Here is a 72,089-nt window from a genome sequence, read left to right as displayed (position 1 = left end):
CAAAACCCTTTATAAGTCACATCATACCCCTCAACAATAACACTTTGGGATCGAAAAGATAAAGAAAAAATTGATACAAGCTGCCCAGCAATACTTAAAGAGTACAGCAAGCATATGGGTGGAGTCAACTTATTGGGTGGACTTATCAGACGATACCATATTCGAATGAAGACAAAAAAGTGGACAGCTCGCTTATTCTATCATTTACTAGATGTGGCTATAGTAAATTCTTATATATTGTACAAGAGGATGCATCAAAATCCTAATGAAAAGCAGTATACCCTACCTGAGTTCAGAACATAAGTTGCAGAAGTATTATGTTGGATGCGTTCAACTCCGTCTACGAAACGTGGTCGCCCCCTTTAGCTTCCCCTCAACCAAAGGCGAAAAAGGCGTACATGCCACCAATATACATTCGCTGTGACAATCAGGACATTGGTGCAAGTTTTTAGATAGATCCGGAAAGAAAATGTGCAAGTATCCAGGTTGTAAATCAGAAACCCAAGCATTTTGTGTAAAATGTGAAATAAATTTATGTTTCTACAACAAAACAATGTTTTATAGAAGTCCACACTAACCAAAAAAAACAATTTTGAAATAAATCTCTAAAAAATGTTTAACATTCGAAATATATTGCTGTTTTCGTTTTTATAACTATCCAGGCATTGTTGCAGATTGGGTTGATGTACTACCTATAGTTCTACTGGGATTAAGGACAAGGTAAAGGAAAACCTGGGAGTTTCGGTGGCTGAAATGCTGTATGGACAGCTGATTCAACTCCCTGGGGATTTTTTCGCAAGTCCGCGTGAGACAACGGTGGATGAGCCGATGTTTTTACAAAAGCTCAGACAACATTTCGAGCAACTTCGACCGACGCAAACATCACAACATGGAAAGGCACCTGTGTTTGTTCCCAAGGATCTCCGTTTTTGCAGCTATGTGTTTTTCCGGGATGATACCATACATCGGCCTCTTAAAGCTACATATGACGGACCCTATTTAGTGATCAACAGATTCCCAAAGACATACACCATTTTAATTGGCACCAAGCAGGTCACGGTCTCAATAGATAGGCTAAAACCCGCGTATTTACCAAAGGAAGATTCGATAGCAACGTATAGTAAATCGGCATAGTTTCAACAATTACGGCCGCTCATTTTAGGAGGGGAGTGATGTAGGGTTAAATATCCTACTACATGGTTTGGGCGTTTGGTATGGCAACGCTGCGCAAGAATTTTCCAGAAATATAAAATACAACTCTGTTTTAGTATTCGCTTGGAGTTAGAACGCGATTCAATTTATTCTTTTAATGTAAGTTAACAGAGCAGCTAGAATCGTATATTTGTATCCGCATGTAAACATAGGTACAAACATTATCATTATCAATATAAGCAAATGTGCTTGACAACAACAGCAAGTTAGTGCTTTCAAACTTTACTTGTCGCTGTCCGAGTGAAATATCGGGACTTTACTTCCAGGAATGCAAAGCAACAATACCATAAAAGCAAAGAAAGAAAATTATAACAACAATGTGGCTTAGCACTTATTTGTTGCTGGCTGCGTAGAATATTTGAACTTCGCACAGGAATGCACGCTTACGGTAACCAAGCCAAGTCCTTTTTAATCACCTTAGAGCTAGAGGCAATTAGTTTTAAGAATCAGTTTGTAAAGTTAACCGGAGGAAGGCGAGTCGTATCGCTATCAAATAAATATATTGTAAAACACAATTGTCGCAATCATTAACTGGCACCCAACTTCAAGGCTTAAAAGGACAAAGGACCCAATAATCCCAAAGGACCTGGTTGAAGTGAATCAACATATAACAGGACTAAGGATTCCAAAATTTCCAAGGAGCTGATTGAACTAAATCTACATTTACAAAAAATCTGTAAGTGATTTTTCAAAACATTTCCAAGTGGTTTAAAACAAAAATATTTGAAATTAAGATTAAATTAAGTGCATTTCTGTATATATCCAACAATAAAAAGCTTCTAAGTGAATATCTCTGATTAAGATAAAATCTATAAAAGGATAAATTAGAAAGTAAATTCTTAACTATAAAATAAATTTCTAAATTACTTCATAAAACGTGTAATAAAACCCATAATGATCTACGCATTCTGTTATTTTTAATGAAGTAAGTTTTTCAAACATTTCTAGCAATTAATATTAAACTAAAGTTGATTGTGAAGATTCGCCTTTGTGGTATGTAGTAGCAACAAATATATTCAAAATATATTTGATTGAATATATGTAAGAATCTGCCGAGTTATTAGTATTTGCATAAATTATATTTTATGCGTGTTTAGAACGCTAGTATATTCATATATAATTAATCTTTTCACGAGGATTTCTCGAAAGCCCTTCTCATATTGAATAAGTCAGATTTCGTGCTGCAAGAATACCTTTCTCCTCACAAAATGTATTTAAATAAAGAACAAGTAATGGAAATCATTAGTGAAAGCAATGAGCGTACTAGACTTGAGTTGGTTGAACAGTTAGATAATTTAGCTCAAGCAATTAGTCGTCTCCAACCCCCCACTGGTGAGCCATATCATCCAGTCTCAATAAATCCTTCGGTTACCGATAATAATGCAAGTTTAGACTTGATAAAATCTCTACCCGAATTCAAGGTGGATTCGACCTCTTACCCAGCGTGGCGAAGTGCAGCAGTTTTCAGAATGAATTATTATACAGAGGGATCAGAGAAATACTATGTAGCTATGGGTATATTAAGAAACAAAATTGTTAATTCCGCCAACTCTGTCCTTGCCTCATTCAATACAGGTTTAAATTTTAAAGTCATTATGGCCAGATTGGACCAGGAATATTCAGATAAGAGGCCTTTGTATGTCTTGGAAAACGAGCTTAGCATTCTCAGACATGGTAATTCATCTATTGCTGACTTTTGCAGCAAGGTGAAAAAACAACTATCACTTATAATAAATAAACATATTATGACCCATACTGGTAGGAATGACATCATTGAAGCTTTGAATGAACGAGCAAGGGAAAATGCTCTACGTATTTTTATATCAGGACTTCATCGCCCAATGTGCGATATTCTCTTCTCTGCTAGACCCAAAGACCTCCCTAATGCCCTTGCCATTGCTCAAGAGCTACAAAGCAATCATAGGCGAATGTAGTTTGCGGAAGCTTTTGCTGTAGGTAACGCATTCCGACCAATTAGGGCAACATTCACAATGCCTCAGCGCCAAGCGGTAGATCGTAATAACCAATTAATCTTGCGTTTCAATCAAAGTACGGTAAAAAGGCCAACCCCCATGGAAGTCGTTAATGGTACAAGTTTTTATAAGCAGAGGACTAATCCATACATAATAACTCATCGCAACATCAAACATCCAAATATACTGGTAAGCCATAGCATTTGAATTCTGATTTACCAGTAGCGTTGAAGCGTTCTCATGACCAATTACTTTCGGACCGTTCACCATTTCTAAAAATTAAAAAAAACTAATTTTATGCCGGAAGAAGAAAGTGCTTTTTTGAACGATGAAAAGTATCAAGACTGCACCCATAGCTCTTTTTACGAAATTGATTATTTAAATGAACATTATAATAATTATATTTCTCATGATAATGAACACTATAATTTTGATAAAGATATCGATGAGTAGATAAATCATTTAAACTGATATCACTCCTGCCGTTTATTATTAAAAAAGGCAAAAACGGACAGGAGCTTCGAATTTTGATAGACACCGGCACGTCCAAAAATTACATTAAGTAACTCCCTTTTATTCAAGGTATTCAGTTTTTGGATAATCCATTTAAATTGACTTCAATAAACGGTGAAAATATTATAAACCGAATTTGTTTAATTCACATTTTAGATAATACCTCGACGTTTTTCTTGCTTTCGAATCTAAGAACATTCGATGGTATCATAGGATATGATTTCCTGAAAAATATTAATGCAAAAATTGATACCGGTGAGGGGTATTTATTTTACCGCAATGGTAAAGTTAAATTACAATATTTATCTTGTAATCAGGTTAATTCAATTGCAATAGATATTATAGATATAGATATTCCTCCATTAGTTCAAAAAAAATTTCGGCAAATTATAAAAAAGAAAAATAATACTTTCGCTGACCCTAATAGGGCGTTGCCATATAACACTAGTGTGAAAGGCAGAATTCGAACAAATACAAATGATGCGATCTATAGTAAAAGCTACCCGTACCCCATTTCTGTGGCTCCATTCATCAATAATGAAATAAAAACTTTACTCAGAGATGGTTTTATTAGGGAATCGTGTTCGCCATACAATTCTCCTGTCCACGTTGTTAGTAAGAAAGGCTTTGATGCAGATGGTAAGCCTAAATTAAGGATGGTGATCGACTTCAGGAAATCGAATGAGAAAACAATTCCTGATCGATAGCCCATACCGGATACATCCGTAATCTTGGCTAACCTAGGTAGCTCCAAATTGTTTTACAACATTAGACCTTAAGTCAGGGTTCCATCAGATTTTATTGTGTGAGGATGATAGGCAAAAAACAGCATTCAATATAAATAATGGCAAATATGAATTTTGCAGATGGCCATTTGGCCTAAAAAACGCACCCAGTATCTTTCAAAGGGCCATTGACGATGTTTACGCCAGGAAATAGGAAAATACTGCCATGTTTATGTCGATGACATAATTATATATTCTCCAGATGAAGAGTCACATTTAAACCACATTGACTGTATCCTGCAGAAACTTGAAAAAGCGGGAATGAGAGTATCAGCCGAGAAATCGAGGTTTTTTAAAAGCGAAGTGGAGTTTTTGGGGTTCCTTGTATCCGAGGAAGGTATAAAAACTTGCCCAGATAAGATTCACGACATCATAAACTACGAACCTCTAAGAACCCTTCGAGCACTTCGCTCATTTCTTGCGTTATCAGGGTATTACCGCCGTTTTGTGAAGGATTACGCTGCCATTATAAAACCGTTGACACGGTATATTCGAGGTGAAAATGGACAAGTTGGTGCTAGGAATTCCAAAAACATAAAAATAGATTTTGACTCAAACGCCCTATGCGCATTTGAAAGAATAACAAGTAAGGAAAGCTAAGTTCGGGTGTAACCGAACATTACATACCCAGTTGAGAGCTATGGAGACAAAATAAGGGAAAATCACCATGTAGGAAAATGAACCTAGGGTAACCCTGGAATGTGTTGTTTGTACGATATGTGTATCAAATGAAAGGTGTTAATGAATATTTTAAAAGTGCGTGGGCCTTAGTTCTATAGGTGGACGCCTTTTCGAGATATCGCCATAAAAGTGTACCAGGGGTGACTCTAGAATTTGTTTGTACGATATGGCTATCAAATGAAAGGTGTTAATGAGTATTTTAAAAGGGAGTGGTCCTTAGTTCTATAGGCGGACGGCTTTTCGAGATATCGCCATAAAGGTGGACCAGGGGTGAGTCTAGAATTTGTTTGTACGATATGGCTATCAAATGAAAGGTGTTAATGAGTATTTTAAAAGGGAGTGGGCCTTAGTTCTATAGGTGGACGCCTTTTCGAGATATCGCCATAAAGGTGGACCAGGGGTCACACTAGAATTTGTTTGTACGATATGGGTATCAAATGAAAGGTGTTAATGAGTATTTTAAAAGGGAGTGGGCCTTAGTTCTATAGGTGGACGCTTTTTCGAGATATCGCCATAAAGGTGGACCAGGGGTGACTCTAGAATTTGTTTGTACGATATGGCTATCAAATGAAAGGTGTTAATGAGTATTTTAAAAGTGAGTGGGCCTTAGTTCTATAGGTGGACGCCTTTTCGAGATATCGCCATAAAGGTGGACCAGGGGTCACACTAGAATTTGTTTGTACGATATGGGTATCAAATGAAAGGTGTTAATGAGTATTTTAAAAGGGAGTGGGCCTTAGTTCTATAGGTGGACGCTTTTTCGAGATATCGCCATAAAGGTGGACCAGGGGTGACTCTAGAATTTGTTTGCACAACATGGGTATCAAATGAAAGGTGTTAATGAGTATTTTAAAAGGGAGTGGGCCTTAGCTCTATAGGTGGACGCCTTTTCGGGATATCGTTATAAAGGTGGACCAGGGGTGACTCTAGAATGCGTTTGTACAATATGGATGTCAAACGAAAGGTGTTAATGAGTATTTTAAAAGGGAGTGGGCCTTAGTTTTATAGGTGGACGCCTTTTCGAGATATCGCCATAAAGGTGGACCAGGGATGACTCTAGAATGCCTTTGTACAATATGGGTGTCAAACGAAAGGTGTTAATGAGTATTTTAAGAGGGAGTGGGCCTTAGTTTTATAGGTGGACGCCTTTTCGGAATATCGTTATAAAGGTGGACCAGGGGTGACTCTAGCATGCGTTTGTACAATATCGGTGTCAAACGAAAGGTGTTAATGAGTATTTTAAAAGGGAGTGGGCCTTAGCTCTATAGGTGGACGCCTTTTCGGGATATCGTTATAAAGGTGGACCAGGGGTGACTCTAGAATGCGTTTGTACAATATGGGTGTCAAACGAAAGGTGTTAATGAGTGTTTTAAAAGGGAGTGGGCCTTAGTTCTATGGATGGACGCCTTTTCGAGATATCGCCATAAAGGTGGACCAGGGGTGACTCTAGAATGCGTTTATACAATATGGGTATCAAACGAAAGGTGTTAATGAGTATTTTAAAAGGGAGAGGGCCTTAGTTCTATGGGTGGACGCCTTTTCGAAATATCGATATAAAGGTGGACCAGGGGTGACTCTAGAATTTGTTTGTACGATATGGGTATCAAATGAAAGGTGTTAATGAGTATTTTAAAAGGGAGTGGGCCTTAGTTCTATAGGTAGACGCCTTTTCGAGATATCGCCATAGAGGTGGACCAGGGATGACTCTAAAATGCGTTTATACAATATGGGTATCAAACGAAAGGTGTTAATGAGTATTTTAAAAGGGAGTATGCCTGGGTTCAACTCCCGGGCAAAGCAACATCAAAATTTTAGAAACAAGATTTTTCAATTAGAAGAAAATTTTTCTAAGCGGGGTCGCCCCTCGGCAGTGTTTGGCAAGCACTCCGGGTGTATTTCTGCCATGAAAAGCTCTCAGTGAAAACTCATCTGCTTTGCAGATGCCGTTCGGAGTCGGCATAAAACATGTAGGTCCCGTCCGGCCAATTTGTAGGGAAAAATCAAGAGGAGCACGACGCAAATTGGAAGAGAAGCTCGGCCTTAGATCTCTCCGGAGGTTATCGCGCCTTACATTTATTTTTTTTTTTTAAAAGGGAGTGGGCCTTAGTTCTGTGGGTGGACGCCTTTTCGAAATATCGATATAAAGGTGGACCAGGGGTGACTCTAGAATTTGTTTGTACGATATGGGTATCAAATGAAAGGTGTTAATGAGTATTTTAAAAGGGAGTGGGCCTTAGTTTTATAGGTGTACGCCTTTTCGAGATATCGCCATAAAGGTGGACCAGGGATGACTCTAGAATGTGTCTATACAATATGGGTATCAAAGGAAAGGTGTTAATGAGTATTTTAAAAGGGAGTGGGCCCTAGTTCTATAGGTGGACGCCTTTTCGAGATATCGCCATAGAGGTGGACCAGGGTGACTCTAAAATGCGTTTATACAATATGGGTATCAAACGAAAGGTGTAAATGAGTATTTTAAAAGGGAGTGGGCCTTAGTTCTATGGGTGGACGCCTTTTCGAAATATCGATATAAAGGTGGACCAGGGGTGACTCTAGAATTTGTTTGTACGATATGGGTATCAAATGAAAGGTGTTAATGAGTATTTTAAAAGGGAGTGGGCCTTAGTTCTATAGGTGGACGCCTTTTCGGGATATCGTTATAAAGGTGGACCAGGGTTGACTCTAGAATGCGTTTGTACATTATGAGTATCAAACGAAAGGTGATAATGAGTATTTTAAAAGGGAGTGGGCCTTAGTTCTATAGGTGGACGCCTTTTCGATATATCGCCATAAAGGTGGACCAGGGGTGACTCTATAATGTGTTTGTACAATATGGGTGTCAAATTAAAGGTATTAATAACGATTTTAAAAGGGAGTGGTTGTAGTTGTATATGTGACAGCGTTTTCGAGATTTCGACCAAAATGTGGACCAGGGTGACCCAGAACATCATCTGTCGGGTACCGCTAATTTATTTATATATGTAATACCACGAACAGTATTCCTGCCATGATTCCAAGGACTTTCGATTTCGCCCTGCAGAACTTTTTCATTTTCTTCTACTTAATATGGTAGGTGTCACACCCATTTTACAAAGTTTTTTCTAAAGTTATATTTTGCGTCAATAAACCAATGAAATTACCATGTTTCATCCCTTTTTTCGTATTTGGTATAGAATTATGGCATTTTTTCATTTTTCGTAATTTTCGAAATCGAAAAAGTGGGCGTGGTCATTGTCGGATTTCGGCCATTTTTTATACCAATACATAGTGTGTTCAGATAATTATGTGAACTGAGTTTAGTAAAGATATATCGATTTTTGCTCAAGTTATCGTGTTAACGGCCGAGCGGAAGGACAGACGATTTACTGTGTATAAAAACTGGGCGTGGCTTCAACCGATTTCGCCCTTTTTCACAGAAAACAGTTATCGTCCTAGACTCTAAGCGCCTACCAAATTTCACAAGGATTGGTAAATATTTGTTCGACTTATGGCATTAAATGTATCCTAGACAAATCAAATGAAAAAGGGCGGAACCACGCCCATTTTGAAATTTTCTTTTGTTTTTGTATTTGGTTGCATCATATCATTACTGGAGTTGAATGTTGACATAATTTACTTATATACTGTAAAGATATTAAATTTTTTGTAAAAATTTCACTTTAAACAAATTTTTTTTTTAAAGTGGGCGTGGTCGTTCTCCGATTTTCCTAATTTTTATAAAGCATACATATAGTAATACAAGTAACATTCCTGCCAAATTTCATCATGATATCTTCAACGACTGCCAAATTACAGCTTGCAAAACTTCTAAATTACCTTCTTTTAAAAGTGGGCGGTGCCACGCCCATTAAATTAAAGGCACGTTCTGAAAAAAAAAACATGAGATTCTCGAAGCTTTAAATGTATGCTGATTTATATTACATATGTATCACAAAAAGTAAATTCAGACAACGAATTCCGTCTTGGGGTATTGACTATTCCAGCAAATGAAAACAGCCTTTCGACGTGCGCTGATGACGTAAGCGGGGTATTGAACGCTAGACACGCTTCCTTCAGTGCACCATATTTATTCCAAATTTCAGGACCTGGTGTCGGGTCATTCAAATACGCATATAGCTGATTGTTAACCACTTCTTTGAAATCGTTTGACTCGTTTGGTGAAATTGGTGTTCTGGGAATTAACGCCTGCTCATCATGTTCTGGAACCAAAATATTATTTAGTTTGAAAAATCATATAATATAGATGAAATTACCTTCATCATTGAAATCATGAAAAGAGCTTTCATAGTCCAACTGAGGCAGTTTATTACTCAAAGAAAGTAACGCAGGAATAATACAACCATATTTCACATTGGCTTCACCTTGGAGGCCACCGTGGTGTGATGGCAGCGTGCTCCGCCTACCACACCGTAGGCGCTGGATTCCCACTCCGGGCAAAGCAACATCAAAATTGTAGAAATAAGGTTTTTCAATTAGAAGAACATTTTTGTAAGCGGGGTCTCCCCTCGGCAGTGTTTGGCAAGCGCTCCGGTTGTATTTCTGCCATGAAAAGCTCTCAGTGAAAACTCATCTGCCTTGCAGATGCCGTTCGGAGTCGGCATTAAGCGTGTAGCTCCCGTCGGGCCAATTTGTAGGGAAAATCAAGAGGAGCATGACGCAAATTGGAAGAGAAGCTCGGCCTTAGATCTCTTCGGAGGTTATCGCGCCTTACATTTATTTATTTTTTTTTTTTCACCTTGGATAAAGTCCAAAGTTTGGGAAATAGGCTTCATTAGCAGCTTGTACGACTCCAAATATTGAAAATCACCTGATGTAAAAGGAGACAGATGCAGCTCATCGGAAAGCTCGTTCAATTTCTCCTTGTACTGTAGTAACTTCAGGATTGCATCATATAGTGAGTTCCACCTAGTTTCTACTGGTACAACAGAGCTGAACCTAAAATGTTCTGAATGATTTTGGAGGATTTTGGCCATTTGCACTTTTTCCAAAGGTGATAGAACTTTTTGATCATCTGTGAGAAACGAATTTTAGTTGCATTTCAAAAAAAAAGTATGTGTAGATATTACCATTGAGTGCTGAATTTCCATTGTTGGTTGGGTTCTCAAAATCATGGCATAGTCAGTGCTGGCTAATAAATTTAACGTGTGACTGGCACACCTTTCGTGTTTCGGCAAATATTTGGTATTTTCGAGAATCGGCATTTCGTCTTCACTATTTTCCTCTTCCTCATCACTATAAATGTTCTATTCTGAATATTTAACAAAAAAACGATAGTATATACAAAAATAAATAAACTTTTTTTTTTAAATATTTCAAAATAGTTGATCTAATCAAACCTAATCAAAACTAATCGAGAAATCTAATAGAATTATTTTTGATTAGTTTTGATTAGTTTTGATTAGAAATACTAATCGTCACTAATCGCGATTAGATTTTGGATTAGTTCTTATCTAATCAATAAGTAATCGATTAGTATAGCCAACTAATCCTAATTAATCAATTACTCTGTAAAATAAAAGTTTCTAATCCGATTACTAATCATTGGGATTACTAATCATTATTCCCCAGCTATGCTATATATGTGCTAAATAAAAATTAAAAAAATCGGATGAAGAACACGCCCACTTTAAAAAAAAAATTTTTTAAAGTAAAATTTTAACAAAAAATTGAATATCTTTACTGTATATAAGTAAATTATGCCACATTCAACTCCAGTAATGATATGGTGAAACAAAATACAAAAATAAAAGAAAATTTTAAAATGGGCGTGGCTCCGGCCTATTTCGTTTAGTTTGTCTAGAATACTTTTAATGCCATAAGTCGAACAAAAATTTACCAATCCTTCTGAAATTTGGTAGGGGCATAGATTCTATGACGGTAACTATTTTCTGTGAAAATGGGCGAAATCGGTTGAAGCCACGCCCAGTTTTTATACACAGTCGACCGTCTGTCCTTCCCCTCGGCCGTTAACACGATAACTTGAGCAAAAACCGATATATCTTTACTAAACTTAATCCACGTACTTATCTGAACTCACTTTATCTTGATACAAAAAATGGACGAAATCCGACTATAACCGCGCCCACTTTTTCGAAATCGAAAATTACGAAAAATGAAAAAAATGCCATAATTCTATACCAAATACGAAAAAAGTGATGAAACATGGTAATTTGATTGGTTTATTGACGCAAAAAATAACTTTAAAAAAAATTTTGTAAAATGGGTGTGACACCTACCATATTAAGTTGAAGAAAATGAAAAAGTTCTGTAAGGCGAAATCAAAAGCCCTTGGAATCTTCGCAAGAATACTGTTCGTGGTATTACATATATAAATAAATTAGCGGTACCCGACAGATGATGTTCTGGGTCACCCTGGTCCACATTTTGGTCGATATCTCGAAAACGCCTTCACATATACAACTAAGGGCCACTCCCTTTTAAAAACCTCATTAATACATTTAATTTGATACCCGTATCGTACAAACACATTCTAGAGTCACCCCTGGTCCACCTTTATGGCGATATCTGGAAAAAGCGTCCACATATAGAACTAAGGCCCACTCCCTTTTAAAATTCTCATTAACACCATTCATTTCATGCCCTTATAGTACAAACGCATTCTAGAGTCACCCTGATCCACCTTTATAACGATATCTCGAAAAGGCGTCCACCTATAGATCTAAGGCCCACTCCCTTTTAAAATACTCATTAACACCTTTCGTTTGATACCCATATTCTAGAGTCACCCCTGGTCAACCTTTATGGCGATACTCGAAAAGGCGTACACCCATAGAACTAAGCCCCACTCCCTTTTAAAATACTCATTAACACCTTTCGTTTGATACCCATATTGTACAAACGCATTCTAGAGGTACCCCTGGTCCACCTTTATGGCGATATCTCAAAAAGGCGTCCACCTATAGAACTAATGCCCACGCCCTTTTAAAAAAACTCATTAAAACCTTTCATTTGATACCGATATCGTACAAACCAATTCTAGAGTCACCCCTGGTCCACCTTTATGGCGATATCCCGAAAAGGTGTCCACCTATAGAACTAAGGCACACTCCCTTTTTAAATACTCATTAACACGTTTCATTTGATACCCATATCGTACAAACAAATCCTAGAGTCACCCCTGGTCCACCTTTATGGCGATATCTCGAAAAGGCGTCCACCTATAGAACTAAGGCACACTCCCTTTTTAAATACTCATTAACACCTTTCATTTGATACCCATATTGTACAAACGCATTCTAGAGTCACCCGTGGTCCACCTTTATGGCGATAGCTCGAAAAGGCGTCCACCTATAGAACTTAGGCCCACTCCCTTTTTAAATACTCATTAACACCTTTCGTTTGATACCCATATTTTAGAGTCACCCCTGATCAACCTTTATGGCGATATCTCGTAAACGCATCCACCTATAGAACTAAGGCACACTCCCTTTTTAAATACTCATTAACACCTTTCATTTGATACCCATATCGTACAAACAAATTCTAGAGTCACCCCTGGTCTACCTTTATGGCGATAGCTCGAAAAGGCGTCCACCTATAGAACTAAGGCACACTCCCTTTTTAAATACTCATTAACACCTTTCATTTGATACCTATATCGTACAAACAAATTCTAGAGTCACCCCTGGTCCACCTTTATGGCGATATCTCGAAAAGGCGTCCACCTATAGAACTAAGGCACACTCCCTTTTTAAATACTCATTAACACCTTTCATTTTATACCCATATTGTACAAACGCATTCTAGAGTCACCCCTGGCCCACCTTTATGGCGATAGCTCGAAAAGACGTCCACCTATAGAACTTAGGCCCACTCCCTTTTTGAATACTCATTAACACCTTTCATTTGATACCCATATCGTACAAACGAATTCTAGAGTCACCCCTGGTCCACCCTTATGGCGATATCTCAAAAATGCGTCCACCTATAGAACTAATGCCCACGCCCTTTTAAAAAACTCATTAACACCTTTCGTTTGATACCCATATTCTAGAGTCACCCCTGGTCAACCTTTATGGCGATACTCGAAAAGGCGTACACCCATAGAACTAAGCCCCACTCCCTTTTAAAATACTCATTAACACCTTTCGTTTGATACCCATATTGTACAAACGCATTCTAGAGGTACCCTTGGTCCACCTTTATGGCGATATCTCAAAAAGGCGTCCACCTATAGAACTAATGCCCACGCCCTTTTAAAAAAACTCATTAAAACCTTTCATTTGATACCGATATCGTACAAACCAATTCTAGAGTCACCCCTGGTCCACCTTTATGGCGATATCCCGAAAAGGTGTCCACCTATAGAACAAAGGCACACTCCCTTTTTAAATACTCATTAACACGTTTCATTTGATACCCATATCGTACAAAAAAATCCTAGAGTCACCCCTGGTCCACCTTTATGGCGATATCTCGAAAAGGCGTCCACCTATAGAACTAAGGCACACTCCCTTTTTAAATACTCATTAACACCTTTCATTTGATACCCATATCGTACAAACAAATTCTAGAGTCACCCCTGGTCTACCTTTATGGCGATAGCTCGAAAAGGCGTCCACCTATAGAACTAAGGCACACTCCCTTTTTAAATACTCATTAACACCTTTCATTTGATACCCATATCGTACAAACAAATTCTAGAGTCACCCCTGGTCCACCTTTATGGCGATATCTCGAAAAGGCGTCCACCTATAGAACTAAGGCACACTCCCTTTTTAAATACTCATTAACACCTTTCATTTTATACCCATATTGTACAAACGCATTCTAGAGTCACCCCTGGCCCACCTTTATGGCGATAGCTCGAAAAGGCGTCCACCTATAGAACTAAGGCACACTCCCTTTTTAAATACTCATTAACACCTTTCATTTTATACCCATATTGTACAAACAAATTCTAGTCACCCCTGGTCCACCTTTATGGCGATATCTCGAAAAGGCGTCCACCTATAGAACTAAGGCACACTCCCTTTTTAAATACTCATTAACACCTTTCATTTTATACCCATATTGTACAAACGCATTCTAGAGTCACCCGTGGTCCACCTTTATGGCGATAGCTCGAAAAGGCGTCCACCTATAGAACTTAGGCCCACTCCCTTTTTAAATACTCATTAACACCTTTCGTTTGATACCCATATTTTAGAGTCACCCCTGATCAACCTTTATGGCGATATCTCGTAAACGCATCCACCTATAGAACTAAGGCACACTCCCTTTTTAAATACTCATTAACACCTTTCATTTGATACCCATATCGTACAAACAAATTCTAGAGTCACCCCTGGTCTACTTTTATGGCGATAGCTCGAAAAGGCGTCCACCTATAGAACTAAGGCACACTCCCTTTTTAAATACTCATTAACACCTTTCATTTGATACCCATATCGTACAAACAAATTCTAGAGTCACCCCTGGTCCACCTTTATGGCGATATCTCGAAAAGGCGTCCACCTATAGAACTAAGGCACACTCCCTTTTTAAATACTCATTAACACCTTTCATTTTATACCCATATTGTACAAACGCATTCTAGAGTCACCCCTGGCCCACCTTTATGGCGATAGCTCGAAAAGGCGTCCACCTATAGAACTAAGGCACACTCCCTTTTTAAATACTCATTAACACCTTTCATTTTATACCCATATTGTACAAACAAATTCTAGTCACCCCTGGTCCACCTTTATGGCGATATCTCGAAAAGGCGTCCACCTATAGAACTAAGGCACACTCCCTTTTTAAATACTCATTAACACCTTTCATCTTATACCCATATTGTACAAACGCATTCTAGAGTCACCCCTGGCCCACCTTTATGGCGATAGTTCGAAAAGACGTCCACCTATAGAACTTAGGCCCACTCCCTTTTTAAATACTCATTATCACCTTTCATTTGATACCCATATCGTACAAACCAATTCTAGAGTCACCCCTGGTCCACCTTTATGGCGATATCCCGAAAAGACGTCCACCTATAGAACTAAGGCCTACGCCCTTTTCAAATACTAATTAACACCTTTCATTTGATACCCATATCGTACAAACAAATTCTAGAGTCACCCCTGGTCCACCTTTATAGCGATATCTCGAAAAGGCGTCCACCTATAGAACTAGCGCCCACTCCCTTTTAAAATACTCATTAGCACCTTTCGGTTGATACCCATATTATACAAACGCATTCTAGACTCACCCCTGGTCCACTTTTATGGCGATATCTCGAAAAGGCGTCCGCATATATGGCGATAGCTCGAAAAGGCGTCCACCTATAGAACTAAGGCACACTCCCTTTTTAAATACTCATTAGCACCTTTCATTTGACACCCATATCGTACAAACAAATTCTAGAGTCAGCCCTGCTCCACCTTTATGGCGATATCCCTAAACGGCGTCCATCTATAGAACTATGGCCCACTCCCTCTTTAAATACTCTTTAATACCTTCCATTTGATACACATGTCATACAAACACATTCCAGGGTTACCCTAGGTTCATTTTCCTACATGGTGATTTTCCCTTATTTTGTCTCCATAGCTCTCAACTGAGTATGTAATGCTCGGTTACACCCGAACTTAACCTTCCTTACATGTTTGTTTTTGTTTTTTTTTTTTTGGATGCGCAATATGCAAAGCGAACAATTTTCTATGCTAACCAAATAAATTATACGTACATTGTAACGTACACCTTTTAGAGGTGATTCCGCCCCTTTGCGCAATCAAGGTGGAATGTCCCCCAGCTAGCTCAGGGCGAGAGGTTGGGGCCCTTAACCCTTGTCCACCTTGATGCGGGGCGGATGTCACAATCATCGTCATCTGACTTCCGTGCATACCCCTCGCAGAAAGCCCACCCTACCTTGGACCGCTCGAGTATTTCGGTTTCAGCCGGTCCCCTTTTCCTCTGCTCCACATGACCCTATTCACTTACCCTTGCGTCATCCTGCCCCACCCCTACCAATTGGTTTTAGCCGACCATTTCAATTTCTTTTCCAATTTCACTCTAACATATTATTTATTTCAAATATCTTAATTCTATACAAAGAAATAGATAAAAAAAAACCTATTTTATGGCTATTGAGCCAAATACCACTGCTCATGAAAAATAATGATTTAGATCAGGACAAAAAAAAAACTTGTATCATGCTAGGATCAATATATGTATATATATGTGAATATCCACATGTGTCACATAAAACTATTCACAGGTTCAACAAAAACCACGAAAAGAAAAAAACGCACGGAATAAAAATTTAAACCGTTTTCAAAAAAAAATAGATTGCCGAACGGTATATGTATGTACGCATATATATATATATATATAGATTAACATAAGTACTTCCAAAACTTAAAACGACACATAGGTATGTATTTTCAGAAAAAGTTCGTTTTGCGACACTGTACCAAAAATGTTTGCATTCGATTACATACAACAAAGCTAAAAAAAAAGTATATACAAACAAAAACTATTTACGGAAATTTTGACAAAATGTCGGATCGCAAAATGAATGCACCGTTAAAAAAAGTAAATTCTTGTTCTTAAGCTTTGGACTCTGGATGAAAATTTCACAGGATATGATAATTTACACAATTATATAAACATATGAATTGGATACATATTTATATACGGAAACATTTTTTTTTTTTTATATAAATCAAAAACGCATGCATCAATGTATTAAATAAATTTTATACTTCTTACGGGCCTATCAGTCGCAAAAAGTAAACCAAACGACTTCACACTCAACTTGAGTAAAATTTTTCAGCTACCTAAAACACCCTAATGCCTACCTAAAAGAGCTCTTTTAATACGGCTGAGGGGATTTGTTGGAAGCGAAATGTCTGTATCTGCCTCCGCGCAGTAAAACAAAAAAACTTCTTTTGTATGAATTTACCCGTCTGGTGTATTTTTCCTTATGTCCGACCTTCAGACGACCGTTTACACAATTCGATACTTTTCTAAGTCTAATTTTAACAAGTATTTATTAAAATATAATTGCCTAATAAACAAATCGTGGATATGGTTACGCAACCTTAATTAAAAAAAATTGTTTAATAAAAACATGATCGCCTACTGGACGGCTTTTGGTTCATGCCCTTCCGGTTTGCATGTTTATGATGCTCTGCAATAAAATTTATACCACGGTCGCAGTCTCTGCTGCTGAAGTCCACTTTGGTGATGAAATTGGTGGTGTAGTAAAAAAAAAATAGTCTCCCTGGCGCTGACGACGCTTTTGTTTGTTTGGCAATGGTATGTTCCCCGTTTAAACTCGCTCCGATCTAAAAAAAATGCCAAGCGCTCAAAACTCCAGCATGACATCTGCATTGACAGGAAAGCCCACCGTGCCGGGGTAGCTGGATGCCTCCGCCAAACTCTATTCTCTATTATGGTTACCTCTTTCGCTTTCAATACCATTATTACCACATACTAACCAGCAGTTCGGCCGCACAAAACTTTTTATTTTTTTAATTTCAAATGCGCACTACTTTCTAGTCCGTTTTGGACCACGCGTACAGGGAAACTTATTGCCACGAATATCACCAAGAAAAAAATCTTTTTATTTTAAAATTTAAATCACCCGCGCACTGCCAACTTAGTTGTCTATTTCAATATATTTAATCTTCTTGCCCTACAGTTACCCCTTTTTATATCGGCAGAATCGATCACCGATACCGTTTTCCTTTGCCGTTTTCCTATTATCATTCTTTCTTATACATATATTCAATCGCCACCATCACAGCCTATATCTCTCCCTTTCCTTATTCTCATTGCACCCTTACCTACCATCTGGCAACCTTTAAGCAGAGCTTTTCGGAGTTTTCGTTGGTGACTTTCCGGACGTTTCCTAGCAATTGACATTTCTCGTATTTGTTTACAATTTTACAAGTTTTTTATTTGTGCGTGCCGACAAAAATAATAAAATTTAATTTGATCTGGTGGACATATTTCTTCCAGTTATGCTTGCTGACAGATCCCTCTTTATCCCGGTAGTTTTACGGTTCTCGTTTCTGTGGACCTGTACAACAAGCCAATAGCAGCATTCATCTTCCTGCGCCAACACTGTGATACACAAACGTAAACGTGTGAGTTCTACCAATGAAATTTGTGATTTATCTTTTTGAAATATCAATTTATCTACCTAATAAAGACATCTTCATGCAAAGCATCCGCGCGAACGTTTTATTGGTAGAAGTCTTGAAGTGGTTAAGTTGCTGGATACGCCCAATCTCACGCTGATATTAGACCGTATTCTATTGTTTCAAAAAAAAGTGTTCCGGAATATTTGCTCTGGGATATATCAGTTTCTTCGATTTGTTGTGCCTGCTCTTTACTCAGATTTATTTTGCCTTTACTTTGGTTTCACCAGACCAATGTATACAGCTTCCTCTTTTTCAGGTGCGGTCATCAAGAGTTTTGACGTTTCCACCCTCCATCATCTGCGATATTCGAGCGGCACAAGGTAGGTTCCAGTCCCAACGCGGGGAACACCCACACCCTGACAACGTCTCCTGCCTCGAGAGCTTAGCCGGGCATATGTTACGGGAAGTAACGAAAATTGTAATATGTATGTATATGAACTCTTACTTTTTGGTTTCTTTATAGATGAACTCCAGAACGGGCACCTTTTAGAAACATCCTACGCCACCGACTTGTCACTCATCGACGGAGTGGTATTCCGCAAGTTATGAAGTATATGTGTATGAAGTTTATTATAATTTGTTCTTTTTTTCAGGTCAGCGACGCGGCATTCTAGTTTTAAGTTATTTAGTATAAAATTATGTAGTTTTAGGTTATTTACCACTTAGTTATTTAGGGTACGGCTAACTAGCATTAGGTTAATTATTATTAAGTTATTTAACCTTACGTCCTTCAGTATTGGGTTCTTTAGCATTAGGCCCTCTAACATTAGGTCCCTTACTTCTCAGTTCTTTAGGTTTCGGTTATTGTTTAAGATCCTTCGCGTGCCAGGCACCCAAACTCTTCCCCGCCAATGACTCTAATAGGTACATGTTGTTCCCTAATGCCCTTGTAATAGGACACTTTGTGAACTTGCGACAAAATTTCGAATTTACATTCTGTTTAAAGTCGCTTAGCACAAAGTTACGTTTATAAATTTCTTGACCGGGTGTGAATTGTATTTCACGGATTTTTTATTATAACGAACCGCGTTTGCCTCGTATACTTCGTGCAAATTCTCTTTTATCCTTTCGCGCATTAATCTTAATTTATCGCTATGGTCAAGAAAGAAGACTTCATTATCGCTCATGCTATCCAATTTCCGTGCCAATGCATAGTCTGCCACGTTCGTGAACATATTGAAACCGAACAGCGCGAAGTATGGCGACACCCCTGTTGCGGAATGTACTGCACTACGAAGTGAACATTCTATCTCGGTTAGATATAGGTCCCAATCCCGATGGTCGTTCCCTAGATAAGATCTGATAGCGGCTAACACCGATTGATTTGCCCTTTCCGCGGCATTCGATTGCGGTGAATAAAAAGCTGTTTTTAAGTGTCTAACCCCGTACATTTCCAATAGTTCCGTGAACTGTTTAGATACAAATTGTTTACCGTTATCGAAATGTACTATTTCCGGTACGCCGAACTTATGAAAAATTTCTTCGGTTAAGAACTTAACCACATTACTCGCGGTAGCTTCGCGCATTGCCTTCAAAAAATGAACTTTGAGAAATGATCAATAATGATAAAAATAAAACAGTTGCCGCGTTTCGACCTCGGATATTTGCCTAAAAAGTCAATGTATAATTTCTGAAATGGGCGGATTGTTACCACCTCTTTTCCGATCCCTGGCTTTAAAATTGCATTACAAGGCTTGGTTTCCTTACAGGTCTGGCATTCTCGCACAAAGTTGCGAACCTGTACCACCATGTTAGGCCAATAGCATAACCTCCTAAGTCTATGTAGAGTTTTCGCCATACCCCCGTGCGCAGCTATCTCTGGACAATGTGCGTTTTCGATGAGAGTTGACGTCAGAGCTTCAGGGACCCACAACTTCCACTCATTTTCCTCTAATTCTACATTTTTAGGCAAACACTTTTTAAAAACCATGCCGTCCTCTACCTTAAGATCAGGCAACCTTTCTCTATTGTTTTCAATCGTGTTAATTAATTCTTTATACTCCTTCGATTCGAACTCAACTGTGTCCAGATTTGCTATTGGGGATTCGGTAATCTCTGCTATACAGCGCGAGAGCGTATCCGCCACTATATTGTCTGCACCTTTACGGTGTTCTATTTCGAAATTAAAAGCTTGTAATTGTAATGACCACCTCGCAAGTCTCCCATTTAGATCTTTCAAAGACATTAGCCATTTAAGGCTAGCGTGGTCGGTTACTATTGTAAAGGACATTAAGTCGATATATGGTCGAAATCTCTTGACGGCCATCACGGCAGCAAGGCATTCCTTTTCGGTAGTACTATACTTTCTTTGACATTCGTTGAATTTCTGTGAGAAGTATGCGATTGGCTTTTCTGCCCCATCACTTTCCTTTTGGTAGAGTACTGCACCCAGACCATAATCCGACGCATCGCATTGTACATAAAATCTTTTTGAAAAATCAGGGTGTTTAAGAACCGGAGCGCTCGTAAGTGCTCTTTTTAGGCTATTGAATGCTTCCACTGCTTCTTCAGACATTTCGAACTTTCTCCCCTTCTTCAACGAATCTGTCAAAGGTGCTGCCATTGTGGCGAAATCTTTTATAAATCTCCTATACCATCCTGCAGTTCCGAGGAAACTGCGCACCTCTTTTACCGTTTTTGGAACAGGGATTTTCTGTATTGCTTTGATCTTCTCAGGATCTGTCTTTAACATCCCGCCTCCTACAATATAACCTAAGTCGTTCTTCATAGGATATCGTATTTTCCTTCCCTGTCTTTGAGGGCTTTACGGTTTTTATGTTTTTATTGAAAATGCAAATATCAGTTGTAATTGCTGATTCTATATACGGTTCTGTATTTGTTGAAACGTCTACTTTGACGAGGTTCGGGTGGAGCGCGATTCCCCCGTCACGATCGCGTTCCTCAAAGCGTTTCCCGCTGGGTTACACATTGGGCATTTAGGAGTAATAACATCCTGTTTGCCACATTTGTAACAGAAAATGCGCCGTTGAAGCGACATGCATTCGGTGAAGAAGTGGCCGTCAGCGCCACAATTCCAGCACGAAACGTTTCTACGGACGCCCGCCTGCTTATTTGAAGACTGATGGCGTATTTCCTCCACGGTGACTTGACCCTCATCACCGGGAGTAAAACGCTCATCATCTTCAGATTGGTAAACTTCATTCACATATTGTGTGCGTGGCGTAAAAGTACTCAACGGCGTGCGGTCACGGCGCGGAAAGCATCGCTCGACCTCCTTACATTCCATTCGTAATTGGTCTAAGGAATATGCCGAAATAGGGTAGACCATTTTAGCTAACGATTCGCGCAAGTTCCCTTTTACTAATCGTACTATCTCGTATTCGGGTATCGGATTTTTGAGTCGCGAACGTAAAATACCAACTGCGTGAAAATACTTGTCGATATTTTCTCCCGGCCTTTGCTTCCTCTCCGTCAATTCCCTAAGGATCTCAAAATCTGTACGTTGTGATGAATATTGGCGTAGCAGCGCGAGCTGTAAAACTCGGCCAATCGACTCGGCCGTGCGACTTTATATAAAGCCAGTACCACTCGCGTGCTTCGTCGCTCAGCAATCGATGGAAATCGCGTATTATTTCATTCCATGTACACCCATATTGAGTCTTTAGGTATTCTAGTCGGAATATAAAGTCCTCGACTGGCATGGTATCGCGATGCCCTTTAAAATCTAGTCCCCATTTTTCTACCTTAATGTCTGGCCTGGACACTTCCCTATCCCTTATTCCTGACACTTCTTGACGCCCTACGGAGGTAGTTTCTGATTCCCTTTCTTCGACTATACGAGGTTGACGAGCTGGTGGTGGGTTGTTGCGCGTGTAGACTGCTGCACTGACCATGTGGTGATTGTTGTTCCCACCCATGTCATGATTATTAGTATTAGCGTGTGCAGCCAAATTAAGGGATCGCCTGGAATCACGGGATTCGATACTTGAGTTGTGTCTTCGTCGCTTATTATTTCGGTTACGAACCCTATCGTTGCCCCCTGACTGCTCTAACGCTGCTTCCGTATTTTGGACCTGCCCTAGTTAACTCCGGTAGACTATCGCGAATTTCGGTTATAATCGCTTGCTACGCCTCAACCATTAATTCTTTTAAAATTGGTGCTATCTCATCCCTAAGCCCACGAGGGTTGCTTACAGAAGCGTGATTCGGCTCGATAGTATTGGTAGTAGTAGGTGGTGGAAAATTCAAGTTCGATGGTGGGGCTTGTAATGGTTGCGATTGCTCCTTCGGCGCTTTCGGAATAGTACCGGTGCTCTTGTTTGGCTCTGCTGAAACGTTATTAGCATTCGCTTTCCTAGTCTCTCCGCCTGCGGCTACGGCTGTGCTACCGCCTCCGAATCGATCAGAAAGATCTATAAAGGTAGTGTCATGGGAGTTCGCCATACTGGACGATTTTAGTTTATTTATTTGTTTAGTCTTATATCGGGTGTTGTAAGGTTCGAAGCGACCCATACGATTCGTGTTTTACCCCTCTCACAGAGTCTGTTGTTCCGCAAAAAAGAAGGCAATTCGATTATAAATCTGATCGAAAAATTTAAAAAAAAATTTTTATATAAAAAAAAAATTATAACATAAATTCGCTCGTATTAAAGAATCAATTTCCAATATTTAATCTCAAATTACTCAAAGACAATTATTTATAATTTAACCTCAATATCAAAATCTTTGACTTCCAATCGTTTTCGAAAAAAAAGATATTAATAATTTCAAATTTCACATATATAGGTTTGGGGGGGGGGGGGGGGGGGGGGGGTTTAGATGACGTTCAGGCCTATCAAAAAACATTTTTTTGATGCTAGGAGTCATTGGAGCAAACTCTTGCGTTCCTACGAGGGTGTACGCACTTCAGTATTTCAAAAAAAAATCAATATGTGGATCTGTTCTAAAATTTGCATACATTATGCAACACTAGCTTTATGCAGCTGACCGCTTGAGGTCATAATGTATAATTTCCATAATTACGGAGCAACATATTAACAAAAAAACTTAATAAGGACTTCCCTTTTATCTGAAGCTACAAAAAAAAAAAGATTGATTGTATTGTAATGAAAGAAAAATAATTTTTAGTAAATTATAAAAGATGCAAATAGTCGGCCACCCTAATGCGGCTATGCCATCTATGGGCTATTGCTAGGGTCTGCCATCTGCTTCCAACTCCTGTCTCGGTGCATTTAAATTTTCGGATCAAACACCATGAATAAGTCACCGAGACAGGGTGTTGGTCGCATACGGCTAGACCCGTTTAACTCGATGATTGTATACGCCAAAATGTATATATATGATTTAAAGACTGAAATATATTTGTAATTTAAAATGAGTATTGGCAAATTTTGAGTCGATTGATGTTAATATCGATAATGAATTGTACTCATTGGTGGGCGCCAATTCCAATCAGTAACGCTGTTGTTAGGTCCAAACAATCACATTTTCGATCTACATATATATGTATGTGGTATTAAAAAGAATTTCATTTGTTTGGGCGCTATATTACATATAGCAACCCGTTTGTATGTTTTTGTTTGGGCGCCATAATATTATTGTAACGTACACCTTTTAGAGGTGATTCCACCCCTTTGCGCAATCAAGGTGGAATGTCCCCCAGCTAGCTCAGGGCGAGAGGTCGGGGCCCTTAACCCTTGTCCACCTTGATGCGGGGCGGATGTCACAATCATCGTCATCTGACTTCCGTGCATACCCCTCGCAGAAAGCCCACCCTACCTTGGACCGCTCGAGTATTTCGGTTTCAGCCGGTCCCCTTTTCCTCTGCTCCACATGACCCTATTCACTTACCCTTGCGTCATCCTGCCCCACCCCTACCGATTGGTTTTAGCCGACCATTTCAATTTCTTTTCCAATTTCACTCTAAGATATTATTTATTTGAAATATCTTAATTCTATACAAAGAAATAGATAAAAAAAAACCTATTTTATGGCTATTGAGCCAAATACCACTGCTCATGAAAAATAATGATTTAGATCAGGACAAAAAAAAAACTTGTATCATGCTAGGATCAATATATGTATATGTATATATGTGAATATCCACATGTGCCACATAAAACTATTCACAGGTTCAACAAAAACCACGAAAAGAAAAAAACGCACGGAATAAAAATTTAAACCTTTTTCAAAAAAAAAATAGATTGCCGAACGGTATATGTATGTACGCATATATATATATATATATAGATTAACATAAGTACTTCCAAAACTTAAAACGACACATAGGTATGTATTTTCAGAAAAAGTTCGTTTTGCGACACTGTACCAAAAATGTTTGCATTCGATTACATACAACAAAGCTAAAAAAAAAGTATATACAAACAAAAACTATTTACGGAAATTTTGACAAAATGTCGGATCGCAAAATGAATGCACCGTTAAAAAAAGTAAATTCTTGTTCTTAAGCTTTGGACTCTGGATGAAAATTTCACAGGATATGATAATTTACACAATTATATAAACATATGAATTGGATACATATTTATATACGGAAACATTTTTTTTTTTTTTTATAAATCAAAAACGCATGCATCAATGTATTAAATAAATTTTATACTTCTTACGGGCCTATCAGTCGCAAAAAGTAAACCAAACGACTTCACACTCAACTTGAGTAAAATTTTTCAGCTACCTAAAACACCCTAATGCCTACCTAAAAGAGCTCTTTTAATACGGCTGAGGGGATTTGTTGGAAGCGAAATGTCTGTATCTGCCTCCGCGCAGTAAAAAAAAAAACTTCTTTTGCATGAATTTACCCGTCTGGTGTATTTTTCCTTATGTCCGACCTTCAGACGACCGTTTATACAATTCGATACTTTTCTAAGTCTAATTTTAACAAGTATTTATTAAAATATAATTGCCTAATAAACAAATCGTGGATATGGTTACGCAACCTTAATTAAAAAAAATTGTTTAATAAAAACATGATCGCCTACTGGACGGCTTTTGGTTCATCCCCTTCCGGTTTGCATGTTTAGGATGCTCTGCAATAAAATTTATACCACGGTCGCAGTCTCTGCTGCTGAAGTCCACTTTGGTGATGAAATTGGTGGTGTTGTAAAAAACAAATAGTCTCCCTGGCGCTGACGACGCTTTTGTTTGTTTGGCAATGGTATGTTCCCCGTTTAAACTCGCTCCGATCTAAAAAAAATGCCAAGCGCTCAAAACTCCAGCATGACATCTGCATTGACAGGAAAGCCCACCGTGCCGGGGTAGCTGGATGCCTCCGCTTCTTGACTCCGCCAAACTCTATTCTCTATTATGGTTACCTCCTTTCGCTTTCAATACCATTATTACCACAAACTAACCAGCAGTTCGGCCGCACAAAACTTTTTATTTTTTAATTTCAAATGCGCACTACTTTCTAGTCCGTTTTGGACCACGCGTACAGGGAAACTTATTGCCACGAATATCACCAAGAAAAAAATCTTTTTATTTTAAAATTTAAATCACCCGCGCACTGCCAACTTAGTTGTCTATTTCAATATATTTAATCTTCTTGCCCTACAGTTACCCCTTTTTATATCGGCAGAATCGATCACCGATACCGTTTTCCTTTGCCGTTTTCCTATTATCATTCTTTCTTATACATATATTCAATCGCCACCATCACAGCCTATATCTCTCCCTTTCCTTATTCTCATTGCACCCTTACCTACCATCTGGCAACCTTTAAGCAGAGCTTTTCAGAGTTTTCGTTGGTGACTTTCCGGACGTTTCCTAGCAATTGACATTTCTCGTATTTGTTTACAATTTTACAAGTTTTTTATTTGTGCGTGCCGACAAAAATATACCAGCATTCATCTTCCTGCGCCAACACTGTGATACACAAACGTAAACGTGTGAGTTCTACCAATGAAATTTGTGATTTATCTTTTTGAAATATCAATTTATCTACCTAATAAAGACATCTTCACGCAAAGCATCCGCGCGAACGTTTTATTGGTAGAAGTCTTGAAGTGGTTAAGTTGCTGGATACGCCCAATCTCACGCTGATATTAGACCGTATTCTATTGTTTCAAAAAAAAGTGTTCCGGAATATTTGCTCTGGGATATATCAGTTTCTTCGATTTGTTGTGCCTGCTCTTTACTCAGATTTATTTTGCCTTTACTTTGGTTTCACCAGACCAATGTATACAGCTTCCTCTTTTTCAGGTGCGGTCATCAAGAGTTTTGACGTTTCCACCCTCCATCATCTGCGATATTCGAGCGGCACAAGGTAGGTTCCAGTCCCAACGCGGGGAACACAGACACCCCGACAACATTCATGCATATTTTTAACATTCGCTGCGCAAACATGCGATAGCCACACACGATGTTGCTACGCCAGTTGGATTTCGATTCGATTCTTAATCGATTTAATCGATCTTTTCTTTAGAAATGTAGAATCGAATTTTTTTAAATCGTTCGATTCTTTAGGCATCGAAGTTTTTATTACTATCTACTTTACGGATGCTTGAGGAAAAACATATTCTGTAATTTTTTTGGCTTTATAAATTTAGCTTTATTGTGCTGGTGGCTTCGAGAGAAAGGAGAAAGATGGAGAAATTTCTTCGCACTTCTGGTAAGCAATATATTGAACATGTGTTTATATATTTTATGGTATGATATTGTGTTCAGGAGGAAATTAATACCACTGTTTTAGATTCTAGTGAGCCAATTGAAAGTGACTGAAGGGGAATTCAATCTTATAAGTAATCCAAAGATTCGCAGATCTGTTGTCTGGAAGTATTTTAGTCAAGTGTAGGGCGATTCTGCGAAATGCAAATCGTACGGAAAAAAATGCGAAACAGGTGGAAATATAACCAACTTGTTAAATAACTTGAAGCGGTCACATCCAATGCTGATGGAAATGTCTTCATCAACAGCTCTTATAGAATCCTTTTTTGAACCTAATAACAACAACAAAGTCTCAGTCTGTAGATGAGCGAAAAAAATAACTGGATTGTGCTTTGATTAGAATGATTGCCACAGATATGCAACCCTTAAGGATTGTCGAATATAACGGATTCAGATCTTTTACACAATGCTTGGATCCTCGGTAGGTTTTGCCTTAAAGAGTAACGTTAAGAAAAGACTTTTAACAAATATATAAAATCAATACTTTTTATGATATAGACAGCAGCAAACACGAAAACAGAAGTGGCATTTTTATGAATTTTCGTCAATTAAATTCCTTATTCCTTTTTATTTTCAATAAGCTAAGAAAATACTTCCATAAAGTTTTTAACTGAAACTACGCAAACAATGACACAAATCGACGTATGTTTTCAATTGAAAGTTCCATATACCTCATTGATTAAAATGCTACAAACGTATACTGAAAACATGTTACCTTACCTTACGTATGTAATTATTAAAGAAGAAAGTGTATTGGTTAATGTTCCCAAGGTTGGTTCCCTACACTTTGAAAGAAAAGATTCAAAAAAGCCCAAAAACTATGACATTTCGGTAAAGACTATACTAATTACCTCACTCCGATGAAAGGAGCAAGTGAAGACCCATGTGGCATTCCTTGATGCTTCCAATTTTGTCGGCAGGCAACGAAATGAGAGAGAAACTGTCCAGCTTTATTTCTCCAATTACCATCACCGCCAAAGAGGTTAAGGATGCCATCGGTCATGCTAAACCATCAAAAGCAGTGGGCCCAGACGGCATAGCCATGCCGATGTTTAAAAGTCTAGGGAAAGAGGGTTTCAAATATATAGCGCATGTCTTCAACCTGTCTCTTTCCACCTTCATCATTCCCGAAAAATGGAAAATTGCCAAGGTGATCACGCTACTAAAGCCTGGGAAACCAGTTAACATAGGAGAGTCATATCGCCCAATATCTCTCCTATCGCCAGTAGCCAAGACGCTTGAAGCCATTTTGCTCCCCTACTTCAAAGCAAATTTGAAGCTAGCCTGTCATCAGCATGGCTTCAGAAAACTCCATAGCACCACCACCGCTCTAAATTTCATTAGCACCCAGATAAATTGCAGTTCAAATCAAAACCCCCACCATAGAACAGCACTCGTTGCGCTAGACCCATCAAAAGCTTTTGATACGGTCAACCATGGAACTGCAAGACCTGGAAGGGTCTAACTTGATCGATGAGCTTTGTAACAGAATAAACGGCTACCTCCCTGATCTCTCCTGTTTCTTCGCCTCGCGAAACGTGGCATTATCACCGACTAAATCCTCCGCGACCTTATTCACAACATGAACGTCCGTAATGTCGACCATTTTGAACATCCACGTCGATGGCACTACACTGCCGACTGTCCCACTCCCCAAAATCTTGGGTGTGACGTTTGATCAGGATATACACCTTGGTGAGCATGCAACCGCAATTGTACCGAAAATCCAGAGCCGTAATAAAATCCTCAAATCCCTTGCTGGTAGTGCTTGGGGAAAAGACAAAGAAACTATCATTACCACGTACAAAGCAATTGGCCAGCCGTTTGCATGCTACGCGTCCCCTATATGGTCGCCAAGCCTAAAAACAACACATTGGAAGAAGCTACAGGCCTGCCAAAATACTTCTCCCAGAACCCCATCTACATAATGAGGCGAGAATACTCCCCATCAGGGAGAGAAATGAGATGCTAACCAAACAGTTCCTGTTGAATGCCCAGAAATCTGGGCATCCCAACAGACATCTAATTGATGAGCCAACACCGTCTAGGGGTTTAAGGAGTAATCTCCGTAAGCTTTATGAGGAAATACGGCACCAAAAACACAGCCGTATGAAACAAAAAAACCCAAGCAGGCCGTCAGTGAACTCCACAAACAGGCGTCGGACCTTTATGCCAGGAATTGCCCGGTGAATCCAGTACCCAAAACTTGCGGAAGAGGAACGCACACTCCCCAGGGAAACGCGAGTCACTCTAGTTCAACTTCGATCTGTATACTGTAACAGGTTAAACTATTGCTTATCCAGAATCAACCCCGACATACAAAATGTATGCCCTGCTCGCAATGTGTCCACACATGACACCAACCATCTCTTTAATTGTAATGTGGAACCAACGCCTCTAACACCCCCACCCCTGTTGAAACAGCAAGTTTCCTTGGACTGCCGTTAGAGGATATTGATGACAATTTGTGATCCGCCGCACCTATTGGATGGGCCGAAGCACTGCTACATTTACGATTTATTTTGACATGTAAATTATGTATGTATAATTTATTAAAGAAAATATATGTATTGACAAAGTTGAATTAATTAGAAATGTATATATGACTATTTGTGCCGAATGGTATTACGCGATGATGGACAAATGCGTGTGCTCGCCGTCGCTACTAAATATCAACTAAAGCGGCAATTACCCAACGACGTGTGCCGTACGTACGGACGTTTGTCGTACGAAACACGTTTGGCCGAACCCTCGAGCCCGTAGGAATCAATGTGTGCGTCTGTGTACATGTACATAACATATTTGTGTGTGTATAGTTTACAGATAAGCACTGTTGCCATTGGCCAGTTTGCATGCATGCTTAAGCCGGAGTCATTGGTGCCGTATGTCGTATCGCTGTATCCGTATCCCTAACGCAATCAGCTGTTTATCGTTACGACGGTAAACCAAAACCCAATTGGTTGGCTACGATACGGTTACGACCTTAGCGGCACCAATAATCGATTGCATTGATTCTCATAAGGTTGGTCGAATCAGCTGTTATAAGGTTACCGATAAAGCATCAATGTCTCCAGCTTTAAGTAAACATCAACTTTTTCCAATTTAGTTTTTGATGTTGTAAAAGGCTGGAAATAATATTAAATAAATATAAATAGATTACATATTTATAATCTGCACTTTTACATAATTATTTCGAATTATTTTCCCAATTTTTCAACTTTAATTAGGTGTTTTTGCATAAAACTGCAAACGGTCAAAAATTAGCGCACAAAAGATTACTAGGCAACTCTGTCTAGTGAGAGAGCGATCAGCTGACACGTTCTTACGGAAAAAATCAAAATTGTTTTGATTTCTACGTTCCGGGCTACGTACGTACGGGCATTGCACGTCAGTGAGTTTTCGTTTACATTGCACACTCATAAGATAGGTCGTGTCAGCCGACACGTTTTTGGTACGTACGTTCGTGAGTAACTGCCGCATAATAACAACTGTCTGTGACACGCCGATTTACTGTAAACGCCGATTTATTTTGACATGTAAATTATGTATTTATAAGTTATTAAAGAAAATATATGTATTGACAAAGTTGAATTATTTAGAAATGTATGTATGAATATTTGTGCCGAATGGTATTACGCGATGATGGACAAATGCGTGTTCTCGCCGTCGCTGCTAAATACAAAACTAACTAACAACTGTCTGTGACAGCTCGGCCTTTCCTGACTCTTCGTCCTCACAGGACGACTCGTCGCTATCGTCATCCATGTCCAGTTCCGGACTCGATATACACCATGGTTTCAGATGGTCTGCTGACATAACGTTGAAAAATAATTTTTTGTAAAAAATTTTAAACATTTCTTTAAAATTCTTAAACAAAGTTCTATTTTTTGGTATGTTTGTATGCATATGCTAAAGTTTGTGCATTAAGGAGATTTAATTCTTCAATATATTTTTTATTCTAATTTGTACGAGTATGCTGATCGTAAAGAGAAAATAACTGAGTATCCCTTTTAATATTTTTCATGGCATCCTTAAATGTATTCTGTTAGAATACAGTTACTTTTCACAAATTTTCGTATTAAAATTTGTAAGTAATTTGTGAAAGCTGTGCTTACCTATATTGAATTATTTTAAAATCAAAAAAGTATCATTTTTTAAACAAAAATAAATCGCGGACATTTATCTTGCAAAGGTTTTTAGTGAATACCTACTCAAAAACAAATTTTGTTAAATTTCACTTGATATGTAAACGTCTCTTTGCTGTGCATCTATAATACTTCTAAATCTAAAAGCGACAAATTTCTATTAAGTTAAAAGTATTGTGTGTTTGTGTCTTACTAAATATGCCTCCTATAAGAAGGCGGACAAATTTAGGCAGAAGAACCCCAAATGCAACGAATCAAATTAACAATCTATCTAATCATACCCAGGAACGTGAAGATCGGAATGAGCGTCGAAGAATTCGGAGAAGCAGACCAGTGAAGCGCGACTTACGACTAATAATGGTGCAAGTTTGAATGGAGCTGCTTTTCGTTACGATATGTCAATTGATTACAGTACCTACAACTGTGTTGCTCTTGGACTATGAACTGAGTTTGCCAATATTGTAAGGTTTTGAAATACAAAAATGAAGCCAATGGATTGTGTTGCGTAAATGTAAAGGTGAAATTGATACCATTGCTTCCACCTCCAGAGCCATTGTGCTCATTGGTTTCAGGAATAGGAACAGATTCCCTACACTTTTTAAAGAATGTTCAGCAATACAACGACTGCTTCCAAATGACATCATTTGGAGCAACAAAAGTAGTTCGGGAAAATTGTTTATATATTTTTACACTACATTTTTTCCCTTTACAGATACAAGGTCCAATATATCACAGAGAATGTTCTTTGTTACCACTGCCAGTTAGCGACTACAAGTTTTTGCAAATTTATTTTATGGGCAATTCTTCACAAGAATTCAATATACGTTGTGCACATAATAATGCAGTGAATTTTATTATTTAACCTTACGATTACTAGAGATTTTTATGTACCAAGTTTACTAATACCCACCCGGGTGACCCGTGTTCATTTGCTATGTTGCGTGGTAGATTCATATTTGTTACTTGTTACAGCGTAGAGATATTTATGACTGTTATAATAAACAATGTCTTGTAATCGTTCGCATATATAATTTTATTAAATCTATTTTAATAATATTTTCTCCTAAGTGGAATAAGTTGTGACCAAAGTTGTCCAATGAGAACGACACATATGGTCCGGCGAATTAATTATTAATTATTTGCTTTATTTCGCCCTCCTTATTTCAACAAATCAGCTGCTTTGTTATTGAATTCCCCTGGAAAATACCGTTGTTCCTGAGAAAGCGGTATTTATGAAAGCGATTCACCGTGTCCGAATAAGCAGAAGTTATTTTTCCTAGAGAGTGTGGATAAAATAAATAAAAATATTTTAAAAATAAATAATAAATATTAGTGAAAATAAGTTTGAATATTTTTCTGCAGCAGCTGTTGCAAGGTAAGCGAACATTTTCATTTCTAGGTAAGTGAACATTTTGGTTTCTTTGGACATAGGCTTTCTTACGAAGATAGGGAAGCATATTATCGGAATTTGATTGATACTGACTCTGAGGCGGACGATGAAATGTTTGAGGATGACGATGGTGAAATCGATGTACATATCAGACCAAATTTAGACTCAGATATGGAAGTTGAACAGTATGAAGTAGAGATAAATGATGATACAGATAGCGATGAGGACGATGCCTATAATGAAGAACCATTATCTGCTTGTAATAATGACGGTTTTTTCTCTTCTAAAGATGATACGAAGTGGTACAAGCACCCTCCTCGAATTAACCGCCAACCAGCTCATAATATAATAAGAGATACATCCCTTATGGAGCCTAGTCCCATTACAAAAAACCTTTCAAAAATTGATATATTCAAACTTATATTTAGTGAACCTATAAGGGACCTTATATGCAGATATTCAAACAAAAAGGCTGAGTATGTATACGCCCAATGGAACGAGGTAAATTCTGAAAAGCCATCGCGATCATGGAAACTTATAAGGGATTACGAACTACTAGCCTTTGTTGGAATTTTGCGTTTCACTGGTTGCCATATTTCGAGTAAAGAACCAGTAACTGAACTCTGGAAAAAAACGCTTACCCTCTATATCGCGCGACAATGTCTCGCAATAGGTTTACAGAAATATTACGATTCATCCGTTTTGACTGGCATACTTCTAGACTATCTCGTCAAGAAACTGACAAAGCTGCAGCTATAAAGGACGTTTTTGAGATGGTTAACTCAAATTTGGGCACTTACTACCGACCACACAAATCTATTACTGTTGATGAACAATTATTTACATATCGAGGACGAACTAGATTCACCCAGTACATGCCATCTAAGCCTGCTAAGTACGGAATCAAAATCTGGTGGGCTTGTGATTCTTATAGCTACTACCCACTTCGGGGACAATTGTATACAGGAAAAGAAGGTAATTTGCGGGAAAAAAACCAAGGCGAGCGAGTTGTGAAAGACTTGGTAGCTCCATACAAAGGATCCGGGAGAAATATCACAATAGACAACTTTTTACTAAACTTTCATTGGCTAACGAACTAAGAATTTGGAAATTGTCTATGGTGGGTACAGTAAAAAAAATAAAACATATATTCCAAACGAATTCAAGCCGTCTCGAAATCGGGAGGAGCATTCCAGCTTGTTTGGATTTAACGAAACTACTACAATGTGCTCATATTTCCAAGCCAAGAATAAAGCTGTAGTTATGCTCTCAACTATGCACCCAGATGGAGGTATTACTGGGCCAAAAAATAAGCCTGATATAATTGTGTTCTACAACAAAACCAAGGGCGGAGTTGACACGATGGACAGAATGGTATCGCAGTGTTCCACAAAGAGAGGAACGTTTTGTTGTCCTTTGGCAATATTTTTTAATATTCTCGATGTAGCAGCTCTTGCTGCATATATAATATACGAAGAGAACCAATCCAGTCGTGTGAACCGAATTAAAAGAAGGCGTTTCCTAGAGGATTTAGGTGAGGAGCTCTGCAGACCACATATATTGTTGAGATCGAAATATTACTGGAAGGTTCCAAATAAAATCTGCAATAGAATGCATTTTAGGTACTTTTTATAGATATTGCTTCGAAAAGTATCTCTAGTGTTTATTTTTGTAGGAGTTCCAGCCTCCGAACCCCACGATGATGAGCAGTTTGAGCCAAATGAAGCCCTGGAAAGGGATGCAACTGGACGAATAAAGGTCAAAGGCAAATGTTACAAATGTCTTGTCGAAAAGAAAATGAGAAACACTCGCCAAATCTGTATAAAGTGCAAAAAACCCATTTGCGTAGAGCATAGTGTAAGTCAAACGAAATGTGAAAACTGTCACGCGGGCCCTTCAACAAATCGTTCCGTACGGAAATAGTGTACATATTTTTTTAGTTTACGTTCAATGCAGTAAAGAAACATATTCCTGTGCAAATATTTCAATTACATTCATGAATAAATCGTTTGCAACAACAGTATATATATTCATGTATATGGTGGTCACCAGGGTGGGTATCGGTAAACGACGTACATATATAAAATGAGAAAGTCCAAAAAAATACATATTTCGAATTGTAAAGTCAATTTAATTTTTGATTTTCTGAAAGAACTCAAAATTTTGATCAGTGAGTAAAAAGCATTTTTAGATTGAGTCAATGGTTGTCGAATAATCAATTAATGAAATTCCAAAAGGTCACCCGGGTGGGTATTGGTAAACCTAAGGTTAAAATTACAATGGATATGATGCCATCTGATGATCCTAAAGTTGTTATCAGAGCAGATAAAACTCCTGTGGGCCAACATGTAGGACGTTTTAATGCACCTACTATCGATGAAGTTTCCATTGTTGTAGTTGGAGAAAATTTGGAGTCACGTGATATTGTTTTACATCGTCGAAATTATCAATTACAACGCATTAAGGAAACACGCTCATATGATGCACTGCAATATCCCATTATATTTTGGCAAGGTGAAGATGACTTTGAATTCTCAATCAAGATGATAAATCCCTTTACAGGTAATTGAAATATTGTTCTATGAGATGTGCCGTCATCTACTATATCACCTACTAGTTTAATTTGTTATTCAACTGTCATCATTATGATAAAAAATATTTACAGGTTCTGAAATCAACAAAAGAGTTAGTTCAATAAACTTTTATTCATACCGCCTAATGATCAGAGAAAATGAAGACAATCACATTTTGAAATGCCGGCGATTATGTCACAGATACGTTGTTGATATGTAGGTAAAGATTGAAACGGAGAGATTAACATTCATCAGGTTGAATCATACCAAACTTCGATCTTAAGAGTATATTCACCTTCGAGATGCAAATAATTCTGATGGAAATGCAGAAAATATTGGTCGGATGACTATTCTTCCACCAACCTACATCGGAAATCCCCGGCATATGCATGAATATGCTCAAGATGCCATGTCATATGTTCGGCATTATGGCACAGCAGATTTATTCATCACATTTACTTGCAATCCACAATGGATAGAAATTAAACAAGCGTTATTCCCTGGCCAATCACCTATTAATAGTTACGACATTACAGCAAGAGTCTTCAGACAAAAATTAAAATATTTAATGGATTTAATTGTTAAACATTGTATGTTTGGTGAAACACGATGCTGGAGGTATTCTGTAGAGTGGCAGAAACGTGGGTTGCCGCATGCCCACATTTTGATTTGGTTGGTTGAAAACATTAGGCCAAATGAAGTTGATGTAGTGATATCAGCTGAAATCCCTAATGATAAGTACATCCTGGCTAGAATGAGGTAGTTATCAGAAAAATTATACATGGTCCATGCGGAACACTTAATCCAAATGCACCGTGTATGGTAGATGGTAAATGTTCAGAGCGCTATCCACGGACATTAATATCGGAAACCATGACTGGAAATGATGGTTATCCACTCTATCGTCGGCGATCTCTAGCAGACAATGGAAGATCAACAATTTGAAGTCTTTTTTACTTTCAAGTCTAGGCAATTTCGCACGGCTCTCTAATGTCGTCGCCATAACAGCATCTACATTTTCCGGTATAACCCGTTTGAAAACGCTAGCTAGCAATTGAACATGTCGTTCCGTTCCTTGTATGTGTGATGGAATTTTTGGATCATTAAACGGTGGATCATCTTGATTTAAATATTCTTTCAATGTATCGTACGGAATGCTTCGCGTGAATGGTGGTTCAAATACGATATTTACATATATCATTCAAATTGATCATTTCCGTATAACTTGTGCAATTAAAGTTTATATCTGGGTTTTTATAAACTCTAAGTTCCATTGGCTCGTCAACATCGGTTCGATAGCGAAGAATTTTCTTGATGGCACAGTCGCGCTTTTCTTTGCTATCATCAAACAACGTTGATAACAAGATATTTTTTCCCGAATGCGCATTATATGAATTATCTTTAATTACTTGATTGACAATTTTGCGTAAACGAGGTTCTAGAAATCGTGACCAACCAATGAACTTGAAAAATAATGCACTGCCGTACACGACAGAGCTGTAATACTTGATATTGAAGTACATTGGCACATAACATTTAATTATAAATTCAACCAGAATTCTTAAATTTGCATCTGGATTTTCCGTTGTCACATATAATCGCAATAATCTAGCGGCCTTGGTGAGCCACCGAGAATGTACAATTTTCCCTGGTTTGATGTTAGCCAGATCCACCGGAACCACGCCGCTAGAAATTGCATAGACCATGTCGTATAAGTACTTCGAATCGGTGGAAAATTCAATTTTTTCTGGAGCAGGGGACATATTTTGCAACTCAATTTTCTGGAAGCTGTCCACCACCTGAAAATATATAATAATAAAATAATTAAAAATGATTGACAATTATAATAAATGAGTGATAGCAATAACTTACCGGAAGAGTTTCACAAGTTTCGATTTGACGGCTCAGTTTTTCGGTTGCCGATCTTGGTCCAGTGCTGGTTGATTTATCCAAAGCTTCAAACAAATGCCGAAACGGAAGTTCGTTGAACGAACCAATGCAATGGCCTTTTTAACAGCAATTCGAATCGTCGTATAATTCCACCGTATGGGCCAGTGTTTGTTGGCTCACCGTCAGTGCATATTCCAATTAATGCATCCAGTGGTATATTTTTATCGTTGAAAAAACTATTTAATTTGGTTGTTTTGTATTCAGCGGTTTCATGTTCCACTCTTACGTAACCAATCAATTCGGAATTGGGTTCTCTCAAAATAACAAGATGAGGTTCTTTTACCATCCTAGTATGATACTTCTCATCAATTTTATCTATGGTTAAAGATCATCTTTTCTGCCATCGAATGAAAACGCTAACAAATTGTTATCATCTAACCGTTTGCGAAGCACTTCTTGTCTGCATTTCTCTTTTTCTCTGCGAACTTTCGATTTATCCATGATGATAGGTTTCCCATGCTTATCTTTAATTTTAAAATCTTGCAAAAGAGCGGTTCCCAATGCTATGCTACTCTGTCAGGGACACCAAATCTGCCACATACCAAGGCAAAGTTAAAACAATCGTATCTCTCTGTGTATTGTGAACTTGTGCTTCTATCCATATCTTCTTGAACCGGTGGCGGTGCGTATGTTGAATCATCGGGATCTTGGATTCATTGTAAACTTTTTGATTTGGAATGGTCACTTCACTTATTATTTTTTTTTGAAATATTTTTTGATCTGAAATTAGCACTTCACACTTTGAGTTCTTCACAACGACTTAATGCATTCACAAAAACTGTTGCATTATATATGGTCTACGAGACGAGGTAATAAGAATGAAATGGTAATTTCAATTCTACCTGCTGTGTCTTGTGGTGGCTTAAAAAAAACAACGCAAGCAATTTTACGATCTGCAATTGTCTCACAGTGATACCTTCATTTTTTAAAACGGTTGAATAAAAAACCCACACAACTATGTTTACGACATGCAAATGCATCACAGTGATGCCTTGATTTTAAAAGGGTTGTAAAAACGCTAATTTCTAATAATTTTTTTTAATTTCTTTTCTATTACTAAGTTAAATTCATTTTTTCATTCACAAATGTTCTGACTAAATAAATTTCTAAAGAGAACAAGTAAGGAAGGTTAAGTTCGGGTGTAACCGAACATTACATACTCAGTTGAGAGCTATGGTGACAGCATAAGGGAAAATAACCATGTAGGAAAATGAACCGAGGGAAACCCTGGAATGTGCTTGTATGACATGTGTATCAAATGAAAGGCATTAAAGAGTATTTTATGAGGGAGTGGGCCATAGTTCTATAGGTGGACGCCATTTAGGGATATAGCCATAAAGGTGGATTAGGGTTGACTCTAGAATGCGTTTGTACGATATGGGTATCAAATAAAAGGTATTAATGAGGGTTTTAAAAGGGAGTGGTGGTTGTTGTATAGGTGGTCGCCTTTTCGAGATATCGCCATAAAGGTGGACCAGGGGTGACTCTAGAATGCGTTTGTACGATATGGGTATCAAATGAAAGGTGTTAATGAGTATTTTAAAAGGGAGTAATCCTTAGTTCCATAGGTGGACGTCGTTTCGAGATATCGCCACAAAGGTGGACCAGGGGCGACCCTAGAATTTGTTTGTACAATATGGGCATCAAACGAATGGTGTTAATGAGTATTTTAAAAGGGAGTGGGCCTTAGTTCTACAGGTGGATGCCGTTTCGAAATATCGCCATAAAGGTGGACCAGGGGTGACTCTAGAATGTGTTTGTACGATATGGGTATCAAATTAAAGGTATTAATGAGGGTTTTAAAAGGGAGTGGTGGTTGTTGTATAGGTGGTCGCCTTTTCGAGATATCGCCATAAAGGTGGACCAGGGGTGACTCTAGAATGCGTTTGTACGATATGGGTATCAAATGAAAGGTGTTAATGAGTATTTTAAAAGGGAGTAATCCTTAGTTCCATAGGTGGACGCCGTTTCGAGATATCGCCATAAAGGTGGACCAGGGGTGACCCTAGAATTTGTTTGTACAATATGGGTATCAAAAGAAAGGTGTTAATGAGCATTTTAAAAGGGAGTAATCCTTAGTTCCATAGGTGGACGCCGTTTCGAGATATCGCCATAAAGGTGGACCAGGGGTGACACTAGAATTTGTTTGCACAATATGGGCATCAAACGAAAGGTGTTAATTAGTATTTTAAAAGGGAGTGGGCCTTAGTTCTATAAGTGGACGCCATTTCGAAATATCGCCATAAAGGTGGACCAGGGGTGACTCTAGAATGTGTTTGTACGATATGGGTATCAAATGAAAGGAGTTAATGAGTATTTTAAAAGGCAGTAATCCTTAGTTCAATAGGTGGACGCCGTTTCGAGATATCGCCATAAAGGTGGGCCAGGGGTAACTCAAGAATTCGTTTGTGCAATATGGGTATCAAACGAAAGGAGTTAATGAGTATTTTAAAAGGGAGTGCGCCTTAGTTCTATAGGTGGACGCCTTTTCGAAGTATCGCAATAAAGGTGGACCAGGGGTGACTCTAGACTTTGTTTGCACGATATGGGTATCAAATGAAAGGTGTTAATGCGTATTTTTAAAAGGGAGTGGGCCTTAGTTCTATAGGTGGACGCCTTTTCGAGATATCGCCATAAAGGTGGACCAGGGGTGACTCTAGAATGAGTTTGTACGATATGGGTATCAAATTAAAGGTATTAATGAGAGTTTTAAAAGGGAGTGGTGGTAGTGAAGGCGTTTTCCAGATATCGACCAAAATGTGGACCAGGGTGACCCAGAACATCATCTGCTGGATACCGCTAATTTATTTATATATGTAATACCTGCCAAGATTTTAAGTGTTTTTTATTTCGCCCTGCAAAACTTTTTCATTTTCTACTACTTAATATGGTAGGTGTCACAACCATTTTATAAAGTTTTTTCTAAAGTTATATTTCGCGTCAATAAAACAATCCAATTACCTTACCATGTTTCATCCCTTTTTTCGTATTTGGTATAGAATTATGGCATTTTTTTCATTTTTCGTAATTTTCGATATCGAAAAAGTGGGCGTGGTCATAGTCGGATTTCGTTCATTTTTCATACCAAGATAAAGTGAGTTCAAGTAAGCACGTGAACTAAGTTCATTAAAGATATGTCGATTTTTGCTCAAGTTATCGTGTTAACGGCCATGCAGAAGGACAGACGGACGACTGTGTATAAAAACTGGGCGTGGCATCAACCGATTTCGCCCATTTTCACAGAAAACAGTTAACGTCATAAAATCTATGCCCGTACCAAATTTCAAAGGGATTGGTTAATTTTTGTTCGACTTATGGCGTTAAAAGTATCCTAGACAAATTAAATGAAAAAGGGCGGAGCCACGCCCATTTTGAAATTTTCTTTTATTTTTGTATTTTGTTGCACCATATCATTACTGGAGTTGAATGTTGACATAATTTACTTATATACTGTAAAGATATTAAATTTTTTGTTAAAATTTTACTTTGAAAAAAAAAAATTTTTTTTTTAAGTGGGCGTGGTCCTTCTCCGATTTTGCTAATTTTTATTAAGCGTACATATAGTAATAGGAGTAACGTTCCTGCCAAATTGCATAATGATATCTTCAACGACTGCCAAATTACAGCTTGCAAAAGTTTTAAATTACCTTCTTTTAAAAGTGGGCGGTGCCACGCCCATTGTCCAAAATTTTACTAATTTTCTATTCTGCGTCATAAGTTCAACTCATCTACCAAGTTTCGTCGCTGTATCGGTCTTTTGTAATGAATTATCGCATTTTTTCGGTTTTTCGAAATTTTCGATATCGAAAAAGTGGGCTTGGTTATAGTCCGATATCGTTCATTTTAAATAGCGATCTGAGATGAGTGCTCAGGAACCTACATACCAAATTTCATCAAGATACCTCAAAATTTGCTCAAGTTATCGTGTTAACGGACGGACGGACGGACATGGCTCAATCAAATTTTTTTTCGATCCTGATTATTTTGATATATGGAAGTCTATATCTATCTCGATTCCTTTATATATGTACAACCAACCCTTATCCAATCAAACTTAATATACTCTGTGAGCTCTGCTCAACTGAGTATAAAAATAAACTCCAAAAAGAAAAAAACATACGCATTTCGCTGATTTTTTCATGTAAAGCGCAAAACCGGCGATTTTTTGAAATGTTTGTATGGTGAACCCCCAGGGGGGTTCCAGGGGGTGTGCCACTGGCATCGGTGGGTCGGGCCTCCAAAGTTAATGGAGGTCGGTCATACATTTGGACTCAATTGGAGCACTCTAAATGGGTCAAAATGGGATTTTTCAAAATTTGCCCCTACCCAAAAGTTCGACCCAAATTGGGGGACATCAGAATTCGTTTTAGAGGTATGATTTTCACAGAGCAATGGGCGATTTTTTTGCCTCCCCACAAATCGACCCGGCCTAATGTACATGCTTCCCATCAAAACCAATGGATTTGTGGATAAAATACAAATATAATATGTTTGAAGATATTTTATTTAATACACGAAAAAGAACAGGGAATCCGAATTTACAAATAAATGAAGAAATTTACAACGAGGCATTGATGTCCATTGAGAATATGTGCTTAATGATGTCAAACAAGATATTATGTCAATTGGGGATGCCCCCGCCCAATCGCCCAATGCACGGTGCTATTCATCAAGAGTTACAACGAGAAAAATCGTATGATCTCAATCTTTGAAAGAATCAGTTCAAATAAATCTTCCACTGTTGAACGAAGAACAAAGGTATGTAATTGATACTCTTATGAAAGTAATAAATGTAGGAACTGGAGGGATTTACTTCTTGGTCGCTCCTGGTGGTACAGGTAAAACTTTTTTGATGACTTTAATATTGGCAAAAATTCGCCCTAAAAATGAAATTGCTCTTGCTCTTGCTTCGTCGGGCATTGCAGCAACTTTGCTTGAAGTCAGCCGAACAGCCCATTCAGCTCTGAAATTGTCATTGAATATACAAAGCAACGAAACTCCAACCTGCAACATTTCCAAGAATTCTGCAATGGCAAAGGTTTTGCAGCTATGTAAACTAATAGTGTGGGATGAATGCACGATGGCGCATAAAAAATCTTTGGAGGCTTTAGATAGAAACTTAAAAGATCTACGGAACACCAAAACCAATTTGGTGGCGCAATGATTTTATTATCAGGAGATTTTCGCCAAACATTGCCAGTGATTCCACGTTCAACGCCAGCCGTTGAACTGAGTTCATGTTTAAACTTTAAAGTCTACCAATTTGTAGAAACATGTCAATGTATTACATTTTAGCAAGAATATGCGTGTCATGTTGCAAAATGAACAATCTTGAGATATATTCTCTAAACAACTCATTGATATTGGTAATGGCAAATTTCCTATAGATGTGCTGACTGGCTGCATCACCTTTCCTAAGAGTTTTTGTCAGTTAACGGAATCAAAAGCTGAACTCATTCAAAAAGTCTTTCCAAATGTTGCTCAGAATTACCTATTCCATGATTGATTAAGCGAACGAGCTATACTGGCTGCCAAAAATACTGATGTAAATGAATTGAATTTCAAAATTCAAGATGACAATCCTGGCGAAATTAAGACATATAAATCAGTTGATACAACTAATGAAGGTGATGTCGTGAACTATCCACCGGAATTTTTTAATTCACTAGATTTTCCAGGATTGCCGCCTCACAATCTTCAATTAAAAGTTGGATCTGTAGTTATAATGTTGCAAACTATTAACCAACCGCTACTTTGTAACGGCACACGGTTAGTGATAGCTTGCTTTCGCTATGACTATAAACAAATCCCAGGGCAGTCATTAAGTGTTTGTGGTATTAATCTAGAAAACCCATGTTTCTCGCATAGTCAATTGTATGTTGCCTGTTCCCGTGTTGGAAAACCATCTGCTTTGTTTGTTTACGCGTCAGGTAATCAAATAAAAAATATCGTGTATCATAAAGTACTACAATGAAAATGGAACTTAATTTAGAATAAGTAAAAAAAAAAAATATAATAAATACATATCATAATAGAAATCTGAAATTGTAACTTTCACTGTAATTTTTTAGTGACTATTAAAGGAATTTAAATTTTTCACTTAATATATTTGTTGATTTACTAACGTTCTCTTTTCTTTTTTTTCTTATTAGCTGACCCAGTGTCCCGAATAACAGATAAGGTATTATAAAAAATTTAAGAATCGACTGTTAGGCGGGATGAAGTTCGACAGGTCAGCTAGTAGTTAAAAAAAAATAAAAAGTTCTAGTAAGATTTTTTTACATCTGGACCAAATCTCTGAATTTTACTTGTTATAAGTTTAATCTTTTACGGACAAGTTTTTCTGACTAGTTTATTCTTTGAATGAAGAGAGTTGTTATCATATTTGTCTTATTTTATTCATCATGTTCTTCAAACAAGCTATATGTATCTTGTTTCCCGCTTATATTTCCGATTTCGGTTCGGATTCCAATAAAGCAAATTTTTGGCTCCGATTTCAGTTTCCTTACACTCACATCAGTTACATCCCTATAGTAACAATGATGTAGGTATATCCCCTAATTTGATTGTGAATGAATATATACTTTTATCTTATAAGTGCCAATATATAGAACATTGTTGATACTTTTCTTTAGAGATCGCATTGAGCTGTAATTGACATGCATAGGTACTTGGTTCATTCCTTGCTTTGGCAGATGAGATCAATGTAAGGTTTAAGAGCTTCGCCGCATTCAATAGTTATAGACTCAAACATAAATATTCATCAAAAGATTTGAATGAAACTTGCAGTCTTTAAAGGGTTGGAACATGGAGATGCTGCTTTTCGATGCAGTGGTTCCTTATTAGAATTTAAAAGATGATTGGTCTCATATGGGATCTCGTTGCATGCGGGGCATACATTACGTATTTTGGGGTAGGAAAAATTAAAAAGAAGCCCGACGCAAAAAATGAGAGAAGCTCGACCTTACAGCTCCTTTCCCCAGCAAGTTAGGAACCCTAGAAAATACTTGCGGTTGGTATGCCTGTCGTAAGAGGCGACTGAAATACTCAAATGGTTCCCGGGGAGTTGCCAGCGCAATTTATAGCTTCTCCAATCCAATTGTCTACCTCACCCACCCTTGGCGAGCCCTGTTTCTTTAGCAGCCTAGGCTCTGGTGACCCCAAGCTCCTCATGGAATTAGGGGGTGGGCCGTAATAGCTAATAAGGTTTAATGTGGTCATATTAAATCGTTTCCGAGATGGTCGGGCAGATCGACTATCAAAATCGATAACACTACCCAAAACCTTCGGGAAGTGTCTTTATCGCTTCAACAACAACCTAAATCTGCTCCCAGGTACATACATACATAAGATACAAATTGTTGGATTTCTCACAGAAGTATACCGGAATTAAACTAGCCCAAAAGGGAGCAAAAAGTAGTAGTTCATGTATATTTGGTGAAAATAATTTAAATGCAAATAAAAATAAAAGGTTCTAGTAAGAATTTTTTAAATCCGGACCCATCAGTATTCTACGAATGTTACTTGATACAAGTTTGATCTTTTACGGACTAGTTTTTCTGATTAGTTTATTGTTTCATTGAAGAACGTTGATATAATATTTTTCTTATTTTACTAATCATGCTCTTCAAATAAGCTATTTGTATCTTGTTCCCCGCTTATATTTCCGATTTCGGTTCGGATTCCAATAAAGCAAATTTTTGGCTCCCATTTCAGTTTCGTTACACTAACATCAGTTACATCCTTATAAACAAAGATGTAAGTATATCACCAAATTTGTTTGTGAGAAACAGAGATCATGGTGAATATGCACTTTTATCTTATAAGTGCCAATAGCGCCGTTCCATTGGTTTATCGAGCTCTGGCTCTGGCTCAAATCTCATTGGAACGATCTGGATCAACTTTATGAGAACTGGCAGAACTAATATAAAACATCTGTTTTTTGAAAATAAGAAGAAACGTACACAAAATTTTAAGATACTGATAGAATTATTAACATTTAAATAGTTTCGCACGTAAGCAAACTATTTATTTTCCTTACATCATCTTCAAGTTGTTTACTCTTTCAGTGTTTTTGCTTTTAAATATGGCGAATTATTTTATGTATACACAAATGTACACATATTTAGTTCAGTGCTACAATGGCTCAACTATATGGTTGGCTCATCTCACCAGCTGATTTTATTTTTTTCATTTCACTGTAGTAGGGATTGTCAGAAGGAGATGGCAAACTTAAAATGAAACCAACGAATTTACAACATTTTCTTACTACATACAAATGCTGCTAAGTTTTATGTTTTCATTCCATTCCATTCGTCTAACAGCAACACTCTGATTTTGGCAATGTGAACAAATGTATGTTGTTGCTGTAGAGATGAACCAACCATATAGTTGAGCCATGAGTGCTACCAACTCAAAAGTGGTTAGCTGTCAAAAAATCTACTACAGAAAACGAAACGAACAGAACTGCTATACGGATCAGAAATTGAACCAGATAAATATCAGGATCACAACGTTGTTGTTGCATTTGCATGTTAAATTTCTATCCGTATCTCGCTTAAGTCTCAATGGAACGTAACTAATATATATAGAACATTGTTGATGCTTTGCTTTAGAGATTGCATTGAGCTGTAATTGCCATGCATATGTACTTGGCTCATTCCTTGCTCTGGCAGATGAGATCAATGCATGATTTAAGAGCTTCGCCATATTCAATAGTCGTAGACTCAAACATAAATATTCATCAAAGGGGTTGAAACTTGCAGTCTTAAAAGGGTTGGAACATGGAGATGCTGCTGTTCGATGCTATAGGTATCGAAGAAAAAATCCCTGAGCAACGGCATTCGTACTGAGTTGGTAAATTAATTTGCAAATGCACGCCCGGTGAACGCCGTTTTCAGAGCCAAAGTTTCAACAAATGTGAGTAAGACATCGAGTCCCAGGAATCCCATATTAAAGAGTGAAGTTTTGTCTATTCAAAACTGTTAAAATGTTTAAAATCGGTTGAGAACTACATCAGTTTCCGTCATATTTGTCTGCACAGGGTGGTTCTATATTTGGGCAAAGTAAAGATTTCTTAGTCGTTTTGATACAACTTTTTTTTCCAAATTTGGTTATCTTTCAAATTTTAATAACACAGTCAGTTTTTCGCATATATACAAGATTTATACTCATTGATCTCATAATTAATTTTCACTTTTGATGCAATGCAGGGTTGGCATAGTCTTCCTATAAATTAGTGCATACAGAGCTCCAAACTTGACCAAACCCGAAAAAAAGTAAAAAAAAAATTGGTGATTGGGAAAATTTTCATAGTTGTGTTACATTTTCCTAATTGATCGATATCAGAAAGGTCTAAATCTCTTCTAACACGAACCGAAGAAGACCGGAAATCAGGTTAATGCCAACAAAATAATATGCTCGCAAGAATCCATGGGTACGAAACCCCAGTTTTTTGCTTTTAATTCGGGTTTTTGGCGTGCCCGGGGAAAATCTTGCATGCATTCATTCTGAGTTCTGCGAAATCTAGTAGAAAAATGGTATGATTTTCCAGGTTTTATGGTGTCCCACAGTGTTATTGTTGCTTCTAAAAATTATACTGATTATAGTGCAACGCCGAAACCGGCTTGTGTTAAAATCAAATTTGACAAGAGATGACGGAAAATCGTTCCAATATAGTCAGTTACCCATGCTGTCGGAAAATCAAGAAAACTAATCGATCATCTGGTCCAAATTTCGCTCCCGCGAAAAAAAAATTTGAAGAGATTTACAAGGTATAGTCGAAATAGCTGTCCCCTTGACCGTCCTGATATCACGTTGTATGAATTTTTCCAAAAATATCTAATAAAATGAATTTGTTAATTTTATGTTGTTTTTTATCTAATTTGTGTTTTTTAATTTAATGAATTTAATATAATTTTATTTTAAGGTTTATATGTAGCTTGGTGTGCCTAAATTCATATCTATTTCAATTTTCGATCACTTGAATATTGAACAACACAATATTTGTCGAATGTTCGGGAATTGTAGCTGTACACTCTGATACTTGAACCTCAGGTGCAAACTCGACTGGCATGCCAATGAAATGATGTGATCACGTCGAACCTTTTAGGATGGTTTATTGAATGTACAAAGACATTTTATTTTATTTATTTATTTATTTAATTATTTAAAGTGAACTAACAGGAGTGGTCGACTAACAAAATACAAAGGAAAGTAACATAAAAAAAAAGATAGCGTAAAAATATATACAAGTATAGAATTAAAAATGGAATTAATTAAAATTTACAATTTTGTTTAACATTGAACAAGAACTAAAATTAAACTATCATTACAAATTAAACAAGTAAACTTTAAGATATCAGTTGAGACTGACAAGTATAGCATTGCGTAAGGCAACCAACGAACATTCGATACTAATGCAATTATACAAGTCGTTATAGTACGAGCACCAAACACGTATAGGATCATTTTTGCCAAAATTTATACGACACAGGGGTAAATGGAAGGGCACGTAGTGTCTGGACACCCTAGCAGGAACTGCAAAGTTCAATCGGGGTAGCAGCTCAGAGGAGTCAACCTCACCTAGAATTAGCTTATGCAGGAACATTACCCCGAGTAATATTCTACGATTTTCCAGAGTTGGCAAATTAATGAGAAGAAGTCTACTTCTATAAGACGAAAGATGAAGATTTGAGTCCCAGTTAAAGGCCCGTAGAGCAAAAATTAAAAATTGTTTCTGCACAGACTCAATACGCTTTATATGAGTAATATATAATGGACACCAAACACACGAGCAATACTCAAGTATTGGGCGGACCAGCGAAGTGTAGAGGACTTTGGTCAGATACGGATCCTTGAACTCCTTAGCCCAGCGTTTAACGAAACCAAGGGTACCCACTGCTTTATTAGTAACAGCTGAAATATGTGAATTGAAGCACAGTTTCGAGTCAAACAGAACCCCTAAATCGTTAATCGAAGATATACGCTCCATAAGAGTGCCATAAAGTGCATAAGACGACAGGACAGGCTTCACACGATGAAATGTCATGAACTTACATTTGGAACAGTTTAGAACTAATGCATTTATTGTACACCAACGTTGAAATGAGTCCAAATCAACCTGAAGTAGATTTGAGCAAGTTAAATCCGAAGGCAAGCATGTATAGCAAATATTTACATCATCGGCATACAATAGAGCTCGTGAATGACTCAAAATCTGTGGCAGATCATTAATAAAAAGAGTAAAAAGCAATGGGCCTAAATGACTGCCCTGAGGTACACCAGAGGTAACATGAATTGATTTTGAAATAATATTTTTATAAAGTACCTTTTGGGTTCTATTAGAAAGATAGCTTGCGAGCCATGAAGTCAGATTCTTCGGAAAACCCAGTAAATCAAGCTTCAGAATCAATGGTGGTTGATCTACAACTCAAAAACCCATGCTGAAAGGGTGATAATATGGAAGTACACGGATGTTGAAGCTGACAGGTAATTATTTGTTCAAAGGTTTTAGGAATAGCTGAAAGCTTAGCAATTCCCCTATAATTCTCAATATTAGATCTACTACCTTTCTTGTGCAGAGGTATGATAAATGACTGTTTCCAAATTGATGGAAATGACGCCGATTGCAAAGATAAATTGAACAATTTTACGATCGGTTCTGTTAAGTTCACAGCACAGAACTTAAGCACACAGCCAGGAATACCATCGGGCCCTGGAGAAAAAATCGGTTTCAGAGCTAAAAAACTCTGAAGTACAGTGGCACTATCAATGACTGGATTGAGAATACAGTTAGAACTAACTATTTCGAACGGATAACTACCGGTTTGGGTACAGGTTGACGAATAGATCGATTTGAAAAAGTCTGCGAATAAGTCGGCAATATCATGGTCAAGGCTAGCATTCTTGCCACCCAAAGACAAAGATGATGGAAATCCCGAAGATTTGCGCTTTGAATTAACAAACCCGTAAAATTTTTTAGGATTGTTAAAAAACTCAATTTTGCATCTTGTTAAATACGACTTGTAGCAGTTTTGATTCAGGCGTTGGAAATTAGAACGGGCAACTAAATATTTAGAAAAATCTTCAGAAGAACCAGATCTTTTAAAACGCTTATAGAGCCTCGATTTAATATTGTTCAGGTTAGCAAGTTGCCTCGAGAACCAAGGTGGTTTACTACTTTTAGCCTTAACAAAATGAACCGGAACGCAACGATTAATAAAGTCACTTAGGTAACTATAAAAAATAGACGTGGCAGCCTCAACATCAGTACAAGCATAAAGGTCAGACAAATCGTGGGAAGCTAACAGTTGATTAAGCAAATCAAAGTTAGCCTTTTTAAAACATCTCGAACGAGAACGACATGAAACTTCCATGAAATTAATCGTAGGCAGTAAATAGTCCAGTTTAACCTCAAGTGTGGGGTGCAAAGGATCTTCAGGCACGGATAAGGCAGGGATTCGACTGAGACCAGTACCTATTGAACTATCACCAAAAACTAAATCTAAGAACTTATTTTTAGAGTTCACTACATTATTAATCTGAACTAGCGGCAATTCCATAAGCGAACCAATAAAATCATGCTGAGTAACAGGAGTCAAAAAGTTTGAATCATCGTTGCCAATCCAACTAACGTATGGTAAATTAAAGTCCCAAAGAACCACTAGGCGATCGTTATCACGCAAACGAGAATGTAGGCTGTGCATAACTGCTTTATGGCAATCATAAACGTACATATCTGACCGAGGCGGTATGTAGGAACAAGAAATATATAAGAAAAAATTCGGGAACAAGAGCTTTACAGCTATGAATTCAATGTCAAGCACGTCCTCAAAGCTCAACAATTCAGTAGAAATACTGGACAATACAGCTATCATACATAGCTACCTAAAATTTTGTGATAAATAATTTATTGCAGATATTGAACATAAATGTAATTTATAAATATCATAATAAACCCCCATAGTAGGCTCCTTGGGATTAGTTCGTATGCGAAATCTGCAGAAAACCATATACATATTACGCTGAAAGTCGTGCACTTATTATTGCTCACCTGTTTAACGTTTTAAAAGGCTCAAAATCGGCATTTCTTGTGCAATCATCGACATTTATATTGACCAGGATACAGCGTAAGCAATCTGAGTTATAACGCATAATAATCGAATGCTCAATCTCTTCACCGATTTTCAACCAGAACCAATTATCCTCGTCATAGGGTTGCACGCCAGCCTTACTATCGATAACTAGATTTCGACGAAATTGTTGACAGTCCACAGGTCTACTATGCTCTTTCAGACGCTCATTCAAATCAATTACAGAACGTTCATGCATTACCATAACTGGGAAGATATCCTTAAATCAATAAAATAGTATGGTTAACCATAAATACTTGAACCCATTCACTTTGGAAACTCACTATAGCTTCATGCGGTAACGGCTTCAGCTTGACGTACAATCGTAAGCCCTGCTCTTGTTGCAAAACGACACGGGAAAGCCATTCATGGTGTTCTACGTGACATTCTACCAAACGTGTGACAACTTTAATCCTTAGCTTTTCTACAATTTGACTTGGGTCGCTTAGCAAATCATTAAGATCAATTATAATCGGTGATGGCAAATTTGAAGATTCTAAGCGTAGCACCCTCTCACCCAAAATCACGACTCGTATGCTCAGCATACGCAGATATGATCCAGAATATACAAGCTTATCCGACTTATCGTAGGCAACCAAGCAACGTTCCCATAAACCGTTCGTATGGAAACCATACTCAGAGCAGTCCACTTGTTGTAAACGGATGGGTGCAGCACCTTTCAAGGGATAGAAATTTATCGTTTTCACTGTACCCAGATGCTGCCATTCATTTGCTTTGTGTGATCGTCTACATTTTCGATGTCGTTTGCGGTAAGCCACCCATGCTGTGATACTACAAGCCAGAAAACCAGCACTAACTCCGAGCCAACCAATAACCGTTGGGGATCGCATTTTAATACTGATACACAAAGTAAAATCTGAAAGCATTTATATTAGCAAAGTTGTTTATAAGACAGAATTTTAATCTGTGCCGATCTTCACATGTAGATTACTTTTATACCCAGCTACGCTTGTAAACAGGATATCGAGAAAAATAAATACTTCCAAATTAACTACACGGGTCTATTTTGAACCAGAATAGATTCTTATTTCAAATACGCAAAATCAGATTATAACTCCGCCACTTCTTCGCTATAGAAAGTTTCGAAAAACTTGAAAAAATAAATAACTTTGCTGATGAATGTATTCCATATATGTAATACTCCTATATTACTACTACCATGGTGGTCTTTCTGCCATGACTACTACAGGCTAGATACACTCACAAACATCAGTGCCGATATATAGCTTTTTAAATGTTTTGTTTTTGTATTCAATATTCGAATGTATGTACATAAATTGAAATTTTTTCTTGTCTTGTAAATAAAATTACAAGGCTGCGCAATAATACATATACATATGGTTCTATTCTGAACTAATTTTTCTTCGAGTTATGGCTCCCGAAACATCGAAAATTGCTTAGTCATAAAAGGGGGTTTTCCTATTCATTGTTATAAATCCACTTGGGAAATGAAATACCATTGATATAAAGCTCTTTTTGGCAAAAATATAGCTTTGTTTATTCGTCCAAGACATTTAAAAACCTTTCATATAAATTTTTCTCCAAAGCATTCCTTATAGTAAAGGCAACCTCTGTGTCGAATTTTGTTACGATAGGTTTAACGGTTTTTGATTTATGATTAAAAATATTTGTAAAATTGATTTTATCACAAGTGGGCGGTGCCACGCCCATTTTAAACAAAATTTTTCTGAAGAGTCTCAATATCAGTCCACATGCCAGATTTCAAAATTCTAGGTGTATTATATACTAAATTATCAGGTTTTTCGTGTTTTCCGAAATTTTGTATATATAAAAAGTGGGCGTGGTTATCATCCGATTTCGCTCATTTTCAACACCAATCTATTTTGGATCCAGATAAGCTAGTGTACCAAATTTGGTGAAGATATCTCAATATTTACTCAAGTTATCATGCTAACGGGCGGACGGACGGACGGACATGGCTCAATGAAATTTTTTTCGACACTGATGATTTTGATATATGGAAGTCTTATCTATCTCGATTCCTTTATACCTGTACAACCAACCGTTATCCATTCAAAGTTAATATACTCTGTGTGCAAAGCACGCTGAGTACAAAAACCTAAGGGCGGTTTGTAAATTGCCAACTCTCGAATATATGTTTACATCTCTGCGCCACAATTTTACCCGGTTTTACAGTGCGACTTTAAACTACAGTTAAAGCAGGGTTAAACTCTAGTCAACTTTAACTCTAGTTTAGTCTCGCACTGAGCGTTAGTGATTTTCCGATATCACCTAGTACTCGATACCTACATTCCTTATTGGTACTTGAGCAAAATACTCGAGTATGTACTTGTACTTACTCGTAACCGAACGACACTAGCCAAGGCACTTTTAAAAATCGAACATCAAATGTGTGGCATTTTAAACATCGACTAAAAAACTCGAAACAACTTGGAATTTTAATAAAACGGAACGATTTCGAGAACACCCAAAAGAAGATGGCGCCATTTGCTATTTCGGATACAATTTCAAATCTCATTATAGAATACGTCTGTATGTCTTCAACACTTCGCTTTACGGCTTGTAAAAAAAATCGCAGGTACGTACAGACGGACATGGTTCAAATTAAACCAAGGGTCCTGCATTCCATAGCACAATTGTGTTCTCATTTCGTATGGGAAAGGGCAATCACTTTTAATTTTTGAAGGCCCATGAACTGAAGTTTTTTCGACATTGATAGTATTGATATATGTAACTGACAGTTACAAAAGACCAGTCCTTAAGTGAACTTCCTGGGAGGTGAGAAAGAACGTGTTTCAATCCAACCCTACTCCAAGACTTAAAAATAGTTAACATAGTTTGTCACGTACACGTACATTTGTGGATCCGCCCCTTTGCGCAATCAAGGTGGAATTGCCCCAGCTAGCTCAGTACATGGAGTCGCGGTTCTGAACCCTTTTTCCACCTTGATGCGGGGCGGATGTCACAATCACATTAATCATTTCCTCTCCCACCTCACCCCACAAGAAGCCCACCCTTCCTTGGACCGCTCGCTTCGCATCGCTCTGCAGGTCCCCTTATCTTACCTTTGCTCCATTCCGTTCCAAACCTCCTACCCTTTGTTCATCTTCCTCCTCCCCACCTTATTAATTTAGAACGCCATCTTAAATTTCTTTTTCACTTCAATATAACATTTTTAATAAATAAAATATAGCTAAATACATACATCTACTGCTTACTCAAAATTGCAATAAAAATTGGCTTACGACAGGCGATTTGAACAATAAAATAAAATTTTACTTTATGATGGACTCAACCACACATGATTATTTCAAACAAAATTTTCTTACATACATATATCAGTAAAATATGGAATTTCTGGGAAATTTTTACTTTGCCTTATTCGGATTACACGAAATCATTTTTTTTAATTTATTAATTATTATTAATTTCGCAATTTACTTCGGGACTTCCCGCCAACGCTACCACAAACCAAACATTAGAACCGCTCAATATGAGCACAAAATTTTATATTCCCTACCAGGGTCCTATCCTACCTAAAAGAGCTCTCTTTGGTGGTCAAGGGACTCTTAGGGGCTGGGCTTTCTCGCCGCTATTTACAAAAAAAAACGGTATATTTGAATAAACGTTTGGGTTGACGCGTGGACGTCCGCCACGAATTACTATTCAAAAAGTTAATATTTTGACACTATCATCAAATACAAATCTTATAACTAAACGAAATATACATAAAACATATAAGTGTACATATAATCAAATGAGGTTCCAAATGTAGTTTGTTCGTTGGGTTTCCGGCACGCAATAGTTTTATGGCAATGTTTCTTGAACGAATTATGGGTGAAAATTATAGCATGGTTTGGTGAATACTAGTGTGTCGGCTTGAAGAATTTCCCTGTGCTCGCCAGAGCTTTCGTTATGGGAGAAGGTATCCCAGCACTTTCGCTCCGATGACTTATCACCATTTAACTTTAGATTTTGGTCTCCCCTCGATTTGCTCGTTGTCCTGAGCTTAAATTTGCCAATGGTATTAATGATTTTAATTTCGACTTGTACGACCGATTATTGTAGATTTATGGGCATCCTGCCCCACAGCACATACAGATTTTGAACACTACGGATTTGGTCCTTACTGGACTTTGCGCGCACAGGGAAAACAGTTTTATTTACCGTTCACGGACTATCACCAAAAAAAAAAAAAATTCACCGCGCACTCACGACGTGCATATGCCCACAGTTAAAATCTTTCTTCTCTTCTGCCACAGTTATGCCCTATATATATACCAGCAGAAACAAACCGCAACGCCGGTTCTACATACCGTTTCCTATTGTCCTCATTTCCAATCTTAATAGCACTTTCTTTACTCTATATCCATCCTTTTCCTGGATTGATCCTATTTTCCTTCATCATCCCTTTCGCTGCGGTCCGGCAACCCTCACTGAAAAGCTTTTACAAATTTCTCCATATTGGGAATTTTGCTATTATCTTTAATTTGACGTTTCTCGTTTGTTTACCTTTTTGTATCGTGAGTGCATGTTAAATTCCGCGACCAAAAAAAATAAATTTCTCGTTTAAATTAAATAATTTCAGTGCGCGAGTGTTATTTTTATGAAAGAAGACCAACGTGGCTCTTCTTTGCCAAATAAATAGTTTAGGTTGCGGTGCCTGAAGTGGCTGAGGAAAGAACAATTACTCCTTATGGTCCCCAGGCGGCCGGGCTTGGAATATAAAAAAAAACTACAAGTTTGGAGCATTGGTGGACTGCTAATAGAGTCCAACAGTTACCGGAAGCCTCAGGAATGATGATAAGAGGTAATAAATGTGAAAATTTTAATTAAGAATATTTATAGTGAAGGTGGGCAATTTGCATTTGGTTGTTGTACTTTTGAGTGTTTGATTACCCAACAGAAAAAAATGTGCACTTATATAAGTGATTTCGCTATTTATGCCCAAACTAATTTAAATTAATTTCTTGTTCTTTTTGCTTTTTTCCAGTGCGGAAACTAGAATGCTTAGGAGGCGAGGTGTTGGGACCCTGGAATGTTGAGTTTACGGGAAGTATACATACATAAATTACACGCTGCTTATAAGAACTTTTTACTTTAGGGTACTTTTCTTTTGTCTTTTTCAGGTGAATTTCGGTGACACTCTTGAGAGCGGCCTCCGGCTTTATGCCCTTTTATACCATCTAATATCCCTCGAGCGGGACAAGGTACGCCCAACGCGGGGAACACCCACCCCTGACAACGTCTCCTGCCTCGAGAGCTGAGCCGGGCATATGGTAATGGGATTTATTCGCCTTGCTATTACGTGAAGAAAAAAAATTTGAATATGTATATAGAAACTATTTTCTTTTGTATTCATTCTAGGTAAACTTCGGACCGAACGCTTTTTGGCGATGCCCTTCCCCGCCGACTTGACCCTCATCGACGGGGTGGTATTCACGCAAGTAATGGAATATCTTTGTGTAAAGTTAATTACATTTTGTGTTATTTTCAGGTCACCAAGCGGCAATATAGTATTAAGTTATTGAGTACAAAATTATGTAGTTTTAAGTTATTCAACACCAAGTTATGTAATATCAATTCCTTTAGTATTAAGTTATTTACCATCGGGTTATTTAGTATTAGGTTATTGTTTAATGTCCTTCGCGTGCCATGCCCCTAGACTTTTTCCTGCCAGGGTTTCGAGTAGGTACATGTTATTACCCAAAGCCTTAGTAACGCGACATTTCGTAAATTTTCGGCAGAATTTCGCGTTTATATTCTGTTTGAAATCGCTTAGGATAAAATTGCGTTTGTAGACTTCTTGCCTGGGGGAAAATCGTGTTTCGCGGACTCTGGTATTGTATCGTGCCGCGTTCGTTTCATACGACTCGTGTAGGTTTTCTTTTATTTTCTCGCGCATTAGTCTCATTTTATCGCTAGGATCTAAAATGAACAATTCGTTGTCCGATAGGCAATCCAATTTCTTCGCCAATGCGTAGTCTGCACCATTGGTAAACATGTTCTGTCCGAACAGGGCAAAATAGGGTGAAACTCCCGTGGCCGAATGTACAGCGCTACGCAAGGAGCACTCTATTTCAGTAAGGTACAAATCCCAGTCCCTATGATCATTTTCGAGATATGATCTAATGGCGGCTAGTACCGATTGATTCGCGCGTTCAGCAGCATTCGACTGCGGCGCATAAAAGGCTGTCTTTAGATGTATGACACCATATGATTCTAACAGTTCCGAAAATTGTTTCGATACGAATTGTTTTCCGTTATCTGAATGTATGGTTTCTGGAACGCCAAATTTATGAAAAATCTCTTCGGTTATGAACTTAACCACATTACCTGCGGTCGCTTCACGCATCGCTTTCAAAAAAATAAATTTCGAAAAATGATCGACTACAATAAAAATGAAACAATTTCCGCGCTTTGATCTAGGATACTTCCCCAAAAAATCTATATATATCTTCTGAAAAGGACGGACAGTAACTACTTCTTTCCCAATCCCTGGTTTTAGAATTGCATTAGATGGCTTCGATTCTTTGCACGTTTGACATTCCCTCACGAAGTTCCGAACCTGCACCACCATATTAGGCCAGTAATACAGCCTCCGTATGCGGTGTAGTGTTTTTGTCATCCCCCCATGTGCAGCTATCTCTGGACAGTGGGCGTTCTCTATGAGAGTTGAGGTCAGTGCTTCAGGGACCCAAAGCTTCCATTCGTTTTCCTCAAGTTCACTATCCTTTGGAAAAAATTTCTTAAAAACCATCCCATCCTCTACCTTCAAATCGGGAAGCCGCTCCTTATTGCTTTCGATTGTCTTAATTAGTTCTAAATACCCTTCTGATTCAAACTCAGTGGTGTCTATATTAGCTATTGGTGAGTTAGTTATTTCCTCTATACAGCGTGATAGAGTATCGGCGACAATATTCTCCGAGCCTTTACGGTGCTCGATCTCAAAATCAAACGCTTGCAATTGTAGAGACCACCTAGCTAATCTGCCATTTAGATCTTTTAAAGACATCAACCATTTTAAACTGGCGTGATCTGTCACCACTGTAAAAGGCATCAGATCGATATAAGGCCGAAATTTCTTGACTGCCATTACTGCCGCAAGGCATTCCTTTTCTGTGGTACTGTACTTTCGCTGACATTCATTGAATTTTTGAGAAAAATACGCGATTGGTTTTTCACCACCATCACATTCTTTCTGATATAAAACAGCACCTAGACCATAATCAGATGCATCACACTATACCCAAAATCGTTTGGAAAAATCCGGATGTTTCAGAACCGGAGCGCTTGTGAGGGCTTTCTTTAAAGCATTGAATGCTTCCATTGCTTCGTCTGACATCTCAAATTTTCTTCCCTTTTTCAAAGAGTCGGTTAGCGGCGCTGCCATGGTGGCGAAATCTTTTATAAACCGCCTATACCATCCGGCAGTGCCTAGAAAACTACGGACTTCTTTGACTGTCTTGGGAACAGGGATATTTTGTATGGCCTTAATCTTTTCCGGGTCTGTTTTCAACATCCCTCCTCCTACTATGAAGCCAAGATAAGGTAACTCCTTAAAACAAAACTTAGACTTGCTCAATCCAATTGTTAAATTTGCGTCTTTTAAGCAAGTGACGACTTCTTTTAAGATTCGCAAATGCGAGTCGAAATCTGGCGCGATGATTAATAAATCATCCAAATAAATGAAAACATTCGATTTCAACTTTTGTGGTATAACCCGGTCCATGAGTCGGCATAACCTTTGGGCAGCGTTACATAACCCGAATGGCATAGTGACGAATTGGTAGAGAGGACGACCGGGCACTGTAAAGGCGGTATATGGCTTGCTACTGTCGTCTAACTCAATTTGCCAGAAGGCAAATTTTAAGTCGACACTGCTTATAAAGTGGGTGTCGTCGATACGGCTAATGATGCCCTCGATATTTTGTAAGGGGTACGCATCCTTCACGGTTACGGCGTTTAGTTTACGAGCATCCAAGCAAAAACGATTCTTGCCCGGTTTGCGCACAACTGTCGTTCTGTTACTCCAAGGGCTGTCACTTTCTTCTATCACTCCCAACTCTAACATTTTGTCCACCTCCTCATACACAATTGCCTGCATTGCCGGTGACAGAGGATAATGTCGCTCTTTTACGGGTACCGCTTCATCAACCAGCTTAATTGTATGTTTCTCTAAATTGGTACGTCCTAACCCGTGTTTCTCAAAAGTTCTGAAACCGCTAACAACTTCTTTTAAGCGCTGTTTCTGTTCCGCTGTTAGGCTATGTAAAACGCGCCGTTCATTTTTGTCTTCCTCTGAAACCATTTCCTGTTCTAATTTATTTAAATCAATTTCGTCTACAGCCACCACATCCGGCGCTAACTGAAAAGTACGCCAAAAATCTATTCCTAGGTAGATATTTTGCTCTAGGTACGGGCATAAAAAGAATGTAACTTTTTGTTCTAATTGGTTAAATTTTACAAAAGTAGTAATTTTTCCTAAAACGTTGTGCCTCCGGCCGCCAGCTGTTTTGACGGAGGACACATATCTTTCTATCGGCACACCTATTTTTTCAACGAATTCCCTACACCCTCTTCCCAAAATACTGACTGATGCGCCAGTGTCCAGCAAGCCTCGTGTTTGAACGCCCATGATTTCTATATCCGCGTAGACACGCGGATCTGACTTACTTATTTTTTTGATGGAGGCCAATACTTTTTGTCGTAGAAGTTTTCGTTGACGAAATCGTTGCCTTGCTTTTTGTATTCTCCGTGAAACTCCTCTGCGACCCATCACTATGCTTTCTGCGAAGATTATTTCTCGCTTTTCGAGGTACTTTCTATACCTCTCCTCATATGATGGTGTGCTCTCCCTTGCGGCCTTTGGTGGACTTCTAGTTTTCGTGTTATTTTTAAAAATGCAAATTTCCTTGTTGTATGTATTTTCGTCGTCTGTTGATGTGTTGGTCGACGCATCTACTTTGACGAGGTTTGTGTGGCACGCGATTCCCCCGTCACAATCGCGCTCCGGGATCCGTTTCCCGCTTTGTTACATAAGGGGCATTTCGCGGTTATCACGTCCAACTTCCCGCACTTGTAGCAAAAGATTCGCCGTTGGAGCGACATACACTCTGTGAAAAAGTGGCCATCTGCCCCACAATTCCAACATGATACGTTTCTTCGGCTTATTGCCTGTTTTGGCAAAGACTGCTGACGTATCTCCTCCACGGCGACTTGACCCTCATCACCGGGAGTGAACGCCTCTTGGTATTTGAACTCGCAGATCTCCTCGATTTGTGGACGTGGCATATAGTTATCGGCATGCGGCCGTTCGCGACGCGGGAAACACCTTTCGGCTTCTTTACAATCCATTCTCAACTGGTCCAATGAATATGTTGACATAGGGTATACCAACTTGGCCAAAGGTTCGCGCAAGTTACCTTTTACTAAGCGCACAATTTTATATTCCGGAATTGGATTCCGCAGTCGCGAACGAAGCGTGCCAACAACATGGAAGTAGGCATCTATGCTTTCACCCGCTCTTTGCTTTCTCTCGGTTAACTCCCTTAAAATTTCAAAGTCTGTTTGTTGAGAGCCGAACTGTCGTCGAAGAGCCATCTGCAAACTTGGCCAGTCGACTCTTCCATGAGAACGGATATATAGCCAATACCACTCGCGGGCTTCGCCACTCAACAATTTGTGAAAATCGCGTATTATATCTGCCCATGAGCACCCGTACTGTTCCCTCAGGTACTCCAAACGAAACAGGAAGTCTTCAACCGACATTGCATCGCGATGTCCTTGGTAGTTAATCCCCCACTTTTCGACTTTGAGGTCTGATCCGCCATATTCCCTACTCTCTCGCTCCGATTGTCCACGATGTCTTCCCGAGATAGCTGCGGGTATGCCTCTATCTGCACTTGGGGTTTGACGAATTGGTGGCTGATCGTTACGCGGCGGAAATGCATATGTTGCTGTATGGGGTAGGTTCCTATTGTTGTGTCTACTCATGGCAAAGCAGTGGGAATTTTCGTTAATTGTTAAATCGTTTTTAGAGCGCCTGGATTCGAGAGATTCAAGGCTGGAGTTGTGCCTTCTTCTTTTATTACGATTGCGCGACCTACTGTTATTATTGTTACCCCCCGAAAACTCTAATCTCTCGCGCACCCCTCGACCCGTTGCGCATACTTCCGGTAAGGTATCGCGGATTTCTTTTAAGATAGCATTTTTGGCTTCGGCCATCATCTCCCTTACCATGGGCACTATGTCGTTGCGCAGATCATATGGTTTGTCTTTAGCTTGCCGGTTGGCATCACTATTATTAGATGCAATGGGTTTTGGAAAGGCTAAGGTAGATGGTGGGGCTGTCAAAGGCTGTGTAGATTGGGATTCTTTCGGGGGCTTTGGAATGGCACCCGTGTCGCTAGCTGGCTCTGCTGGTATAGTACTAGAATTTTCTTTTCTCATTTCCCCGCCCGATGCGCCCGCAGCTGCTGGGTTACCCCCTCCTATCCGACCCGAAAGATCAATAAAAGCAGGGTCGTTTTCGCTTGGATGCTTCGAGTAGGACATATTCATCGGAACCATGGTTTCTTGCCTGTTTCTAAAACGCGTATTATATGGGCTCGATCTACGGTTCGCACACTTTGTTCCTTTTAGGGACCCAATTTTGTTGTATATATATTTTTGGTTTGTTTTCAAAATCTCGGAATGTAAAAAAAAATTTTTTTTTTTTTTTTGTATAATTTAATTAAATTCAGTATATAATTGTGGGGAGGTTCAGATTACCTTTCAGGCAGGCAAAAAAAAATTTGTACTGGTTAGGAATCGTTGGAGCAACTGTAAACGTTCCTGTGATGAGGTGAGAATATATCTATGAAAAATAAAAAAAAATAAAAAAAAATCTGACTAATTATGTCTAACAACTTATGCTACACACGCATTGCATAGAGGCTTTCTTGTGGCCATAAGTGCTATATTTTCAATAAGAAGCGTCTTATACGAATGTACTATAAGGACTTCTATTCATTGTAAATCAAAAAAAAAAATTTCTTTTGTGTTGAAAAAAAAATCGAAATAGGTTTTAAAAACAATATAAACATTTATGTATGATGCTTATAGCCTCGCATAACTTGTTTGGCTATGCCATCCTCAGATTACTGATAGAGACTGTCCTTATGATTCCAAACTCTACCATCGGTGCAATTGATTTTGGATCTAACACCATGGACAAGTCACCGGATAGGGGAGATGGTTACATAAGGACAGCTTCGTAACTGGTATTAAAAAAAATAAAAAAAAATTAAGTTAGTTGAAATTTAAAAATTATTCAGATGCTTATAGCTTACCATAAATTGTTTAGCTATGTCATCTTATGGGCTATTGATGGGATCTGTCCTTATGATCCCAACCTCCACTATCGGTGCAATTGACTTTTTGGATCTAACACCATAGACAAGGCACCGAATAGGAATGATGGTCACATAAAGACAGAACCGTTTGGTTTAATGACTGCAACTATTGTACATTAGCTTGGGGTTGAAATATAATTTGTACAAAAAAATGAGCTTTGAACACTATTTCGCTGACTAGATCTCGGTAATCAGATTTACATTTTAACTCATGCGTGGGCGCCAATTTCAACCCGCGCTAATGTTATCACTAAAAGAAAAACTTTTTGTTCGGGCGCCATATTAATAGAATATGGCGGCCCCTCTATATGTTTTTGATTGGGCGCCATTATTAATTATGATTGTCACGTACACGTACATTTGTGGATCCGCCCCTTTGCGCAATCAAGGTGGAATTGCCCCAGCTAGCTCAGTACATGGAGTCGCGGTTCTGAACCCTTTTTCCACCTTGATGCGGGGCGGATGTCACAATCACATTAATCATTTCCTCTCCCACCTCACCCCACAAGAAGCCCACCCTTCCTTGGACCGCTCGCTTCGCATCGCTCTGCAGGTCCCCTTATCTTACCTTTGCTCCATTCCGTTCCAAACCTCCTACCCTTTGTTCATCTTCCTCCTCCCCACCTTATTAATTTAGAACGCCATCTTAAATTTCTTTTTCACTTCAATATAACATTTTTAATAAATAAAATATAGCTAAATACATACATCTACTGCTTACTCAAAATTGCAATAAAAATTGGCTTACGACAGGCGATTTGAACAATAAAATAAAATTTTACTTTATGATGGACTCAACCACACATGATTATTTCAAACAAAATTTTTTTACATACATATATCAGTAAAATATGGAATTTCTGGGAAATTTTTACTTTGCCTTATTCGGATTACACGAAATCATTTTTTTTAATTTATTAATTATTATTAATTTCGCAATTTACTTCGGGACTTCCCGCCAACGCTACCACAAACCAAACATTAGAACCGCTCAATATGAGCACAAAATTTTATATTCCCTACCAGGGTCCTATCCTAACTAAAAGAGCTCTCTTTGGTGGTCAAGGGACTCTTAGGGGCTGGGCTTTCTCGCCGCTATTTACAAAAAAAAACGGTATATTTGAATAAACGTTTGGGTTGACGCGTGGACGTCCGCCACGAATTACTATTCAAAAAGTTAATATTTTGACACTATCATCAAATACAAATCTTATAACTAAACGAAATATACATAAAACATATAAATGTACATATAATCAAATGAGGTTCCAAATGTAGTTTGTTCGCTGGGTTTCCGGCACGCAATAGTTTTATGGCAATGTTTCTTGAACGAATTATGGGTGAAAATTATAGCATGGTTTGGTGAATACTAGTGTGTCGGCTTGAAGAATTTCCCTGTGCTCGCCAGAGCTTTCGTTATGGGAGAAGGTATCCCAGCACTTTCGCTCCGATGACTTATCACCATTTAACTTTAGATTTTGGTCTCCCCTCGATTTGCTCGTTGTCCTGAGCTTAAATTTGCCAATGGTATTAATGATTTTAATTTCGACTTGTACGACCGATTATTGTAGATTTATGGGCATCCTGCCCCACAGCACATACAGATTTTGAACACTACGGATTTGGTCCTTACTGGACTTTGCGCGCACAGGGAAAACAGTTTTATTTACCGTTCACGGACTATCACCAAAAAAAAAAAAAATTCACCGCGCACTCACGACGTGCATATGCCCACAGTTAAAATCTTTCTTCTCTTCTGCCACAGTTATGCCCTATATATATACCAGCAGAAACAAACCGCAACGCCGGTTCTACATACCGTTTCCTATTGTCCTCATTTCCAATCTTAATAGCACTTTCTTTACTCTATATCCATCCTTTTCCTGGATTGATCCTATTTTCCTTCATCATCCCTTTCGCTGCGGTCCGGCAACCCTCACTGAAAAGCTTTTACAAATTTCTCCATATTGGGAATTTTGCTATTATCTTTAATTTGACGTTTCTCGTTTGTTTACCTTTTTGTATCGTGAGTGCATGTTAAATTCCGCGACCAAAAAAAATAAATTTCTCGTTTAAATTAAATAATTTCAGTGCGCGAGTGTTATTTTTATGAAAGAAGACCAACGTGGCTCTTCTTTGCCAAATAAATAGTTTAGGTTGCGGTGCCTGAAGTGGCTGAGGAAAGAACAATTACTCCTTATGGTCCCCAGGCGGCCGGGCTTGGAATATAAAAAAAAACTACAAGTTTGGAGCATTGGTGGACTGCTAATAGAGTCCAACAGTTACCGGAAGCCTCAGGAATGATGATAAGAGGTAATAAATGTGAAAATTTTAATTAAGAATATTTATAGTGAAGGTGGGCAATTTGCATTTGGTTGTTGTACTTTTGAGTGTTTGATTACCCAACAGAAAAAAATGTGCACTTATATAAGTGATTTCGCTATTTATGCCCAAACTAATTTAAATTAATTTCTTGTTCTTTTTGCTTTTTTCCAGTGCGGAAACTAGGATGCTTAGGAGGCGAGGTGTTGGGACCCTGGAATGTTGAGTTTACGGGAAGTATACATACATAAATTACACGCTGCTTATAAGAACTTTTTACTTTAGGGTACTTTTCTTTTGTCTTTTTCAGGTGAATTTCGGTGACACTCTTGAGAGCGGCCTCCGGCTTTATGCCCTTTTATACCATCTAATATCCCTCGAGCGGGACAAGGTACGCCCAACGCGGGGAACACCCACCCCTGACAAGTTTTAACATATTTGCGCAAAAAGTGGCTTCTCCGAAGGCATAGCCCTCTTCTTCACAAACATCAGAGTGCCGATATATTGCTTTTTAAATGTTTTGTTTTTGTATTCAATATTCGAATGTACATAAATTTAAATTTTTTCTTGCCAGACTTATGATGTTACAATAACAAACATTTTGTAGGCTGTCTTGTTTTGATATCGAATTCAAAACTCATTGCGAGCATTTTGAATTAGCAACATAGGAGTATGATTTATTCTATGACGTATTAAAATGAAAATTTACACAATTTTTTTGAAAATGGGCGTGGCAAAGATTATCCTAAATCTAAATCAACACCCATTCAAGAAAACAATTAATACTCCTTTGGAAGAAAACCTATATTTGGAAGAAAACCTGTTATTGTTTTAGCCACTGATCGGGTGAATGTCGAAAAACAAGTAAAAATGCAATATATTTGTAGTATGAGGCATCATTAAACCGCTTTTAATAATCAGCAGAGCAGAGCTCACAGAGTATATTAACTTTGTTCGCATAACGGTAATCTGTAACGGCATAAACTAATCGAGATAGATATAGACTTTTATATATCAAAATGATGTGGGCGAAAAAAGAAATTTATTTAGCCATGTCCGTCCGTCCGTCCGTCCGGCCGTAAACACGATAACTTGAGTAAATTTTGAGGTATCTTGATGAAATTTGGTATGTATGTTCCTGTGTAATCACGCCCACTTTTTCGATATCGAAAATTTCGAAATACACAAAAAAGTGCGATAATTCATTACCAAAGACGGATAAAGCGATGAAACTTGGTAGGTGGGTTGAACCTATGACGTAGAATAAAAAATTAGTAAAATTTTGAACAACGGGCGTGGCACCGCCCACTTTTGAAAGAAGGTAATTTGAAAGTTTTGCAAGACGTAATTTGCCAATCGTTAAGATATCATGATGAAATTTGGCAAGAGCGTTACTCCTATTCCTATATGTGTGCTAAATAAAAATTAGCAAAATCGGATGACAAACACGCCCACTTAAAAAAAAATAATTTAATTCAAATTAAGTAAGTCAATTAAGTAAAATTTGGTAGGGGCATAGATTCCATGACGGTAACTATTTTCTGTGAAAATGGGTGAAATCGGTTGAAGCCACGCCCAGTTTTTGTACACAGTCGACCGTCTGTCCTTCCCTTAATACGATAACTTGGGCAAAAATCGATATATCGTTACTAAACTTATTTCACGTACTTATCTGAACTCACTTTATCTTAGTATAAAAAATGGCCGAAATCCGACTACGACAACGCCCACTTTTTCGATATCGAAAATTACGAAAAAAAAGTGCCATATTATATACCAAATATGAAAAAAGGGATGAAACATTGTAATTGGATTGGTTTATTGACGCAAAATATTACTTTAGAAAAAACATTGTAAAATGGGTGTGACACATTCCATATTAAGTAGAATAAAATGAAAAAGTTCTGCAGGGCGAAATCGAAAGCCCGTGGAATCATGGCAAGAATACTGTTTGTTGTATTACATATAAAAATAAATTAGCGGTACCTGACAGATGATGTTCTGGGATACCCTGGCTCACATTTTGCTCGATATCTCGAAAACGCCTTCACATATACAACCAGGGGCCACTCCCTTTTAAAACCCTCATTAATACCTTTAATTTGATACCCATATCGTACAAACACATCTAGAGTCACCCCTGGTCCACCTTTATGGCGATATCCCGAAATGGCGTCCACCTATAGAACTATGGCCCACTCCCTTTTAAAATACTCTATAATACCTTCCATTTGATACCCATGTCATACAAACACATTCCAGGGTTACCCTAGGTTCATATTCCTACATGGTGATTTTCCCTTATTTTGTCTCCAAAGCTTTCAGCTGAGTATGTAATGTTCAGTTACACCCGAACTTAGCCTTCCTTACTTGTTCATTTTAATTGTTATAGAGTCGAGGTAAGTACGTAAAAAATAAGTAAGGAAGTCTAAGTTCGGGTGAAATCGAACATTACATACCCAGCTGTACACTTGAAATGTTGTTGTTGGTTGCTTTGTGCGCTTAATAGTGTTACAAGGCTGCGCAATAATACATATGTATACATATGGTTCTATTCTGAACTAATTTTTCTTCGAGTTATGACTACCGAAACACTTAAAGTTGCTTAGTCATAGTGCCACGCTCATTTTTTTAAATTTAAAATTTTCCTATTTTTATCAAGTCTCAATATCAGTCCACAAGTCAAATTTCAACATTCTATGTGTATTATTTACTAAATAATCAGGTTCTTGTGTTTTCCAAAATGTTAATTATATATAAACAGTGGGCGTGGTTATCATCCGATTTCGCTCATTTTCAAAACCAATCTATTCTGGGTCCAGATAAGCTCGTGTACCAAATTTGGTGAATATATCTCAATATTTACTCAACTTCTCAGGACGGACGGACATGGCTCAATCAAATTTATTTTCGATACTGATGATTTTGATATATGGAAGTATATATCTATCTCGATTCCTTTATACCTGTACAACCAACCGTTTACCAATCCAAGTTATAATACTGTAATACGCCAATTACACGGCTCAAGTATCCTTTTGCCAATTACCAATTTGCACAAGGATTTGCCTGGTGTGTGCACTGGTTGCGCTATTTGCGCAGAGAACTGCGCTAAAATCAAAACGATTTTGATATTTACGCATGTCTGCAAATATTGCACATGCTTTTTCTTCGTGTGTGGTGAATCTTACACAGTTTACCTGTGGTTTCTGATAATATAACATCAGTAATTATTGCTTAAAAATGTTAATATCGAAGGCGTAAGGACCATCTCTAGCTTGTAACAGGAATTCACACAAATTCAATAATACATAATAATTGTTTATCAATTAGAACACATGATTCATTTGTTGCGCTAGTTGAAAAATGAATATTGCACAATGCTGCAATGAGTTGAGCTGGTCTTGCAACTAAAATATAAAAATTATAAATACAATGGAAAATAAACGCTTCTGGTGCGAGTTTTTCGACTTATACTGTGAATTACCAGCACTGTGGAAAATAAATAGTGTTTTTTTTTTATACAATTAGTGCCTTTTTTATACAATTAAAACACATGTTTCATTTGTTGCGCTACATTAAAAATGAATATTGCGCAGTGTTTTTGAGCCGTGTATGTGAAATTTTCATTTGCACAAATTCCGTCGTTTTATATTTGCGCATGGCTTTTGTGTCATGTATGGGCCGTCTAACGAATTTGCTGCAAATCCTCTTATGTGCAACCCTCTGATAAGTTCGTATCGCTAAACTGTTGAATAAATAACTCCAATATGTAATAATGCAAAATGGCCTTTATTCAAGTACTTCACAATAACACTTGTACTTTGCAACGAATAGCTTACTTAATAACCAAACTGATTGACAGCTCAAATGAAACTCTACTATTTAAGATAATACTGCTATAGCTCGCTAGATAGCGCTTAATCCAAATCTCAAATCAAACTGAATTACTTCTTACTCGCCTGCCCCGCTTTTATAGTTTACGCTGCATACTTCTAGGCTCTTCGATTTGCAGAAGTTACTAGTTAGTTTCGGCTACAAAATCGCCAGCCACAACTACGTGCACAAATTATTGCTCTCTCTTGTGACAATTCAGATAAGATATATGCATGTGTTTGTGCATTGCCGCTCCACTGCTCGTATACGTACATATGTGTAGACGCAATTATTTATTCGTTTATGTAGATACATAATGATTGAATTATTTATGTGAATGTTTGTAGTTTACAGTCTCTCGCGCATACATAGGCGTATAAGTAAATGCATCTGTGTGTGACATATTTCGGCTGCCTTATATATGTGTATACATGATTTGATTATTGACGTAAATACTGCTTGGCATGGCCTTAGCATCGCCTTAGTGATGGTATAGCTTAGTGATGCTAATATCCGTGACACTGCCCTCCACCTAAGTCTGATCGTCCCGATCAGACAAATCTCCCGATCTAACTGCCGCTAGCATCTCCAAATGTACCACTCTTCTAATCCGTGGTTTCCCAGTGGTTTGTATGCGGTAGATGATATCACTGATCTTCTTCACAACTTTGTACGGGCCTTCCCAACTGCACCGAAATTTGGCTGGAACACCTTTCCGCCGGTGAGGGTTGTTTAACAGTACCAAATCTCCCGCCAAGAAACCTTCCGAATTAAAGTTCTTGTCATGCCAGTGTTTCATCTTACTACTCATTACCCTGGGCCGTTCCTTCGCACTCTGTTGTTTGGTCAATGAACCACTTCGTAGAGCTTGCGCGGGACGGATTTGCTTTGCATAATCGGTATCGTTCTTACATTTCACAACAGTAGTGCGCTCCGGCTTGAAACTACCCTCGCATTCTTTCTCGGAAATTCGTTGCTTCGTTTTCCTGCGTCTTTTAGGTTTTGTCAATGCCAGTGTTTCTCTCGCAGGTACTTTTGATTTTGATTTATTTGGCCCATTCGATCTATCAATCTTTGCCTTTGACTTTCGTGGTCTTTGTAGAGTCTTTTCCACCAGTACCCGATTACTGCTGAACCCTTTTTCCAAACTAAAGTTAAGTGGTATGTCCTGGTTCTTATAGCGCATAATTTTTCTCCGCATATCGATCCTGACGTCATGGTCAACCAAGAAGTCCACTCCCAATATGACTTCATCAACGATCTCCGCCACAACGAATTTGTGTAGAACCATGACTTTTCCAATTAATACCTCACATACCACTTCGCCTTGGACTTGATTATATTCGCCTGTGACCGTACGCAACCTTGCTCCAGGTAATGACTTTACTCTCCTGTAGACCAAATCAGATCGAATCAAGGAATGAGATGCCCCCGTATCTACAGTCAGTACACGCTCTTTACCATCCACATTCCCTCTGACGGTAAGACTGCTTGATTTCCTTCCAATTTGCGACACAGATATCACAGGACATTCAACAGCCGGGGCAAGTTTTCGTTCTTTACATTCGACACGCTCTTGCTCATTTCCGCCAGCTTTGCGTTTACGGCCACCCACATTGTTGGAACTATTAGGACCAAGATCGCAATGACGTGCAATGTGACCTGGGTTGCCGCACTTGAAACATTTAATAACTCCGGCATTTTTCTGTTGTGATCCCTTCAGTGCTTCCAAAATAGAGTCTACCCAATCTAGTCTTTCCACTTCTACACGATGAGCTTTGTATGCTGGTTTACTCAATAGTGAGGCCGTTTCCTGAGTCAATGCATGTGATACCGTTTCAGCAAATGTCAGCTTTGGGTTTGCGTATGTAGCTCGCTTCGTTTCCACGTCCCGTATGCCATTTATGAAACTCTGGATTTTTACCCTTTCAGTGTATTCCACGGGTGCGTCCGCATTTGCAAGATGAGCCAATCTTTCAATATCTGAAGCAAACTCCTGCAATGTCTCATTTGCTTTTTGGTAGCGGTTTTGCAACTCAATTTGGAATATCTGTTTTCTATGCTCGCTTCCATAACGTCGTTCTACAGCAGCCATCAATGCTTCATAATTGTTCCGCTCTCCTTCGGGAATCGTCTGTAGAATTTCCGCTGCTGGCCCCTTCAATGCCACGAACAGTGCAGCAACTTCATCTTCCGCATTCCAGTTGTTCACTGCTGCGGTCTTCTCAAACTGTAGCTTAAAGACCTGGAAAGGAACAGAACCGTCAAAGGATGATGTTTTTACCTTTGTATTGCTTGCTGAAACAGCTGGGCGGTTTAATTGCAACTCTTGTATACGACCTCTCAAAGCATCCACCTCGGCTTCGATTTTTTCCTCAAACTGCGTTATTTTCTCGTCCATACGTGCTTCGAGTTTTGATGATATACGCGCCTCTTGCGCTTCGAGTTGTACTGTTATGCGTGCCTCTTGTTCTTTCAGTTGTGTCTCCATCTTTGATGTAATCTGTGTCGACATTTCTGACATACGCGTTTCTTGTGCTTCAATCTTGGATGTTATGCGTGTCTCCTGCGATTCCAGCTGAGATGACATGTTGGTGGATATTTGTGATGACATTTCTGTTATACGTGCTTCTTGCGCTTCCATCTTGGATGTTACTGTCGATGTTTGAGCAGTTATTGCAGCCAATATCATGTTCAAGTCTGTGCTGGTAACCGTCTGCGATGTTTCGTTTTTCTCTTCAATTTTTGTTGTTGTTTCGTCCCCATCAGGATAAAAGACAAACTCGTCCACATCAATTCCTTGCGACTCCATTACCTCTCGTAGCCGTGCTTGAAGTTCGATCTTATTGCCGGTTGTATTTAATCCACGGTTCTCCAACTCCTTTTTCAGTTGCTGGATCTTCAATTCACTGAACTTTGCCATACCCAAGTTGTATTCCCAATCTTCGGAATTTATTCAACAATTCCTCTTCTGACACCAATTGTAACGAATTTGCTGCAAATCCTCTTATTTGCAACCCTCTGCTAAGTTCGTATCGCTAAACTGTTGAATAAATAACTCCAATATGTAATAATGCAAAATGGCCTTTATTCAAGTACTTCACAATAACACTTGTACTTTGCAACGAATAGCTTTCTTAATAACCAAACTGATTGACAGCTCAAATGAAACTCTACTATTCAAAATAATACTGCTATAGCTCGCTAGATAGCGCTTAATCCAAATCTCAAATCAAACTGAATTACTTCTTACTCGCATGCACCGCTTTTATAGTTTACGCTGCATACTTCTAGGCTCTTCGATTTCCAGAAGTTACTAGTTAGTTTCGGCTACAAAATCGCCAGCCACAACTACGTGCACAAATTATTGCTCTCTCTTGTGACAACTCAGATAAGATATATGCATGTGTTTGTGCATTGCCGCTCCGCTGCTCGTATACGTACATATGTGTAGACGCAATTATTTATTCGTTTATGTAGATACATAATGATTGAATTATTTATGTGAATGTTTGTAGTTTACAGTCTCTCGCGCATACATAGGCGTATAAGTAAATGCATCTGTGTGTGACATCTTTCGGCTGCCTTATATATGTGTATACATGATTTGATTATTGACGTAAATACTGCTTGGCATGGCCTTAGCATCGCCTTAGTGATGGTATAGCTTAGTGATGCTAATATCCTTGGCAATACCCTGTGTATAAGTACAGCTGGGTATAAAAATCCTTTGCTTTTGAAATGCAATATGCAAACCAACGCTTCAAACAGCTGCTATTCCCTGTAGGGACACTTTCGGTTAGATAACCACTAAAAAAACTTATTTTGGGTTAATAAAATTAAATTGATAAATATGTGCTTGTGCTCTTCTCTCATTTTCTAACCTTGAGCACCCATTTGTTTCAGTTAATTCGCATTGCACGGGTTGTTTATAAACATCAAAGCAGTCATCGTTTTAGCCCTGTCTTGTAGGCCTTTTTGTTGGTTAGAATAGGATTTGCAGATGTGATATGATAAGGTCTCTCACTATCCGGTGCATTGTCATGCAATTATATAAGTTTGTCACCTCATATGCAAATAATCGTGAATCTTCTTAGTCCCGGTTTTTCAGTACAAGTTCAACTCAGTTTGTCAGTTAAACTACTCTTAAATTATTCTGCAGTTTTTCAGTCTACTTTAACTGAAATTTAAGCTGAGCTTAAGCGGCCGATCTGGCAGGGTTAAACTCTAGTTAACCTATCGGTGATTTGCGTTCGTTCGAAATGGCGTTGAATATACCCAACAAGCATTTGGCTATTACTTAAGTTGAAAAAATTTAATTAACACCTTGTGGTTCTTTG

At 38.3% G+C, this 72,089-nt stretch overlaps 1 protein-coding gene and 1 pseudogene across 2 annotated transcripts; one reads left to right on the top strand and one right to left on the bottom strand.

The window, feature by feature from the left end:
- The window catches only part of LOC137248678 (piggyBac transposable element-derived protein 1-like), a 1,413-nt pseudogene extending 817 nt beyond the window's left edge, over positions 1-596 (top strand).
- Positions 597-32,211: 31,615 nt separating this feature from the next.
- LOC137248192 (mitochondrial amidoxime reducing component 2-like) lies at positions 32,212-51,338 on the bottom strand. Of its 2 annotated transcripts, none has more exons than XM_067779065.1 (3): positions 50,437-51,338; positions 50,074-50,372; positions 32,212-32,382 (listed from the first exon to the last, which is right to left on the bottom strand). In XM_067779065.1, exons 1-3 carry the CDS (start codon positions 51,037-51,039, stop codon positions 32,337-32,339), a joined length of 948 nt encoding a protein of 315 aa, XP_067635166.1. In that variant the 5' UTR covers positions 51,040-51,338; the 3' UTR covers positions 32,212-32,336. The 2 variants fall into 2 exon arrangements, with proteins under 2 accessions (XP_067635166.1, XP_067635165.1); XM_067779064.1 differs by lacking the exon at positions 32,212-32,382 and adding an exon at positions 49,884-50,018.
- Between the last annotated feature and the right edge of the window lie 20,751 nt (positions 51,339-72,089).

The sequence above is a fragment of the Eurosta solidaginis genome, chromosome 4, assembly GCF_040869045.1.
Source record: "Eurosta solidaginis isolate ZX-2024a chromosome 4, ASM4086904v1, whole genome shotgun sequence".
Taxonomy (NCBI): Eukaryota; Metazoa; Arthropoda; class Insecta; order Diptera; family Tephritidae; genus Eurosta; species Eurosta solidaginis.
This window is presented reverse-complemented; position numbering and strand designations above follow the sequence as displayed.

Excerpts from the sequence above, each read along its gene's own strand:
- LOC137248192 (XM_067779064.1), bottom strand. The coding sequence starts at position 51,039 with ATGCTTTCAGATTTTACTTTGTGTATCAGTATTAAAATGCGATCCCCA. Across the intron at positions 50,373-50,436 it reads CGTTACCGCATGAAGCTATA|GATATCTTCCCAGTTATGGT; the intron begins GTGAGTTTCCAA and ends TATTGATTTAAG. Across the intron at positions 50,019-50,073 it reads CCTTTTAAAACGTTAAACAG|ATTTCGCATACGAACTAATC; the intron begins GTGAGCAATAAT and ends GGTTTTCTGCAG.